Raw genomic sequence first — 70,184 nt, 5'->3', positions numbered from 1 at the left:
CTCCCTCCTTCTCTCTCTCTCTTACACACACACACACACACACACACACTCTCTCTCAAAAAAAATAAATTTAAAAATTAAAAAAAAATAGGCACCACGGGGAGTTGAAGCAAAGACCTCCATTTTCTGTCTACAACCGCCTCTGATGCTAGTTATTTGGAGGAGCCATATTTTTTACCCTCAGCACTCAACCCTTTCTGATGGGCTTAAGAGGATAATCAGAGCTGATGGCTCATTTATACCTGTGGCCCATGGTGAGTCATCAAGATCAAACCAACACCAGATTGTGCTTGATGCAGTGGTGCCATGGCCACTCCCCAAACGGAGATATGGATGACTCTGGTGTAAGTCTTTAAGACTCTGGTTAATGAAACCAACATGGACCCTAAACTGGAAACTTCCATTTATCTCCCCAGGGTTCAAGATCTGGGACCATTTCTTAATCCAGGAAGCTGTCTAGGGTAGCAGTCCTGCTCACCCCATCTGCCTTTACTATTGTTTATGTATTTATCCGTTGGTCTTTCTTCTTTGTATCTGCCTTCACCTCTTGGGTGTTTATAAATGTTGGTAGAATAAACTCACAAGAGCACTATCTTACTTCTGAGTCCCTAGAACTACCTAGTACCTGGAGCATGGCAGGTGCTATAAGAATGAATACTTGTTCAATGACAGGATAAATGAATCATGCTGTTGCTCTTTCCTGAAGCCTGTAGACATAGGAGGGAGGTGATCAGACATCCATGATTGGCACTGAATCTCACACTTCCTGTAGGAGTTGAGGATGTATATAACATGAGTACTGGTTGTGACCCACAGGATCAATCTTAACAGAAAAATTAACTGCCATGCTTTTGCAATGAAGACTAAAGACTTTACCAAGATCTATGAAAAATGCCTCTCCCCTGCCCCTTGCCAGCCTATTGGGTGATGGCAGTGAGACCCCACTTACATTTCATTCCTGGCATTAGACTCCCATGCCCATCAAAGTTTCAGCCTTTCTAGCAGTGCTCTGGGGTTGTCTCAGGGACGGTTAACACAGAATCTGGGCCTTGCTCTGCTCCTGATCACTGAAACTGCTTGAGTGAAACACTGCTGCCATGGCAGCTGGCATGCTCCTGGACACCAATATCAGTGTCTCCAGGTGAACCCAGATCTGCTACCCCTTGGGGCCCCAGAGTAGCCATGCTGTATCCTTCTTCCCATTTTTGGCTCACACTGTCTAGGCTCTGAGGCAATGATGCTTGTCCTTCCATATGTCACAGAGGACTGGTGAGGACAGCTCTATCATCTGCTGCCTATGGCCACTCTCCTCACAGACTAAACCTAAGCTCAGGTGCAAGGAGAAGGGCTTTGAGAAACCCTTGTCTGTCGACCCCCTCCCCTGCCTCTTCTGCTCTCAGGGTTCTTTCTCCAATGTAGATGGACCCCTGGAGTCTGCCTGCTTCTTGGTTCATCAGACATGGCTGGTTCACCTGTTTGTGTGAAGTGGTCTGGTGACTAATGTCAGGATAACCTGTTTCCGTAGGTCAACTAGTGTCTCAAACTAATTCCATGGGCATGCTTGGGGGTCATTATACCATTTCACTTTTTTTTTTTTGGAAGGCAATCATCAGCTGGATGCTTAGCCCTGACTCTGGTTGCCAGGTAGATGTATATTAACTCATTCACTCATCTATTCAAGCAGCACCCATTTACTGAATGCCTGTTGTGAGCCAGCCACTATACTAAATGCTGAGACTAGTAAGATAAATCACACATGGTGCCTATTCTGGAGGGGTTCTTGATCTTATTGGAGAGGGGACATAACCTCACTCTCCAGTTTCTGGTGGAGTTCAGCTAATTGCCAGTGGGAGGTAGAAGGGTAGAAAGAAAGGTGTTTCCCTGCTGGGTTGGGAATGTCTGTGTCCTTCCACCAAAGGCCCTCAGCCCCTGCCAAGTGCTTTTCCCCTCAACTTTCTGGGAGGTCTCTCCAGTGGCTCTGTTGGGTTATGGTTTTTATCCCCTCTCCTCCCTCATTTGTTTATTTATTTATTTATTAAAAATTTTTTTAATGTTTATTTATTTTTTAGAGAGAGTGAGACAGAGTGTGAGCAGGGAAGGGGCAGAGAGAGAGGGAGACACAGAAGCTGAAGCAGGCTCCAGGCTCTGAGCTGTCAGCACAGAGCCCGATGTGGGGCTCAAACCCACGAACCAGGAAATCATGACCTGAGCTGAAGTCAGAGGCTTAACCAACTGAGCTACCCAGGTGTCCATCTACTCCCTCCTTTAGACTTAGGGGTGGTAAGGGCTCCCTGCTGCTGCTAGCCCTGGGTTTTTTTTTTCTCTAACTTTTGTTGATTTCCTTTAACTCATTCCCTGCCAAATCAAATTATCTTCAATTATACCATCTTGTAGGTGTACCAGGATCCTGGCCGATGCGGATTTCTAATTCATCTTTGTATCTGTAGGGGCTGGTACCTAACAGATGCTCATTAAATGATTGCCAAATTAATAATAATATGATGTGATAAGGGCCATGTCAGTAGTTTTTATAAGGCTTGCTCTGTGAACATCCAGCTTCCAGTCCTGACTCCAGAAAAATCTGCTTGGTTAGCATATTTGAAGACACAATGATAAATTAAAAAAATGTGACTTGTCTGTTTTGGGAAGTTGTGGGAGTTTTTGTAGAAGTGGGTGCCCTGTGATGCTAATTGTTAAAAGAATCAAAACCACAGCATTTCTGTCACTATTAGCAGCTTGTCTTCCTCCAGCTTCTTCTCCTTCTGAACAATTGTATTTTCCCAAATTTTGATGTGATGGGAAAACAAACTGAAGTGTAGGGGGAAAAAAAAAGAGACATAAAGAAGCAGTAAGAAAAATGAAGGCTATTTCAGTCCAGCTGCTGTAGATGCTCCCTAAATTTTGGCTGTGGAGGCAGGGAGAACAGCGAGACTCTGCAATGCTCCTGCTCACAGCTCTGATCCTCGGTGTCCCAGGTCCCAGGTGGGATGATGGTTCCAGTATGAGGAGCAGGCCTGGTGGGCGGGAGAAGGGGAGTTGGAGGGAGCGGGGACTCACTAGGGAAAGAACAATGAAATCAGAGGGATACCCAGTATTCAGACTCCAACTCCAGATAGTTGGTGGTCCTGCTGATGGCAATCTGGAGACCTAAGCAAAGCCACCAATCAGGCTTTGTCCTCCAGAGGGCCCAGAGACAACCCAGGGTGTGTGTGGGTAGTCTTGGAGGCAAGATGGAATCTCATTCAGTAGGGTGCTCCAAACACAAAGTAGGGCTGGTGCACAGTGGGGACTTCACATGTGGCAGTTGACTACACAAATGGATCCCAGTTGTTCTGAACATGCATAAGCCCAGAAGCAAAGGAAGGCAGTGTCTGCAGGTTAACATGAGAAGGACAGAGGCAGCCAGAGTAGATGGCAGAATGCTGGTGGCAGTGAGGACCACAGGAGCTCACCAGCAGGGCTGCCTGATGGAGTCTTTGAGGGGGACAGGGTCCTGATGCTTCCCAACCCTGGGCTTCCAGAGAGGGGGAAAGAGAAAGTTCTCTGCTACAGAAAAAGTTCTGGTTATCTATTCCTATATAACAAGCAATCCTAATGCTTAATGGCTTAAATCAATAACCATTTTATTAAACCTCACAGTTTCATGGGTCAGGACTTTGGGCAGGACTTGGCTAGGTGATTCTTCTTTTGCACCTGGCATTAATGGAGGCCACTTGATGGTACTCAGCAAGTGGATGAACTGAAATGGAAGGAGCAAGATGACTTAATTCATATGTCTGTGCTTGGTGGAAGTAGCTAGAAGGTTGGATTAAGCTGAGACTGTTGACCAGAATACCCACATTTGATCTTTTCAGCATGGTGGTCTTGGGCAACTTGGATTTCTCTCATGGTAGATGACCTCCCCAGTGAGAGCATTCTAGGAGACCAGGTGGACACTGCAAGGATTCTTACGATTCCTCCTTGAGATTTCCAGAACATCACTTTCGTTGCATTCTATTGGTCAATCAAACCACCTTGAATAAAGACCAGCTTCTTCCTCTTGATTTTGGTGAGAACTGCCCTCTTGTTATTCTGTGTGTGTAGTTACACCTCATGCTGTGAGCCTCTGAGAGTGGGTGCCTTTTAGAGTCCACTAGCTTGGGGCTGAAGCCTGACTCTGACACTTTTGGACCCCATGATCCAGGGTAAAACACTTAACCTCCATAATCTGCAGGGATGATAATCTTCCATACTCTACAGGGCTATGGAAGAGTTACAGCAGTGTCAGAAACACAGTAAGCATTCCAAAATGTTAGCTGCTGTTGTAATAGGCATTAGTGTTCAGTAGTCAGCTAACCCACTGGAAACATTCTTGAATAAATAGCTTTGCCCTTTGGGGGGAAAAATTCTTTTTTATTTTCTTAAGTTTATTTCTTTTGAGGGAGAGAGAAAGCATGAGCAGGGGAGGAACAGAGAGAGATGGAGACAGAGAGAATCCCAAGATGCACTGATAGTGCAGAGCCTGATGCAGGGCTTGATCTCATGACCATGAGATCACGACCTGAGCCAAATTAGATGCTTAACCCATTGAGCCACCCAGGGACCCCTGGGGAAAAAGAATTCCTAATCTCTTGGAGGTACTCTTCATTTTCTCACCTGTAAAGTGGGTGCCCCAGGGTGCAAACATTCAATGCTGGTAAGGGTCCAGGGCCCTGGGGCTGGCCTTGCTCATGCCCAGTGGTTGAGGGAAAGGCAGACGTGACAGAGGGCTTTTGTCTTCATGTGGTCGTGGAGCCTCTGGAGGAAGTACTGCATCCTGATTCCAGCAAGAGAGAGAGGGTTCTGACTTCCCCCCTTTTTCTTTCTTTCTTTCTTTCTTTTTTTTTTTTTTAATTATTTTTTTTCTGGTGCAGAGATACATGAAACTCAAGTACAACTCCCACCCATGATGAGGTCCAGTTTTGACTTCGGTCTTGTGCTACAGGGCTTCTCTCTTATTGAGTTGTGGAGAAAGGCATATCCGAGAGAGCAGGCAAGAACTTCCCACGCCCAAGGTGTAACCCAGCCAACATGAGTCGCTCCGTGGGGAGTCAGAAGCTGCACCAGGTTGAGTTGTTGCCCAAAGAAAATGTTTATTTGCAGCAAATAAGGAGATCTCTGCGAATAAGAGGGGGTGAATGGGTTCCTTATGTTCAGGGTTAGGATTACTAGATAGGAAAGACTTGTCATCTAGTAGAGAGCATGCACCTTAAGGAAACACACCTTTACATACATTGTATTTATGTAAATGAGGCTGAGGTTCCTCCCTGGGTGAAGATTTTAGTATTATAATGAGATAAAGGTAATGGGAGGTCATTCAGGAGGTCACTCTTAGCACGGTCCATCATGAGTGGGGGGTGGTATTAGCTCAAAAGGTCTGGGTGGTCTGGGCCTGTGGGAGGCAGGTCTTGTGAGGACAGTCACTGTCACCATCGCCTGAGAGGTGGTTTTGGGTTTCCTTTGCCTGAGTTAAGAGGAAAGCCAGAAAGAAGAGCTTAAGGAAAAAGACAAGACAAAAGTTAGTGAGTACAAGCAGGTGGGAAGTAAAGGTCAGGTCTTGGGGTCTAGCTGGTGACAAAGGGTCTCCAAGGCTGGCTCCTTCTCCCTTGAGAAGACTTGTGTTTCTCTTACCGGAAACAGGTGACCTCGGCCTTCCCTGCTTGTGAGCAGTGGCTACATTTCGAGTCTCTTCAACTCATCAGAAGGAAACAACTCTACTTGGCACTGCTGACAGCTGATTTTCCAAGTGTCCCCTGTCACTCAACCTCCTGACTTGACAGAAGTGCCACATTTGCTGTGGCAAAGCTCACTTCTCCTTCGGTGGCATGTGATGATTTTGTTTCCCTGTGCTTGTTTCCTGAGGACCAGGCAGCAGGGGTCTCGTGTGCCAGGCCACGTGGGCTGATGGTTTGATCTAGAGTACCTTCTGCTCCCTCTGTCTTGTGTGTGACCGTGTGTCTCAGTGAGTTCAGGCAGCATAACAGAACCACAGACTGGATGGCTTAGGAAAGAAGAGGTCTTCCTCACAGTTCTGAAAGCTGGAAGTCCAAGATCAGGGAGCCAGCATGGCTGGGTTCTGGTGAGGGCCCTCTGTCTGGTCTGGTTGACTAACCTCTCTTTGTATCCTTAGATGGCAAGAAAGGAGCTAGTGAGCTCTCCGGCCTCTTCTGAGGGCACTATCCCATCCATGAGGGCTCTACCTTCCACCCTAATCACCTCCCAAAGGCCTTTGCATCACACCGGGATAGGGTTTCACATATAAATTTGAGGAGGGCGACACTGGTATCAGTCTTACTGCAGGCTGCCATAACTAAGCACCACCGAAGGGGCAGCTTAAATAATAGAATTTTTCTTTCTCACATTCTGGAAGCTGGAAGTCTGAGATCAAGATGTCCACAGGGTTGGTTTCTTCTGAGGCTTCAGTTCTTGGCTTGTAGACACAACTTTACCTTGTGTCTTACTATTTTTTTAAAGAAAGTTCCATACCCAGCATGGAGCCCAACACAGGCCTTGAACTCATAGCCCTGAGATCAAGACCTGAGCTGAGATCAAGAGTCCGATGCTTAACCAAATGAGCCACTGAGGCACCCCTACCCTATGTCTTCACACAGTCTTCCTTCTGTGTATGGGTGTCCTAATCCCTTCTTACACGGACACCAATCACATTGGATTAGGGCCTACCCTAATGGTAAATGACCTCATTTTACCCCAATCACCTCTTTAAAGGCTATCTCCAAACACATATGTGGGGTTAGGACTTCCACGTATGAATCTGGGTGGGGACACAACCCAGCCAGTAACAACGCATCCATGTGTGTGCCCGTTGTGTTTGTTCCTAGTAACAGCTTCCCTTTCTAGAATTCCTTCCCCATTTCCTATCTTGTCTAGAGAGACCCTGGGGTGTGGTGAGGGTGACCAGACATCCCTTTTTTATGTCTGATGTGCTGTGATAGCAACTAGTTTCCCCTTTCATCTTCAGTGACATGACTTTTGGACAACAAACAAATTCAGAGACCTGGCCCCTCTCCTGACTCCACAGTCATGCAGCCATGGAACCTGGGGCAACAAAAGTACTTGCTTCTCTAGTATGGTCTTTCTATAAACCCGTAAGTCAGCTTAGATGATCATGTAGATACCTTTCGCCTCTAACTGTGATTCACATTGTGTTATAGCAAGAAAGAAATACCTTTGATATTTATTGAATGGATTTCTTTGAATAAAGATGAAGTTTTATGTAAAAAAATGGGGCATCGGTTTAGATGTCAAATTATTAGAAAAATATATGTATAAAAGCTATTTTTTTTGATCCTCTAAGAATGAAGACCTTCCCAAAAAAGCCTGGGAAAGTGGGTGCTGAGTAAGTTCACACACCTGAAGTCAGCCCAGATGACATTTTTCCTTGTGAGAGCTAAGCTTGCAAGTCAAAAGAGGGCAGAGAGGACTTTTTCCATTGTTATGGAACCAGGCTGGAACGCTGGTGGAAAAGCCAACTGGCACTCAGAGATCTTGGTAGATCGGAGATTTATTTAACACTGGTGGGCTCAGAGGAGACGTTTCTCCAAAGATCTGAGCCCTGAGCACAAGCATGGGAGACAAAAAATAGTCTATTATTTCCGCATTCAGCATTAGTAGTAATTTGGCACAAGGCAAACAGGGCAGGAAGAAGAATCCGGAAGAGGGGTCTCTAAGCTAGAAACTAGAGTTTGTGTTAGTCTTGTAGGCCATCTTATGGTGCATAACTTTACTTATTTTCCCAACACCATGAATTCATTGTTGAAATTGGGCATTGATCCCCGTTTTCAATCTCTAATTTCAAAGTATTGCTTGTGTTGTAAACAAACAGTCCCCAAAAAGAGTTGCTTGTGGGAAGCCCTCCCCACCACTCCCAACTTAATACCTAACCTAACTGCAGTTTCAGCCTCTCCCAGGAGTGGAATTTTAAGCCAATCAATCTGGAATTTCCTAATGAGCATTAGTGAAGGAATTTGCATGATAAGACCTCCTGCTTCCTCCCCCTCTCCCAACTAAGGAAAGGTGACCTTGCCTGAAATAATCCTTATTTTCTTTTGCTGATAACTTCCTTGCCCCACCATCCTTCTTATAAAAACCTTCTATTTTGTACAGCTTCCAGGAGCATCTCTTTACTTGCTAGATGGGGTGCTTGCTACCTGATTTGTAGAGGCCACCTTGAGGCAACAAGGCTTTGGCACTGGAAACCTGAGCCAAGGCAAAAGGCCCACAGTGACCTGAGGCAAACAGGCTCATTAAGCGACCCACCTGGAAATAGCGATAGTCCCTTACAGACCAGTTGCAACCACACACAGTTTATAAGATTACTAAAAAGCAGAAAAGTCCTTACATTCCATGACTGAGCACTCCACCCCATAACTCTGGCCCTTACCACTGCTTCCTGGCAGACGGTCTCTCTTTTGCTATCCTACCCGCTGCCCCCTTGCAAGTGTATTCAATAAACTTCTCTTTTGTTCTGCCTTGGGGGGATTCTTTCACCACCTGTACCGCCAGCCCCGACCTGATCAGGATGCTCCACATGATTTATGATAGTAACGATGTGGGGCCTGGAGCTAATGGCCAAGAAAGAATTCCTGAGTTTTTTTTTTTTTGGTGCCAAAAGGTGCCTTTATTTATTTTATTTATTTAAAAAATCTTTTAATTTATTTTTTGAGAGAGAGAAAGAGAGAGAGAGAGAGAGAGAGAGAGACAGCGTGTGAGCAGGTGAGGGGCAGAGAGAGAGGGAGACACAGAATCCAAAGTAGGCTCCAGGCTCTGAGCTGTCAGCACAGAGCCCAATGCAGGGTTCAAATTCATGAACCATGAGATCATGACCTGAGTGGAAGTTGGATGATCTATGACTGAGCCACCCAGGTGCCCCTTTTATTATAGCACGGGCTCAGGACCTGTGGGCAGAAAGAACTGCATTTCAGTTAGTGGGGGTTAGGGATAGCAGAGGTCTCTAAGGAATTTGTGCATGTGAGAAGCAAGGTCTCCAGGACCTTGAAGGGCTAGCTGCTAAGACAAGATTATTTACTACCGTCTAGTAAAGCATCAGTCACGAGACCCTTCAGATGTATGTACATCAGTGGGCCGTATGTTTGACAGATGATTGCTAACATATGTCTTGGGGGGGTGTTTTCGGCTCTCAGAGGGAAGTAACACCAACGAGAGCAAAGCTGTAGTGGTAAAACATTAAAAGAAGTCCTTGAGGGAGCTTCAGAAGCGTTAGAGTCTGTACGCCTCAGGGAATCTGCCTGGAGGCGACAATCCACAGCCCTGTCCAGTCTTTAGTCCTTTTTCTCCCACCAATAATAATAATAAATAATAAAGCCTATTAAATCTTCAAATTTAGTCAGTTGAACTTTTGTTTTTTTAACACTTGGTTAATGCAAAATAATCTTATCCCATTGGCAGAACATTCTTTTGTGTCCCCCAAACCTTTTCCAGGCTGCTCTCTTTCCTCCTGATCAGTTCGTGCTCATTAAACACCACTAAGGGGCAGATGTGGGGCCAGGTACCAGAGACACGGGAGTGAATGAGGCAGAATCCCGCAGAGTGCTGCATGCAGTGCAGGCTGCAGATGATGCCACCTGCACTTACAAGTTCATGGCCGAATGTGTGCGGGGCACTGTGGCAATACATAGACGTTGATCTGACCCAGCTTTGAAAGGCACTCCCAGGAGGCTATCTGAGCCCTGTTGGGTAAAGCTGCAAGTTCTGGCTCTCCACTGGGCCTGCACTGCTTAGATCCCTGTCTGGGAGGGGCTCTGTGCCTCGCTGCTCCCGGACACCCCGCCCTGTGCTGGGCTGGGTGGGCGGGGCTGCCATTTTCTCTGTGGTTTGGCCAGACGTAGGAAAGTTACCCTCTAAGCTTCTGTTTTGCTAGATTGTCCATTTCCTGGTTCTTTGGCAAGAGAGATGGTTTTTGTTGAGGCTCTTTCACCCTTTTCTCCCGGTGCCTGTTAATATATCCTGATTGCTGTCTTCTCCAGTCTGGGGTATTTCCAAGTTTGGGGTATATGAAGCCAAAAGAAAACCCAGAGAACTTACCATTTCATTTCATTTGTTGTTCCTTGACTCTCAAGGTCCCTTGTCAGTCTACTTTCTCTTCACCTTTCAGAACCTTCCTATTTTTGTTTTATGTGTCAGATCCAGGGGTTAGATGTCCTTTGGGGGAGGGATAGGGAAAAAATGGACTATCTTCCTGGAAGCAGAAATGCATGTTTCTAAGGACTAGGCATAGACATGGCTTACTTTGTTTCTGATGACATTCCCCTGCAGAACCTCTGTCTCATGGTCCCTCTGGATGTGGGTGAAAGTGAGTTTCACCACTTCCAGGCCTGCCCATAAGACATCTACACAATACCCACCCCCACAATGCATGATAAAAACAGGACCAGTATTGAAGGTGTTGGCATTGTATGCTGGAAAGAGTCTAGATCCTTCCACTTGGAGAGTTCCCTGACTTTCTTTACTGTGCAAAGTAGGCAAGAAACAAGCCTGTATTGCATTGAGCTGCTGAGATCTTAGGACTGTTACAGCAGCTAATATTTATGTAGACCAGTGCACCATGTCCCTTCTCTTTTCTTCACTTTCTCCCCTAATGAGGCTGGACCTCAAGGTTCATTTACGCAATGTTTATCATGTTACTTCCCCACCTTGTCTTTCTGCCTCACAAATCCCAAACTGTTCACTCTCTATCACTGCACCTGTACATTTCCCTGTCTTATTCTGGGGTGACTGAGTGCTACCGGGGGCAATTCAGTGATGGTGCCAGTTAGCACCACCCCCTCAGTCTCAATTAACTGGGCTCTCAGCAGCCCTTAGCAATCCTTAGACATGCTCCTGGTCAGCTCCCTCTCCGTTTTCCCTAGCCACTATCCCAATACTTTCCTCTCATTCTCTACTTCTCATTTCAGCTCCTTGCTTCTCCTCAGAGTGGGAAAAAGTCTTCAGAGAGGTATAAGCTTCCTCAGCCTTCTGTCCTCTCATTTAATAAGCTTCTCTAATGCTTCCTCTCTTTTCTTTCTTTTTTAAAAATTTATTTATTTATTTATTTATTTATTTATTTATAAATTTACATCCAGGTTAGTTAGAATATAGTGCAACAATGATTTTAGGAGTAGATTCCTTAGTGCCCCTTCTCCATTTAGCCCATCCCCCCCCCCCACAACCCCTCCAGTAACCCTCTGTTTGTTCTCTATATTTAAGAGTCTCTTATGTTTTGTCCCCCTCCTTGTTTTTATATTATTTTTGCTTCCCTTCCCTTATGTTCATCTGTTTTGTATCTTAAAGTCCTCATATGAGTGAAGTCATATGATATTTGTCTTTCTCTGACTGACTTATTTCGCTTAGCATAATACTCTCTGGTTCAATCCACATAATTGCAAATGGTAAGATTTCATTCTTTTTGATTGCCTAGTAATACTCCATATATACCATATCTTCTTTATCCATTCATCTGTCGATGGACATTTGGGCTCTTTCCATACTTTGGCTATTGTTGATAGTGCTGCTATAAACATTGAGGTGCATGTGCCTCTTTGAAGTAGCACACCTGTATCCCTTGGATAAATACCTAATAGTGCAATTGCTGGGTCATAGGATAGTTCTATTTTTAATTTTTTGAGGAACTTCCATACTGTTTCCCAGAGTGGCTACACCCAGTTTGCATTCCCACCAGCAGTGCAAAAGAGATCCTCTTTCCCTGCATCCTTTCCAACGCTATCATTGCCTGAGTGGTTATTGTTAGCCTTTCTGGCAGGTGTAAGGTGGTATCTCATTGTGGTTTTGGTTTGTATTTCCCTGATGATGAATGACATTGAGCATTTTTTCATGTGTCGGTTCGCCATCTGGATGTCTTCTTTGGAGAAGTATCTATTCAGGTCTTTTGCCTGTTTCTTCACTGGATTATTTGGGTTTTTTATTTGATTTTTTTTTGGCGTTGAGTTTGATAAGTTCTATATAGATTTTGGAAACTAACCATTTATCAGATATGTCATTTGCAAATATTTTCTCCCGTTCTGTTGGTTGCCTTTTAGTTTTGCTGATTGTTTCCTTCGCTGTGCAGATTTTTATTTTGATGAGGTCCCAATGGTTCATTTTTGCTTTTGTTTCCCTTGCCTCTGGAGACATGTAGAGTAAAAAGTTGCTGTGGCTGGGGTCAAAGATGTTTTTTCCTGCTTTCCCCTCTAGGATTTTGATGGCTTCCTGTCTTATGTTGTGTCTTTCATCCATTTTGAGTTTATTTTTGTGGATGGTGTAAGAAAGTGGTCCAGGTTCATTTTTCTGCATGTTGCCGTCCAGTTTTCCCAGCACCATTTGCTGAAAAGACTGTCTTTATTCCATTGGATATTCTTTCCTACTTTGTCAAAGATCAGTTGGCCATACATTTGTGGGTCCATTTCTGGGTTCTCTATCTGTTCCATTGGTCTGAGTGTCTGCTTTTGTGCCAGTACCATACTGTCTTGATGATTACAGATTTGTAATACATCTTAAAGTCCAGGATTGTGATGCCTTCTGCTTTGGTTTTCTTTTTCAAGATTGCTTTGGCTATTTGGGGTCTTTTCTGGTTCCATATAAATTTTAGGATTGTTTATTCTAGTTCTGTGAAGAATGCTGGTATTATTTTGATAGGGATTGCTTCCTTTATTTTCTATAACCCAATTTCCCCTTCTTTCCTCTAGTCTGGAGAGACATTACCTTCTATCTCTCGAAGTATGTGAGTTTCCTAGAGCTGTTGTAATGAAGTACCTTGAACTGAGTGGCTTAAACAGTAGAAATCTATTGGCTCACAGTACTGGAGGACAAAAGTCCAAGATCCAGGTGTCATCAGAGTTGGCTCTTTCTGAGGGTTTCTGGTGGTTTGCTGGCAATCTTTGGCATTCCTGATCTCTGCTTTGTCTTCATGTGGTATTCTCCCTGGATTCATCTTGGGGTTCAGATTTGCCCTCAGCTCTTTTCTCCAACACTTGCTTCTCCATCTGTGTCTGTAGCCTAATGAATTGTACCAACCTCTGCCAAAGACAGAAAAATATTATCAATTGCATTTGTGAAGTGCCCAGCCATCAAATACTGGGGATTCTGCCACATCTCTGCCAGCTGCGCTCTCTATGCCACACCAGGGATAGTCATGATCTGCTTAGGAAGTTGCAAGGAATCCCAACAGTTTTCCTGCTTCCACTTTAAAAAAAAATTTTTTTTTAACGTTTATTTATTTTTGAGACAGAGACAGAGCATGAACGGGGGAGGGTCAGAGAGAGGGAGACATAGAATCTGAAACGGGCTCCAGGCTCTGAGCTGTCAGCACAGAGCCCGACGCGGGGCTCGAACCCACAGACCATGAGATCATGACCTGAGCCGAAGTCAGACGCTCAACCGACTGAGCCACCCAGGCACCCCCTGCTTCCACTTTTATGGATTTCTACTCCTTCCTCCATGCCCTCCTTTCCAGACGCAGCTCTTGCTTTTTTTGATGTACAGTTCTTTTGTATGTGTGTTTGTTGTGATAAAATATACACATAATATCTATCATCTTTACCATTTTAAGTGTACAGTTCAGTGGCATTAAATATATTCACATGGGGCACCTGGGTGGCTCAGTTGGTTGAGTGTCTGACTTCAGTTCAAGTCATGATCTCACGGTTCGTGGCTTTGAGACCCACGTCGAGTGCTGTGCTGACAGCTCAGAGCCTGGAGCCTGCTTCAGATTCTGTATCTCCCTCTTTCTCTGCCCCTCCCCTGCTCTCTCTCTCTCTCAAAAATAAACATTAAAAAAAATATCCACATGGTTGTGTAGCCCTCACCACCGTCCACCTCCAGAATTCTTTCATCTTGTGAAACTGGAACTCTGTCTCTATTAAACTTATCTCCCTGTTCTCCTCCCCCGGTCCCAGCCCCTGGCACCCACCATTCTGCTTTCTGTCTCTATGATTGTGACTATTCTAAGTACCACATGTAAGTGGAATCATACAGTATTTGCCTTTTCGTGACTGGCTTATTTCATGCAGTGTAATGTCTTTGGGGTTCATCCATGTGTAACATAGTATAGCATTTCTTTCCTTTCCAAGGCTGGATAATTCCATTGTATATATATGCCACGTTTTGTTTATCCATTCATCTGTCAATGGACACTTGGGTTCCTTCCACATTTTGTCTGTTGTGACTAATGCTACTGTGGACATGCTACTCTTTGAAACTCTGCTTTCAGTTCTTTTGGGTATATGCCCAGAACTGGAATCACTGAATCATATGGTACTTCAATTTTTGATTTTTTGAGGAATCACCAAACTGTTTTCCACAGTGATTGTATCATTTGACATCTCCACCAACAGTGCACCAGGGTTCCACTTTTTCCACATCCTCATCAATGCTTGTTTTCTGTTTTTTTAGATAGTAGCCATCCTAATGGGTGTGAGGTGGTGTCTTGTGGCTTCGATTTGCATTTCCCTAATGATTGTGATGTTGAGCACCTTTTCATGTGCTACTGGTCAATTAAATATCTTTGGAGAAATGTCTATTCAAGTCCTCTGTTTTTCTGTTTTTGTTTTTGTTTTGAATTAGGTTGTTTGCTTTTTGTTGTTGAGTTGTAGGCGTTTTCTTTATATTCTAGATATTAATCCCTTTGAGACATATGATTTGCAAATATTTTGGGTTTTTTTTGTGTGTGTGTGTGTCTCTCTCTCTCTCTCTCTTTTTTGCTGCAGCTTTGCTGGAACACGGGGCCCTTCCTAAGTGTGCTAGTTGGGTAATCCTAGCTGAGCGTGGGTGTGGGTGGGGGCTATGATGAAAATGCCACTGCCACAGCACCCCACCCTCCATTGATGCTCAGGGTGTCCCTGGAGTGGAAGAGCTGACAGTGAAAGTTGGTGACTCAAGGGTGAGGTACAGCAATGGGGCCAACAGCCCTGGGGCCTTGTTTAGAAGGCAGAATGTAGACTTGAGAAGGATGAAGACAGAACCACCTGCTGAAGCCTGAGAGAGAGGAAGAGCAGAGTGGAGGGAGGGAAGGGAGAAGAAGAGAGGAAGAAAGGAGGTAAGGCAGCCTGCTTGCTGGCTCTTCTGTCTTTGTGAGTAATGGTAATTTTGCATTCTAAGGGAGGTTCCCTGTCACTCTCAATTGCTCTGAGCTGAGAGTTTTCCTGAACTCCAGGGAGTGGGTGAGGTAGCAGCACTTACTTTGGACAACTCTAAGATCTACCTTGAGTTGACTGGCAGGGGAGTGAGGAGCTTGTAGGAATGAATGATTCAGTTCAGCCAAGGGTAAGGGGTAAGTCAAGAGTCCAGCTGAATGAAGTGGTTGTTCCTTCAACAAACTCAGTATGTGCTTTGCATCACTGAGGTAACACAAGGTGAGAGAAAGAGCACCTGATCAGAGTTGTAGGGTTCTGGGTTCTGGGTTGACTTTACATCTGATCACACAGGCTGGCCTTGTTCAAATCCCTTAACTTTTGGGCTTTGGTTTCTTCAACCCTAACTTGAAAGGATTGGCCTACATCAGTCAGTAGGCTATGATGAATTACTAGGTTAAAACATCAGGGACGCCTGGATGGCCCAGCAGGTTAAGCATCCAACTCTTGATTTTGGCTCAGGTCATGATTTCACAGTGCATAGAATTGAACCCCTCCTCCATACTCTCTTTCTCAAAATAAATAAACCTTTAAAAATTGGAATAGAATAGAAAACATATTAGTGCACAGTATTATTTTTTGATACTTTTGTTTCAGACATAAATATGGGTGGTAATTCTGGGCTGAAATGTAACACTTATTTCTTATTGTGGGTTTTAGGTGAAAACTTTTTTTTAAATGTTTATTTATTTTGAGAGAAAGAGACAGTGTGCACGTGCAAATGGGGGAGGGCCAGAGAGAGGGAGAGAAAGAATCCAAAGCAGGCTCAACACTGTCAGTGCAGAGGGGACTGCAGTACAGACGAGACTCAATCTCATGAATCATGAGATCACAATCTGAGCCAGTATTGAGTCTGATGCTCAACTGACTGAGCCACCCAGGTGCCCTCAGGCGAAAACTTTTAAGAGCACCGGAGAGGTAGATGAAGTTCCTTTCCAGCAACCACATTTTTGTATTTCTAGGTTAGTTATCAAATACCCCAAGAACATAATATTTTTAAACAACTTTTCTCCTCATCTGTGCACACACACACACACACAGATTTTTCCAGGGATCTTCCTTATTTTTCATTTTGAGAAATTAAAAAGAGATGTGATCGCAAGGGTAGGAGTGGAAGGCGGAACAAACAAAGAGAAGCAAGTACTTGGCACTGAGTTTCTGGAGGACTGTGGGGTCCAGTGCACCTTTCCTCCTGTAGATACGGCGGAGGAGCGATCCACTGAGGCCAGAAGATGTGTCTTTCCAGTGCCTTCCTGCTCCTCTGCCTTCTGGGTGAGTGCGCCTTGGGGCAGGGGCATGTCTACTCCGTGGAGCAGGAGATGACGGGGAGGAAGAGAATCTACAGAGACAGATCCATATAGGAGGTGTGGAAGGCTGGGAAAATCTTCCTGGAAGATTCAAAGTTTTGTTCTACTTACTTGATTCTCCCACCTGGCCTCCCTTGAGAATGGAGAAGGGAAATATTTTCCTCTGGATAATCACCCACTTGACTTTTCCTGACTTGGGGCATGACCCCTATTTGCCAGTGATTCTTCTATGTGTAGAATCATGTGTTGCCCTTGTCAGGGAGAGAAAGGGGTTGACTTAAGGCTAGTCAGCACATGGCTTCAGCCTCTCCCAGCTCTTATTGACTTTCCTCTGTGTCTCTGCTCCCACTTAACTCCTGGGGTGGAGGGGAAGCATCCTGTACCCCTCGTCCCCCCACAACCTGGGGAACACCAGATTACCCACTGTGGGGTCCTCACTCAGAAGCAGAGTGTTCCAGCTTTAGTCCTGTAACTTGAGAGAAACTCCCTCTCTCTCCCTTCTGTCCTCTGTGTTCAGATTCCAAATCCCACTCTTTGTAATGCTGTGTTAACATGAGGATTATTGAAGCCTGGACATGACATGGGATAGTCAGAGATGAGTCCTGCCAAAGGCGGCTTTGAGGATTAAACCCATTAACCCATTAACACATGTAAAGAGCATGGAACAGTGCCCACTCCTTCCTAAACTCTGAATCAATACTTTCTATTATAATGAGAACAGTGCTGGATCCTTGCTCAATTTTCTCTCACTCCCCCTCTTAATGGAGGAGAGCCAGGTTGGGCCTATAACAGAGTGAAAAATCACCCAAGAGAAATGATTCAGACTAACATCACCTCCAGAGACTCAAGAAGGTCAAAATGGCTTGGTGGGGGCTGGGGGAGGGGAGAGGTGAGTATGGAAGGAGGATTTGAGAGATGAGTATGTGTGTTATGTGGAGGGAAGTTGATTTGCCATAGAGGAAAGATTTTTTCTGGTCTGCTAGAAAAGCAGGAGAAAATTCATCTTGCTCACAGATCTGAGGGGAACACAGCTGCCCATGTAGGCACGTGTTTGTGCAGCTAGGCATGTTTCCTGTAGAGGGGTGAGCATGGGAGGATGTGGGGGGCACCCAGGGATGGGGAATGGTGTCTCTGTTCATCGAAGATCACTGCAAGTTGGTGAACAGGGGCCAGGAGCTACAGGATGCACTGGATAAGGTGTGGGGGTTTGTGTTTTTCAGGCTATTTCACTCTGAGCATTCCCAGGATCTTAAAAGGCACAACGGGAGGAACATTGGTGATGGAGTGCCGGTACAATGTGGGAGAGGAGGGTCACAGGAAGTTCTGGTGCCGAGGGCCCAACTGGACAGACTGTGTCCGAGTCATTGAAACGGAACAGATGGCAGGGCAAGAGGTGAGGCGTGGCCGAGTAACCCTTCGAGACAACCCCAGAGAGCACCTTTTCCATGTGATCACGGAGGACCTGGAGGAAGGAGATGCAGACACTTACTGGTGTGGGGTGGACAGGGCCACAAGTGTCCCCCAGGCCCCGGTGGCTGTGACTATTTTTCCAGGTAATCCCTTCCCACACCCTTTGCCTGCATAGGTTGAGGTCATGGGTGCCCAGTCTCTCTTGCTGAGGAGTGAAAGGAGGCTCCAGCCAAGGCCCATGACTGGCTACCCAGGGGGACAGGAATGCACCTGTGTGTAGGCACACGCGTCCGTGCCTACATGTAAGTGTGACTGGTGAAATAAGTCGGGTTGCATCTTGAGCCCTGGAGTCAGAAAGCTGTGTTCAAGTCTCAGCTGTGCCACTTGTGGGCTGTGTGACTTGGGCAAGTTACTTAACTGGTTTGTGCCTCAGTTTCCCCATTAGTAAAACTGGAGAACAATAGTGTTGCTGTACAGTGATTGAGAGCATTAAATGAGTTGGTAGGGGTGAAGCGCTGATCACAGTGGCTGGTAGTTAGTTAGGACTTACAAGATGGTAGCCATTGGTGCTATCATCTAGGCCAAACCAAAGCTGCAACACTCACATCTCCAGGTTCTGGCAGGGAAAAGTGGCTTTATTTATGGGCTTTAGGGGGTCCCCTTGTTTCTCTCCCTCAGTTATTGAAACATTATTATCTGCCTATTATGGACCTAGTCTGGCGATGTCGGGGGGAGACGGGGAAAGCAGACAGATTCAGTCTTCACAGCCCGGTGGGCTTGCAGGGAGTTGTAGATGTTGACCTTGGAGTGGAGATGAGGAAGGACAGGGACAGAGAACAGGGGAGCTTGGGAACAGTGGTGGGGCAGGGGAAGCCCATCCTTTATGGACATGCAGCCACTCACTATACAGATGGTGACAGGTGCAATGTAAGTGTGTGGGGGGGCTAGTGAGATAGGGATTAAATGGTGTTTGAGTGGGGAGGAGCTACCTTGGGTACAAGGCCCCCAGGAGGGCTCCCTCCCAAGGAGGTAGCACGTGAGCTGGGTCATGGCCCCCCTGCCCTATGGCTCTGCTGGAGACACCAGCCCTGGTGTCCTGCTTCTTCTTAGCCCAGCATGAACACAACTATGCAGTTACAGCTCCCTCACTCGGGTCCCCACTCAGAAGGGGGCACATGAAAATCTACACCAGCATTTTTTCCATGCTTTTATTTTATGCCATATACCTGATCTGTGTGCAGGGGTGAGGGAAAGAGGGAGGGTCTGGGTCCTTCCCTCTGGAGTTTTCAGAATCCCCACAGTGATGAGAATGTGCTGGAGCTTCACCGGAAGGCCTCTTGTGGGGTTTCTTGGAGGGCTGGCTGAGGCCCCTGAAAGACCCCTCCTTCCAGCATCCCCTGCCTGTGCCTGGGATGTCTTGGTGTGAGATGGGGCTGGGGACCCCCCCCCTCCGAAAAGTAATATGGGATTCTCCTGCCTGGTCTTGGCACCTCCCCCAGGACACTTCTCCTCTCTGTGTAACCACAGCATCCCTTGAAGATGGGGAGATGTGCAGTGTTATGATGACTGAAGACTTTGAGCCATTGGGAGGTTGGGGCAGAGAGTGACTTGTGACCTGCTCTGTAGGCTCAGCGACAGTATCAATGATGACCACTGAGACATTGGCCAGCATGGGAGCCCCAGCTCTGACCAGTCACATGGCCAGCCCTGGCCTTCCTGCCTGGTAAGAAAAGCCATGTCCCTGCAAGAGGGTCCCCCTATCCTGGCTGTATTGTTTCCTGGTGGGGATGCAAGCTTGGAGTCCCCCTGGCTTTGGTGTGACACCTTAGTACCTGCTGCAGGTCCCAAGGAGAGCCAGGACCCCTGTACCTGGCCTCTGCTTTGGTTCTCTGCTCTGTCTCCTTCCCCATCTCTAAGTGTGAGGGTGTTAGTAGCCAGTGTTTGGGTTCCCATTCCAGCTCTACTTTTTATTAACAGGGTGATGACACTGGGCAAGTCACTTAACCTCTGCATGTCTCAGTTGCCCCATCTGTAAAATGAGGATGACTTGGGGCACCTGGGTGGCTTAGTCAGTTAAGTGTCTGACTTTTGACTTCGGCTCAGGTCATGATCTCACAGTTCATGAGATCGAGCCCCTTGTCAGGCTCTGCGCTGACAGTGTGGAACTTGCTTGGGATTCTCTCTCTCCTTCTCTCTCCTCCCCTTCCCTGCTCTCTCTCGCTCTCTCTCTCTCTCTCTTAAAATAACCAAATAAACATGAAAAAAAATAAAATGAGGGTGGTTCTAGTGACTATGGTTGTTCTCGTTATTTGTGGTTGTTTTATGCCAAAAACTAGTAAAAAAATATAATCATTTATGATGTTCACGGATTCTGTGAGTCAAGCATTTGGACAGGATACAACATGGAAATTTGTCTCTGCCCCAGGATGTCTGGAACCTCAGCTGGAATCCCATATGTGGCCTCTGCATGTGGTCTGGGCTTCCTTACAATATGGTGGCTGGGTCCATGAGCAAGTGTTCCAAGACAGCCAGGTGGGCCCTGTCTCCTTCTCCTGACCTATTCTCAGAAATAATGCATTGCTTTTATGTTCTGTAGTCAAAGCAATCACCAGTCCATCCAGCTTCAAAGGGATGAGAAATAGATTCCACCTCTTGATAGAGAAGAGTCAGGCTTCTGGAAGAGCATGTGGGACTAGAAATATTGCTGTGACCATTTTTGGAAAATACAACCTGCCACAGACATGATAACAGAACAGCCTTACAGAGTCCCTGTGAAGAATACATTAAGGGAATAGGGTGAAGCATGGAGCCAGGGCTCCCCACATAGTGAGCCATTCTCCCTTTTCTCTCTTCTGTCTCTCTGTCCTGGGGAACAACTTATCAGAACCAGCATGGCGGGGGGGGGGGCGCTGATGATGGTCCATGACTTGTGTGCTGGGTTCAGAGTCCAAAGGTGGGGTGCAGAGTGGCCTCTCACTAATGCACTGTAGTCACTTTCTTCTGACCCTATTTCCTCCACCAGGCCCTTCCTGTTCTTTGCCAGCTTCCTATTCCTGGTCTTGCTGAAAGTCAGCCTCTTCCTGAGCTTCAGTTATGCTGCCATTTGGTTGGCCTGGCTTCAGCGTCACCTCTGAGGATGATGGTCTGCCCAGCCCAGTGTAACTGCAGCTCACTCCCCAGTGACTCCCTGTCTGGTGACACAGTTCCTGGCCTCTCTGCTCCAAACTCAGCCTGGACCCTTTCCTGGGATGTGAAGCCAGAAATGAATCAGCCCCAGCAGAGACTTTTGTGCCTGGGCATTGAGTCATCTTTGCCGGATCCTTTCCCAGGCTGGTCTGACAGCAGACACCAGGACTCCATGTGAGGACATGGGCTGTGGACTGAGATGGATGTGTGTTCAAACTTCAGTGCTTACAACATGACCCAGTAGAGGTTTTTGATGGCTCTCATCATCTGTTTCTTGGATTTGTATTTAATTGAGATAATACATGGAGGACATTGGCCGTGTAGGAGCTTCCACATGGAGCTGCCATGGCAATTGCTGGTTTGGGTCCAGGGCACAGGGAGGAGGGTAAGCAGTTAAGGGACCTGGGAGGAGCAAGCCAGGCCTCCTGCGACTTCTGCTTGACTCTGGGCACAATGTGGGCAGGTGGTTAGCCCCCAGAGGTCTCACCCACATCTGTCTGTGCCAAATATGCATTCAGCAAATGGGAGAAGGGGATGAAGAATGTGGGTCTTGCTTTAAATGGCAGCTGAAAGCACCATCCCTATGTGCAGCAGGTTCTAGGAAGAGGATTTTCTTGTTACAAGCTGCAAACAGAGCTGCTTTGGGGCAGTGAGTATCCAGGCACGAGGGGGCCTGACCTGGCTCTAGCCTGAACCCCTCCCCGCTCCTTCTCTCTCTTTGTCCCTCTGTCCTCCATCCTCAGTGGCCTCTGTCCTGAGGAGGAGTTCCTTTCTCTTTCCTTAAGGTTCAGCCCTTATGCCCAGGGTACCGAAATCACATCTTATCTGCTATTCTTTTTGATACTCCTTTCCCCTGGATTTGTGTGATCTACAGAAGAATCCCACATGCCTTCTATGCCTTCATCCAAGGTGTTGCTAAAAATACTGAACAGGTGGGGCGCCTGGGTGGCTCAGTCGGTTGAGCGTCCGACTTTGGCTCAGGTCATGATCTCCCAGTCCATGAGTTCAAGCCCCGCGTCGGGCTCTGTGCTGACAGCTCAGAGCCTGGAGCCTGTTTCAGATTCTGTGTCTCCCTCTCTCTGCCCCTCCCCCGTTCATGCTCTGTCTCTCTCTGTCTCAAAAATAAAATAAACGTTAAAAAAAATTAAAAAAAAATACTGAACAGGGGACCTCCCAGGTGGAACCTTTGGTCATCTGACTGCAGGTGTCTTGACTTCTTTCCTGCAGGATGAGGAATGTGGCAGGCACCCTGACACTGTCCTTCTAGACAGGTGTGACAACAGGCTATCAGTTGGTTACTGCCTCACTTCTAGTTGAATAAATATATCCTCACACTTTTTCATGAGTTAATTAGCAAGACAATAGGCCCTTTAACTCCTAGCACCCTAAGTAAGCGGCTTTCTCTGTACCGAAGGTCTTACAAAGAGGCCTAGTCAGAGCTAAGGGGAAATGAGTGTGGGATGAACCCACTTGCTTCTAATGAATAGGATATGGCAAATTAACAGGATGCCACTCTGCTATTTGGTTACAAAAAGACTCGGGGGTGCCTGGATGGCTCAGTCAGCTAGGCATCTGACTCTTGATTTCTGCTCAGGTCATGATCTCGCTGTTGTGAGGTTGAACCCTGCATCAGGCTCTGTGCTGGGTGTGGAGCCTGCTTGTGATTCTCTCTCTCCCTCTCCCTCTGCACCTCCCCTACTCACTCTCATGCACACACTCTCTCTCTCAAAAAAAAAGTCTCTGGTTTCTGTCTCACTGGCTTTCACTTACTTGCTATGATGGAAGCCAGATGCCATGTTGTGAGCATGTTGGGAGGACCATAAGGCAAGGAACTGAGGGGGCTTCTCACCAATATCCATAAAAGCCTTGAGTTCCATGGTCTGTGAGTAACCGAATCCTGCCAGCAACTACATGAATGAACTTAGCAACTGACCCATCCTCAGTTGAGCCTTCAGATGAGAATGTGGTCCCATTCAACACTGCAGCCTTCTGCAAACCCTGTAAACAAAGTCATGCACAATTTCTGTGGAATAGTATATATTATTGTTTTAAGCTAAGTTTTGGGGTAATTTGTTATGCAGCAGTAGGTAACTTTGATCCCATGAGTTGCCTAAGAGTAGGACCAGGAATGAAGGTTTATCTTTCTGCCTTCTCAGGCTCTAGCACAGTGTTGACACACAGAACATGCACAGAAACATTGGTTGCAGTGATGGGAAGTCACTGGTGAATCCAGGATTACCCCATCAGAGCAGGAGGCAGAGACAGGTCAATGCACATGCTCCATTTGAGGAGTGTGCAAAGAAAGGTTTAATGCAGTGTGTCTCTTTCATTCAGCTCTTACTTATCTCCAGGAATGCCCAGGGCCATGTTAGTGACTCTTGGCCAGGTTAGAGTTAGGGTTAGGGTTAGGTTTAGGTTTAATGACTTAACTCCTGGAATGCTCACATTGTCACCAATGAATGAAATTATTCTGTAAACCCGAGACAGTGGGTCAGGATGGAGCGGGTGGTCAACATTGTTCCATGTCATCATGAAGATGCTGGTACCTGGATTGTAGGTACTTTATCAACTCTCTTTAAGAACTCTTGCCTCCAAACTGAAGTGGGCTTCCCTGGGTGGAGACATCTCCCACATACCTTTAGTTGGCAGCCAGAGAGAAGTGCCCATTCCCATGGCCCTTGCAGAGAAGCCTCCAACCCCACCTCTAGTGTTTGCTCATGGATAAGATTCCTGATACTCCTTTACTGTATCTTTTGCTTTAAGAAGCCTTTGCCATGACCATAACTTGTTAAGTTATTTGAGTCCTTCCAGTGAATCACCAAACTAGTGGGAGATCATGGGACCCCTTGTGCAGAATGAAAAGGTGTTTAGGGGGCAAAAGAGGAGCTTGTTATTATGAAAGGAAGGGAATGGGCTCTCTTCATCCCTCCCTTAATTCCATTATTTGGCAGAACAGTGGCACCCGCAAAGATGTCCCCATTTTAACCCCCAAAAGAACTTGCGAATATTTTACTTTTTATGGCAAAAAAATACTTTACAGATGTGATTGAGTTAAAGATCCTGAGATGGAGAGATTATCCTGGATTATCCAGTGGGCCCAATATTATTGTAAGGGTTCCTATGAAACAGAAGCTGGAGGGTCAGAGTCACAGAAAGAGATATGATAATGGGAGCCAAGGGTGGAGTGATGTGGGGCCATGAGCCACATGCAGGTGGAAGAAGTCAAGGAAGTGGATTCTGCCCTGGACCTTCCAGAAGGAATGAAGCTCTGCTGACACTGTGACTTTGATCCTGCAAAACTAATTTCAGACTTCCAACCTCTAGAACTTTAAGACTGGTATACAATCCCCCCCTCCTCTTTGTGACACCAAAAAGGGCATCTAGGTTAAGATTTGAACTGGGGAGGGATGTAAACCTTGGTTATAGCTGGACCAGAAACCATTCCCCAAGAGGACCTGTGTGTGACCACAGTGGACAGGCATTTCCCACAGGGCAGGGCTGGAGTTGTGGAAAAGCTATAGGATTGAAAGCAGAGGACAGCCTGGGATGGAGGGGTAACTGGCCTCCCAGGGATGGGTGCCGTGTCTGGGTGGGGCCTCAGCAGGTGAGGGAACATGGTGCCATCAAACTCCCCTTGTGGCTGTGGTTTTGGGCCACTCTCTATTTCAGCAGGTCCTTCCCCTTTCCTGATAACTTTGCAGCTTAAAATGAAGAAGTAGCAGAGGAAGGAAGCAGATAACAAAATATGGACAGGAAGTGACAGTGTCCAGGGCTGGAACTCTTAGGCCAGATGTCAGATGAGAAGGATCTGGATGTTCTGGGGCCAGGGAGATAGAACCACTGGTCTATTTGTAGCTCGGCCCCCTCTCTGCCTTCAGGTGACTGGGGCTGGGACTTGTCACTTACTGAATCTTCTCTGGGAGGAGGTGGAGAAAACGATGAAGGAAGTTCAGGCACACACAGGTCCCATGAGATCACCACCATCTAAGCAGATGGGCAGGAGGATATGGAGACCATGGCTATCAGTGCACGGCACAGGCTGGGGTGGGGCATTTTGTCAGCCCACAGGTGTGTGTGTGTGCACTTGTGATAGCAGTTGCTAACATGACACCAGGGTCTGTGCCTAGCACTTGACATCATTGATCTCATTTATTCCTAACAACAGTCCTTAGGAGGTGGCTACCACCATCGTTATGAAGAAACTGGGGGCTACAGAGGTGCCAGGGAGGGAGAGGTGTACTCTCCTCAGCAGTGGGAGGCCAGTGGTTAAGGGGGACAACAGCCAAGCTTCCCATGAGAAACAAAGTAAGGACAAGCCAGAGGCCTGGTGTTTGGGTGTGCAGGGCCTCACAGGAGTAGACCCCAATTCTCAAGAGGCCCAGTGGAGTGGCACAACCTGTCTTGGGGCCGGGGAGGGTGACTGGGGCAGCAGTAATGTGAGTGGTCAGGTGAATGAGCCACTGTAAGGCAGAATTAGCAACGACTTGGGTGTGCAGCCACCAGGCATCCAGGATCCACTGGGACGTGTGCAGGCAGCAAGTGACTGTTGATCACACGCCAGAAGGTCCCGTAGGCAGCCCCAGTTGTTGCCCTTGAGGATCCAAACAAAGGATCCTGAATTGGTCTTGAGCTGCACTGGAGAGTCTAGACAGAGTGATTTCAGTAAGATTTGAGGAATTACTTTTTTTTTTTTTTTTTTTTTTACCGGACTGAACAAATCCATGCCAAACTGCTGGCCAGAATCTTCTGCATGTTGCTGTCTAGTTCTCCCAGAACCATTTGTTAAAAAGACTGTCTTTTTTCCATGGGATATTCTTTCCTGCTTGGTCAAAGATTAGTTGGCCATACATCTGTGGGGCCAATTCTGGAGTCTCTATTCTATTCCATTGGTCTATGTGTCTGTCTTTGTGCCAATACCATGCTGTCTTGATGATTACAGCTTTGTAGTAGAGGCTAAAGTCTGGGATTTGCTGGCCAGAATCAAAGGGGGAAGTCCTATCACCCAGTTTGTGAAAACTTTGCTCTGCTTAGTGAAACAGTTTCTGGTGGTAGACCCTGGCTGCAAGGATGAGACTCAATAGCCCAGTGCAGTCATTTTGCACAGCAACCTGTCAGGTTAAGTGTATGTTTACCCCAGAACCTGGAACCCGGAAATCCTGCTTTGGTGAAAATTTGACAGCAAGGAAGCCAACGAATCAGACTTCAAAAGTTTCCTCATTTTCTTTCAAAACCACCAGCAACGTCTGCATTGTCCATACTCTGGTGTCTGGATTCGAGACTGGTTTGAGGACACCATGCCTCTCCACTTTGGAGACACTATTTCTATGGTAATAACTTATTACTGTACAATTGCTGAAAGTGGAGGAGAGGTCCAGACACCTGTCTTTGGGAGGCAGCTCTCTTGTGTGGCTCCAGCTCCCTGCTCCGGTCCTTTGACTTCCTTCGAATCCTTTGAGGAATTTGTAGACTGTTTTCCACCACTTTCCATTCCCATGAACAGGTATATGGGTGTTCTGACTTCTTGACATCCCTTGTCAAGACTCACTCTCAGACTTTTTGATGCTAGCCATTCTTGTGGGTATAAAGCAGTGTCTCACCGCGGTTTTGATTTGCATTCCTTGATGGCTAGCATTTCCCTAATGATGTTGTCTGTCCTCCTCTTTGGACTGCCCCAGCTTTCTACCTCCTCCCTAGTGTGGTGGAGCAGATAGTAATAAGGGGAGTCTTGTCTTCTAGAAACTAAGCCTCTTCCCCTATGGCAGCTTCCCCCAAATGCATGTGTGTCAGTTTTTGGTGGAGATGGGCAGGCCTCAGCCCTAAGGGCCTCCTGCTGTCCCCTGGCAGAATGGCTCTGGGCAGTGGGTAGACACTGGATGGTAGTTCCCATGTCATAGAAGCCATGCTGTGGATTGTGCAGCCTGTGGCCCCCAACTGCAAAGCATTGGTAAGACATTGGGGTGATGGAGATGGGGAAGAGGCTGTGCTTCCTTTTGGGAAAGTGATCTCCCTACTTCTTGGTCACTAAGCTCTTGGTCAGTTTGCTGCTTCCTCTACTGGTTTTCCCCTCAAATCCCAAAGGATAACAAACCAGATTGGAGTTTGTGAACTTGATTTGATGAAGTCTGGTATCAGGACCTCCTTCTGCCTCTGTCTTCTTATCTATAAACTAGGAATAATGGTACCTGCCTTACAGCTTTGCTGTGAACTTCAGAAATAATTTTGGAGAACCCGTTAGCACTGTGCTCGGGGAAGAGAAGCAGTTATTGTTATAATCGGGACCCCTGCCTAGCCCCTCCTGGGTGTGGCAGTTCTACAGTTTCCTGTCTCCCTGAGATGCTGTAGGTCTGCCCAGCCCACACTTTTCTCAGAAACTTCAGATCTTATCCCTGCACTGCCAATTTCTCACTCAGCTTCCGACTGGAATATTTGATTTTCCACTTACAGGCAGAATCCTGCCGGGAAGAAAGGCCCAAACCTTTTGATGGTTGAACAGAACTCACGGATCTGGCCACCATTCCCTTCCCTTTCTCCACAAGAAGTGAGAAATATCTGTGATGCTTTGGGCTTTGAGACCCAGAAGCTTACGTTTATTAATTAAAAAAAATTACGTGTGTCTTCTTCCAAATATTAAACTTTAGCATTTTCAATAAATGTAATAACCATATTAATAATGATAATTTAGACATAGATTCTAAAGTTTAACAGGTTTTTCCTTTACACCCACATCTTTTTCAAATTTCAATTCTTTGGATTGACTTCTCAGTTGGGTGGAGTACTTTGAGACTTTTTTTTTAACATAGTATAAATGGATAATGCACATTTGGAGTCCTTGCATTTTTGAAATATCTTTCTGTTTTTGTCTACAAGGTAGAGCATTCTTGGACATTGATTTTCTGTCTTGAAATTCCATAGACATTACTCCACTGCATATATATTTAATTGTACACACACACACACACATGCATTTAATTGTAAGATACACATAGAAAAGACTACATAAAACATATGTACCATTTACATAATAATCATAAAGCAATTTTTATATAGCTACCAATGAGGTCAAGAAATAGAACATTGCCAGTACCCCAGATATCTGCTTTCTGTTCATACCCTCTCCCTTCTCCACTAGATATATGCATTACTCTGATAGTTGTGACATTCATTTCCTTGATTTTTAAACATCAACCGTATTGTAGTACATTTCACATATAAGAAAATGCACCCATTTTATATGTACAGTTCAATGAGTTTTGACCATCTCCTTCCCTGTGACCAACACCACAATCAAGATATAGGACATTATCAATTACCGCAGAAAGTTCCCTTGTGCCCCTTTATAGACCATCCCTAACCCTGCTACAGGCAACTATTGATCTGATTTCTATCACCTCTATATGAATTTCATATAGTTTAGTCTTACCTACTTTGGGACTTCATATAGATGGGACAATATTATAAATATGTTCATGACTTGCTTCTTTCACTTAATATTATGCTTGAGATTCATCATGTTGCAGCTGTAGTGTGCCCATTTTCGCTGCTGAATAAGATTCCACTGTGTGATTACACCACATGTATTTATCCATTCTATTGTCGATGAACATTTGGTTGTTGTCAGATTTTGCAGTTATGATCAGGACTACATTCTACATTCAATTCATGCATAAGAAAATAAGGACAGTGTATTAGTCACTTGTCTGTTCGCTCTTAGATCTACTCATTGGCATCTATCTATCATCTATCTATCTATCTATCTATCTCTATCCATCCATCCATCATCTATCTCTCTAGCTCTATCTTATCTATCTCTCAATCTATCTAGCTATTATGTATCTACACACCTATTCACAATAGTATATAGTCTCTTATTGTTAGGTAATTAGGGTCTTTGCAATTTTTCACTAATATGTGTTCTCATTTCCAATTTTTTTCTTAGCCTATATTATGCAAAGCAGAAATATGGGGCACAGAAAAAGGCCACTTTTATAATTCTTTACACCTATTGCTAAATTACATTGTAGAACCAGAGGAGTGTGTCACCCACAAGGAATATATGAGTTCCTATAGCACCACACCTTTGTCTGCCTTTACTACTACCTTAAAAACATCTTGACTAACGGGTCCCTGGGTGGCTCAGGCAGGTAAGCATTTGACTCTTGATTTTGGCTCAGGTCATGATCTCACAGTTTGTGGGATCAAGCCCCAAGTTGGGCTCTGCACTGACAGTGCAGAGCATGGTTGGGAATTCTCTCTCTCCCTCCCTTTCTCTCTGCCGCTTCTGTGCATGTGCTCGCTCCCTCTCACAAAAATAAATAAACATGAAAAAAAGCCATCTTGACTAATTTGGAAAATTTATAATTTAGTTGTTTTCATATATCCATGAATTTGCTTGCCAGTGAGGATAAACACTTATTTTTTCTGAATATTAGTCCTTTGCCTTTCTTTCTTCTTTTGAGACTTGCGGGTCCATGGTCTTTGCCAATTTTTCTTTTAAGGCTTTAGTATTTCTCATTTTGATTTGTACAAGCTCTTAATGTTTTTGGCATTTTTTCCCCTATTTTATTATTTGTCTTTTTTTTTTAACCACAGAAATGATTTAAATTTTATGTAATTAAATCTAGCTTTGTGCTTGTATTTCAAGTTCTGTGAGCAGCATGATGACACCCTGGAGACTGCCTATCACAGGACATGACCCTGCAGTCTGCCCATTCACGCTCCTGGACACCACACTGGCCAGCTCCTCCCCTTTGCTTCTAGCCCTTTCCAGCCATTGCCTCTTTTCTCTCTGCTTTTCTTCCCAGAGCTTCTTGTGAAACACTGTCTACACTGGCTGGCTCCATTTCCTCTTCCCTCCCTTTCCCCCCAGTCTCTCCCAATCTGTCTTGACAAGGACCACATCCCTCCTTCTAATCCTGTCCAGGGCATCTTGTCTTTCTGCATCTTACTTTACTTCTCTGTAGTGTTTGGTTCAGCCAATGGCTCTTCCTTCTGGAAATGTGTTCCTTTCCCTGCTTTCAGACTCTCCTGGTTTTCCTCTTGCTTCACTTTCCTCCTCCTTACTTTTTTTGCCACCTTTCTTCCTCAGTCCACACATGTTGCTGAACTTGGGAACCTGGGTCCTGGTGCTCTCAGGTAACCCTGTGAACTTCTAAATGTGTGTCTCTCACCTGGACCACAGGTTGTACACTCAGCTCCTCACTAAGCATCTCCACTTGGACGTCTAACAGGCATTGAGAAACCCTTAGTGAAAGGAAAAGCATTTCAGGTAGAGGGAACAGCACATGCAAAGGCCCTGAAATGAGAAAGTATTTGATGTATTCAAAGAAAAGGAAGGGAACCAGTGAGTCTGTAGGCTGATAGGTGGGTGGGAGGGGGCTGTATAAAGCAGTGGTGGGATAATGGACCAGCGAGAGAGGAGGGGTAGACTTTGGTCATGTTGAGTGTGAGGTGCCAGAGCAGCCAGTCCCAAGGGCACAGCAGGGCCATGGGGAATTGGGGCTGGAGACACTGGGCAAGGAATCTGAGGTGCTGGTGGAGGAGAAAGTGGGAGCTGCTGCTTCCCCTTGAGGTGACATGGGGCTGTACCAAGCGGAGAAGCAGGGAGGGCCTAGAAGAGAGAGCCAGCTTCTCAGGCCACACCAAATGAGGCTGATGAGGACCAAGCATAAGCATCCGGGTCTCTGACTGGGCCAGGTTGGACTCAGCCTGAACCAAGACTGGCCTAAAGTCACTCTGTAGGTTGTTTGGACCCTGAAAAAATGATCATACATCTAAAGTAGCTGCCATTGCCTCAGGATTCTGCTTCCAATTACTAGCAGGAATGATCTCTGGTGAGGGGCCTGTCCTCCAGACAAGAAGGTGGCAAACTCTTCTCATCAGGGCCAGATAGGGGACATCATGGGTTTTGTGGGCCAGCTACTCAATTCTGCCCTTATAGCAGAAAAGCTGCCTCAGACAATATAGAAAGGAGCAAGTGTGGTTGTGTTCCCGTAAGACTTGTTTATACACTCTGAAATGGTAGTGTTGTGCAATTTTCATGTGTCATGAAATATTTTTCTTCTGATTTTTCCAACTGTTTAAAAATGTAAAAGTGTTTGAGGAGTGCCTGGGTGGCTCAGTTGGTGAAGCATCTGACTTCTGCTCAGGTCATGCTCTAGCAGTTCGTGGGTTTGAGCCCGCGTCAGGCTCTGTGCTGACAGCTCGGAGCCTGGAACCTGCTTCAGATTCTGTGTCTTCTCCTCTCTCTGCCCTTCCCATGCTCATGCTCTCTCTCTCTCTCTCCCAATAATAAACACTAAATAAAATGTTTTTATATGTAAAAGTGTCCTTAGCTCATGGACTATAGAAAACCAGAGGGTGGCCAGGAGGCATGGTTGTGGTTTTGCATCCATGTCTCCCAAACCCCTGCAAGCCTCGTCATTTGTCAACCTGATTTTATATTAATTACTTTACCCAAGCCTCCCATGCTATGGGAAACAGTGACTTTGGCTGTCACACCTCAGTGTAGTACTGTTTGGGTGCCAATTCTTATGGAAGACTCTGTAACTCCTGTGGCTCCAGGGGGCCAAGATACCTTGGTGCTCCCCTGAGGCTATCAGTGAAGTATGCCCTTGCTCCATTCTGGGGCTGTGGTGACCCTTCATGGATCCCAGTTTTGGGCAGGGAGCTCTGCTCCAGTTACCCATCTGGTATGGACCTAAGGCATAAGCTCCTGTCCCCTTGTGGTTGTTGAAATGCCAGCCCCTTTCCTCCTAAAGCCCGTATCCATTCTGATAGTTCCCATCAGCCATCTGGTATCAGATCCTGTTCACGGTCTTGGCTTTCAGTTCCCTTTACATTTCTGGCACTTGGGGATTTCCTTTGCTTTGCTTTGGTTTATTTGTTTATTTATTTATTTATTTGAGAGAGAGAGAGAGAGAGAGAGCGCGCACGAGTAGGGGAGGGGCAGAGGGAGAGGGAGACACAGAATCCCAAGCAGGCTCTGGGCTCAGAGCTGTCAGCACAGAGCCTGATGCTGACTCACGAACTCACGAACCATGAGATCATGACCTAAGCTGAAGTTTGACGCTTAACTGACTGAGCCACCCAGGATCTCCTCATTTGCTTGATTTTGAATTCACTTAAGTATCAGAACCTTTGGAGTTGCATTTTATTTATTTTACTTTTATTAATTTTTCTTTTTAAAAAATTTTAGAGAGGGGAGATGGAGGGAGGGAAAGAGAAAGAGAGGGAGAGAGAGAGAGAGAGAGAAGAAAATCTAAAGTAGGCTCCATGCCTAGCACAAAGCCTGATGTAGAGCTCCATCCTACTACCCTGGGATCATGACCTGAGCCAAAATGAAGAGTTGGATGCTCAACTGACTGAGCTATCCAGATGCCCCTTGGGTTGCGTTTTAGATAGGATTTCCATGTTTGGAGCTAGAAGACAGTCTGTGTATTGGCTCAGTCTACCATATTGCCTGGAATTTGTCCTTTCTTTTTTTAAAAAAAAATTTTTTTTTAACATTTATTTATTTTTGAGAGAGAGAGAGACAGAGCATGAACGGGGGAGGGGCAGAGAGAGAGGGAGACACAGAATCGGAAGTAGGCTCCAGGCTCTGAGCGGGGCTTGAACTCACGGACCGTGAGATGGTGACCTGAGCCGAAGTCGGATGCTCAACCGACTGAGCCCCCCAGGTGCCCCAGAATTTGTCCTTTCTTATTGGATAATGAAATGTGACCACATTAGATATGTTTTATAAATTTTAAACCATTATTGCTTGCCTTTGCTCATTCCAATTTCCTTTATTTTATAAAAAAAATTTTCAAGGATCAGATTGGGGCCAAAAAAGAAAGCAGAAGAAAACAATGTAAAAGCAGGACCTAGGTGACTGAAGATCTGTTTGATGCTCTTGATGGGAGAATGGAAACCTCCAACTGTTGTCTGTGCTGAAGAACAGGGTACACAGAGTTGTGCCTACCATCAGTTCCCCTCATTCTGGGTCCCCCAGTTGAGTGACTAGTCACATACATGCAAGCAGGAGCCATGTGGCTTTTTCCCTCTGGGGCTCAACATGTATACCATATTTCATTAGATATGGTGAAAGAAGGAAAATAAGAAATTGTGCCCTTACAGCAAGTTTGAAGTGACAGATAATCTGGTAGAGAGTTTCAAGAGATAGTGAAGGTTATAGGCTATGAGTATCAACCACTGGGAAAGAGAAGAAAATGATGGGGGTTATTTATCACTGGAATTACATGTTTAGATACCTGTGTCTTAGAGAAGAATATGCCTCTGGTGTGTAAGTTGAATTGGAGGGAATGTACAGCTGGTTGATAGACCAGATGAGAAGCTAGTCCTGTTCCAGGACTATTCTAAAGATATTTAACATTTTTACTGAGTAGTTACTACTATGTTCCAGGCACTGTGCCAAATGCTTTGTGTTTGTTCACTCATTTATTTCCTATGATGCAAGAATGGTTACCAACTACTCTACCTTATACATGAAGAAACTAGGGAAGAGAGTGATTTAGCAACATGCCCAAGGGCACATAGGTAGTACATAATGGAGGTGGGATTTGAATCTGCATAACTCCAGAATCTAGACCCTTAAGCAAAACCCTTATACTAAATTAGGTTGATAATGTACAAGCAGGTTGAGCATCCCCACAGGAAATCAGAAAGTTGGGTCTGGAGCCAAGAGAGAGACTAGGTTAGAAGAAAGAGTATGAGGTCAACTGCCTGGAGGTTATGGTTGAGAGAGTTATGGGGAGTCCTCACCCCTGATCTTTAAGTGGGCATGTTTTATGACCCCAAAGTAGGCAGCCAGAGAGCAGGAGCAGCTGGTTATGTCAAGCAAGCAAACCCAGACGGGAAGAAGAATGGGAGGCAGGTTCAAAGGCTCACCTCTGTTGGAGGTTTCATATATTGGGATTGGCTTTCATGGAGGCTTGGGGTATGATCCAAACATTGTATTGCCATTAGATGAAGCACAAATCAGCAGATTTCCCATGTTGTTCTTAGTCCATTCTCTGAAGTATCTCTTGTCATTCTTCTCCTGTTTCTAAGTAGGGCTTCAAATTAGGAAGTGTCTAGGAGAAGAAAAAGGAAGTAAATGAGAGAGAAACACAAAGGAAACTTGAACAAGTAGAAGGTGGATGCCCTAGGCTCTGTCATAAACACCTGGATTCCAGCTGGGACTTGGATTTGCTGGGGACACTAGCCAGAGAGACGGGACCATGTGGCTGTCCCCAGCTCTGCTCCTTCTCTGCCTCTCAGGTGAGTGAGGCTGGGGCCTTGGGTACCTGGCATTTCAGGGGGTGGAACAGTGGGCAGAAGGTCTATCCTGGGTTCAAGCCAGAGGTGAAGTCTCAGCAGACACAAGAAGGACACATCCATTCATCCATCTGTGTATCCTTCTATCTACTCAGACATTCACCTACAGATCCTACATACACTTATTGAGCACCAGATGTGTGCCAGGAGCATTCTGGGTGCTGTATTTAAGAGCAACTTCTGCAGTCAGAAACTCATAGTTGAATGAGGGAGTCAAGCCAGTATGATACAGTGTTGAACTTGTTGTAGAAAGAGATTTATTTATATGGTGTGGGGGTGCACAACAAGGGCCCCAAACACTGCTCTTGACCAGGTGCAATTCTTCACCGATGCTCCACTGGACATTGGTCTTGAAAGATGAATAAACTGGCTCAGTGGAAAGTGGGAATAGCTTATGAAAAAGTGTAGAGATATTAAAGATCATGGAGATTTATGGGGCGCCTGGGTGGCGCAGTCGGTTAAGCGTCCGACTTCAGCCAGGTCACGATCTCGCGGTCCGTGAGTTTGAGCCCCGCGTCGGGCTCTGGGCTGATGGCTCAGAGCCTGGAGCCTGTTTCCGATTCTGTGTCTCCCTCTCTCTCTGCCCCTCCCCCGTTCATGCTCTGTCTCTCTCTGTCCCAAAAATAAATAAAAACGTTGAAAGGAGAAAAAAAAAATTTTAAAAGATCATGGAGATTTCAAAAATTAGCAATAGTTCTATTTTGTCAGAGCTTAGTTTAAAGGGGTTGGAAAGGTTTGTTAGTAGGAATTAATGAAGGATCTAAAATGGCATCCTCCGCACCCACCTCAGACCCTTTCTGGAACAAGATGTAGTTCAGGCAGGTAAATAAAATTGTCCATTGAAGGTTGGAGTTTCAGAATAGAAACTGTTAAAAATAGGCATTCAACATGGACGAGAGCCCATTCTCTACAGGAAGTAAGTTTAGGGTAAAAATCAGACGGTATTCTTCATGTTTGTAGAATAATTTTTATGACATGGAACCTACCCAACATAATCATGGACTGTTCCAGAATAGTGAGCGGAAAAGGCAAAGGTTTAAAGGAAGAATGCCAGCTGGGTGCAACTGGCCAAAACATAATTTTCTTTTCAGTAACACGGTAGAGTAGACAGGATGATCTTCAAGGCCCCCCAGAGCCCTCATAGCCCCGAGATCTTAGACTCAGAAAGACGTTTAAAAGAGATGCATCTCATTACACGTGGGAGGTGCTCAAAATGTCTTGAATGAGGGTGACGATGATAATAGATGTTTTCTGAGTTACTGTAATTAATGAAATGGGCATCCAAAGCAGTAGTGGCTGAAGCCAGCTTGCATCGGCTCATAAGAACTGATTATGGGCTTATCTTCCCAACCCCGTGTCCAGTGACAGCATGTTGTTGGCCTGAAATCAGTCGTGGTGAGAGCATTTACACCACAGAAATTGGCGAACGGTATAAACCATGGCTACTCCTCGACTCTCCTCACCCCGCCTTGTTCCTTACCCAGAGTCAGTTTACCGGCCTATCACGGCTTGCTCACATCTGCTTGCTTAAATCTGATATAACTGTCTAAGTGCCCTAGCCTGGGTGCAATTAAACTGGACTGGAAACCTCTTCCCACTCCTTCATGTGGACTGGCTGACCTCTCCAGACGCATGTGGGCTGACCCTAGGATTCCTCCTGGGTCCAGGTTGAAACTTTGGAGTCACTTATGAATTTTGGTTCTTTTTTTTCCATCCCAGCTCCTGGCTCAGCTCCTTCCTGCTTGTCCCTACTTTCTCCCACCCACCACACACTGGGGTTATAAACACCATTTGGAAATGTGTGACCACTTTACATTTTTATAGAGGGCACCCCAAAGAGTTGTATGGCTAGCCTGAGAGAGGAAGGGGAGAAAGTTGTAAAGAAAGATGGTGAGGCTCCGGGTAATGTGATGGGGGGTCAATGGGAGGGAGTCAGCTCATGCCCCAAACCTTTGTCGAGAAGCCTAATAGGGTCTCCTTGGGACTGAGCCCTTCTCAGCAATGCGTCACTCCTCCCTCAAGTGTAGTCTGGATGAGAGCCAGGGGTTTACTTTTCCTCTCTTGAGAACATGTGGAGAGCAGAGTAAACAAGAAGTTGTACTCTTGCAGAACAAGTTTGAATTGCAGAAAACCTAGAATGCAGAGCCTCTCTCCAAAGGGAAATATTTTTGTGTGTGACTGAATTTCACGTCTGGCAAAGGCTGCCAGTCTAAGGACAGGGCAAGACAGCTCACTCTGCTGAGAACTAGCTTTGTTCCAATTCTCCCTGTCCCCAAGGGCTGGCATCCCTATGTGGTTACTCAGTGTTTCTGGGCTTAGAGAGCACAGGTCTCTACTCATCTTTCTGGCTGTAGTCTCCAAACCTTCTGGCTTAGGTCCTAAGTTCAGATGTCCCTTCAGGTCCCCATACCTGAGCCTGGAACCACCTATACTTCCTTGGCAAGTTTCCCCTTGGGCTTCAGGCATACAGCTACTGAGGGGACCCATTGAGATAGAGTCCTGGGACATGGCTTGTGTTTTCCAGGCTCTTTGTCCCTGACGGGCCCCAGCTCTGTGACAGGCACCTTGGGTGGCTCTCTGAGTGTGCAGTGTCAGTATGAGGAAGAGTACCAGAGTTATAAAAAATACTGGTGCCGAGGGCAGAATGAGGGCACATGTGACAATATTGTGGAGACCCAGGGAGAAGTGAAAGAAAAGAATGGTCGCGTGTCTATCAGAGACCATGCTGATCGCCTCACCTTCATCGTGACCATGGAGAACCTCACTGCAGAAGATGCTGGATCCTACTGGTGTAGAGTTCGGAAAACATGGTACCTGGGCTTCTGGTCATCTGGCACTTCAGTCCAGGTTAAGGTGTCTGTTTCCCCAGGTAAGAGATCTTCTCACTCCATCAGCGGAGCTTATGGGACATGACTGAACATGGGGATGAGGATGGGTGCCATACTGAAGAATGTCTTTAGGCCTTGTCTAGTCCTTAGTCCCAGTGGTGTTGGGAAGAGCCTATGATGAGGGCAGAGAGAGAGGCGACTGACCCTTTAGCCTTGGCATGGGTGGGGGTGCGTAGCCCAAGGTGCCCTTACTCTCTCACTCCATTGCCTGGGGGGCCCCTCCCTGCTGGACCAAGGCTATTTCCACCATGCCCTTTGGAAACCTGCACTAAAGGAAATAAACTCTTTGTATATACATCTTCAGCTTGCTCACAGAACATTCCCTCTACTATACTGTCCTGAAATTAACCTCACTTCTCTCATTTCAAAAAATAAGCTTCTTGAGTGGAAGCTGTTCCTTCTCCTACCTCGATGTGCTATAGGGCTGTGAAGCTGTGTCCAAATTCTCCCACCCCTTTATTACAGCTTCCAACCTATTACTGTCCTATCTGCCTCCTTTAACACTTTTGTCACATGGCCACACCCCTCTACCTCTCCTTTGCATGGCCTTCCATTAGCTTCTAGTTTACTCTCTAATCCCTGCCATTGTCTTGGGAGTTTTTAATGAATAACTAGTCCAACATCCTTTTCTTGGGTTCCATGGCCTTCTTGACTGCAGTGGCCCACATTTCCACTTTCCAGAATTCCACTCCATGGCAACGTTGCACAGCTTGCTGTCACCCCACACTGGTCCATGTTCAGAACCCTACACTCAGACATTGTACTTTTGGACAGCTTTCTGTGCATCAGCTTTCCCACACCCTCACCCCCACTGGCCCTATCTATTCTCAACCTCACATATGCCTCCAATCCTTTGATGCCTCTCTCCATTCTCTCCCCATTTATTACCCATCCTGCTCCTGCCCTGATCTCACTTCCTTCCTCAACCCTCATGAAAGACTACATTTTCTTCTCTCACCAGTACCCCCCACTCTTGTGCACCATTTCCCTATCTACTTCTCAAAAACTTCATCCCTGGATCCATCTTAAAATTAGGGTGAGCAACCATTGGGGGTTGCCCAGGACTGGCAAGTTCCTTGGGAGGCAGGACTTTCAGTGCTACAACTGGAAAAGTCCCAGGCAAGCTAGGGCAAATTGATCCCCTACCTAAAATCTATTTGCTCCAGTACTGCTGAAGAATAGTCACAGAAGGCACCTATGGGTGTCAATACAAATTCATGGTTTCTAATATGACCCTCCTGTTCTTCTACCTTACTAAGGGAGTACGGGATACCAGACGTGAACTCTCTCAATTTCTTTTCTTCTGCGCTTACACACTTCTGTGCTGCTTAACTCATTCTTCCCTCTTTCCCTTCTAGGTGGAAGGAAGTTTCCTTCTGTTCAATAACAGTCATCCTGAAGCTGGCTTCTCACCCTGTAGCTCCTTGCCTCTCCATTCCCTTGAGCCAAATTCTCTCTTTGCGCATCTGTATCCTTCTTCCATCGATTATCCACACTCTTTACCTCAACCTGGAAACAGGCTGGAGTCCTACAACTATCTTGCAATCCCTGCGGCTTCCGCTAGGCGTCACCATCCCTCATGTCTTTCCTTTGCCTGGAAAGTAGCTGAGGTCTATGTCCTCCTTTGTGCTCCTGCTGCACCTGATGGAGTCTGCCCCTGTACTCACTTTCTATTGACCTGACTCCATCTGTTTAGACTCATCCCTGTTCCTCCTCCCTCTGGGCTCCTCGTCAGCTGGGGAAGCCCCTGAGAGACCGCTGCTGTCACCCCAGGCAGAGTCAGACTTGGGATGGAAAGAAAGACCTGGCACTTACTAGAGGTGGCTTTTACGACCAGTTCTGAAAAACTCTCACTTGGTCCCTGAGGGGCTCACTCCATCCAGGAGGTGGCCTGGGTCTAGCTTCAGAGTCCCTTTTGTGAGTGGGTGATGGTGTGCAACATTGGGTCCAAATGGGCACTTCATGCATGGCTAGGGAGAGGGCAGCACCTGATGTGTGACTTGTCTCTAGCACCAAGTAAAACCGCAGAGGAGACCACATGTCAAGCTGCATCTGACATCTTTCCGGGGCTGAGTACCAAGCAGAACTTCAGTGCTAAGGAAGTGTTGACCCACTGCTCGGGGTAAGGGATCACAACCTACAGATCACAGAAGAAGGGGTTCAGAAGCCTTATGGGACCTTTGGGTGGGGGCTGACAACACACCATGCTTTTTTTACCTCACTGTCTGCTGGGTTTTCTTCCAGTTCTGGTCCTGATTTTTACATTATCCATGGCTGCATGGGGATTCCTCCCGGAAAATACCACTTGTTCTGTGAACCCTCTCCCACATGGGGCAGCTACAGGGAATCAGGAGGCTGGTTCAGGTGGATGTGCAGCCTCTCCCACCCCACCCCACCCCCTCTACTTCTCCACCTGGTTCTGGACTCCAGGTTCTGGTTCTGTCCTCCCTACCCGGGCTTGCCTCCGGAGGTCTTGGCTGTATCATAGATCCTATACCAGGAGCCGCTTGTGGGGTCCAGGGCAGGGAGATGGACTGGCTCCAGGCTGTTTTTCTCCTCCCAAAGATACCCAGAAAAGGCCATGATGTTTCTGTCAGGTCCTGAAGGACGGAGGACAAGGGTCAGGACTTTAAAGTGAGGGTGGGGGTGGCTTTCATGATCAAGGGAGGGGAGAGGGCCCAGAGAAGTGCTGCCCTGATACGTGTCCTTTCCAGGTTTGATCCTAAGTGATTTGGGCTCAGGTTGCAGGGACAGGTGGGGAGAGAAGGGTCCTGGCCCCAGTCCCTTGAGGAGGCAGCTCACTTTCTGTCCCTATTTCCCCGGACAGGTCCTCAACCAGCAGTGTCCACTTGCTGCTCCTGGTCTTCCTGAAGCTGCCCCTGTTCTTGACATTGGTGGGTGCTGTCCTCTGGGTGAACAGGCCTCTGAAGGGCCCTGGAGGAAGTCAGCCTGACAAAGAGAAGCCATCACGTAGTGCACCATCCCCAGGAAAGCCCTGTCCAGGAATACAGCCCTTCAGACCAGATAGAAGAGACCTTCAGACTCTGGACTCCAGGGCAGGGGGGCAGCAGTGCCTGGATTCTGGAGGCACCTAAGTCTTCTGGAGATATTGTTCCTGTGTCTCAAGGGAGAATCCTGGGTATTGGATGACACTTGCTGCAAGTGCTTAGGTGCAGGAAGGATGAGTCTCCTGGGTCAGTGTTTGGGGTCCTCCTCTCTCTATCCCAGATCCCTTGGCCCCTTGCTCTTATGCCTACCTCTCAAGGGCAAGAATTCTCTAGAGGTTACTGGAAAGTCCAGCCCTTTACTCTTTTCATTGCCACAAAAGCTCCTCAGCTCAGTGTCTCCCAGGGTAATAACCATCTCCTCCCCATAGCCAGGAGGCTCCCTGAGGACTTACCCCTCATAGTCTCAGTCTTTGGGCTCAACAGGGCTTCAACCTCACTTGTGTCCCTGTGATCAGGGAATGTACGCTGTGCTCAAACATCTCTGCCTGGGCCGGCCATGACTGACGAGCTTTCGGTTAAAGCCCTGGAGCTGGTTGGAGCTGCAGTGGGTGCCCCCAATATCACTCCCAGAATTCTCTACCCTGGTGGGCCTCCTGCACACAGGGCTGGTGGACAGTCCACTGTAGCAGAAGTGTGGCTGAAGCCACCTGTCAACAGTTGGTGCTTTCCATAGGAGAAGCAGATAGTTTTCTAAAGACAAGGACACAGAGGTGAGGAGTACCTCCCCACATCAGGTTGACATGATGCCACAGCCACCATGGGGCACACCAGCCCTGGAAAGGGCTCTGTTGGGTTTGAATGCTTGTCAACGGCTCCTTCCCTGAAGTTTGCAGCGAGGCGCACAGTCTATTATAAGCACGTGTCACCATCTTCACTCAACTCGTGTGTGGAGCAGCCCTCTCGTCTCCACCAAGCCCAAGCCTTCCCTGGGCTAGTGATGCCAGTTTCCAGAAAACACTCCAAGCTCTGGAACACTGAGTTTGCAGGCAGGGCCGCCACACTCAGAACCTGAACCCTGGCGTGGCTCCCACAAGGGCAGGGCCATTGGAGGAGAGCTGGGACTGGCCCAGGACTCCGCTGAAGGAGAAATTCAGCCAGGGAGGCACATCCAGACCTTATTAATAAAACACAGGGCGGTGTAGGAAGCACAATGATGGGCAAGAAATAAGCTTATGATGTACTTTATTCTGTTCCAAAATTATTTCAAGCATTCTCGTTTCTTCACTTTTCAGATAAATTTTCAAGTAAACTTGTGTATGATCGGAATCGTATTAAACTTATAGATCAATACTGGGAACATTGACATCTTTAGTATGTTGAGTCTTCCAGTCCATAAACATGGTATCTCTTGCAATTTAGTTAAATATTCCTTGGCTTCTATCACCAGTGTTTTGTAAATTTAAGTATCTGGATGTTGCATGTGTTCTGTTAGATTTATACCTGGGTATTTTGTCTTCTTTTTGAGCACTCGTGAACAACACTGTACTTTTCCTTTCATTTTCTACATGCTCATTGCTAGTTTACAAGTAAGATTGTGTGTGTAGGTGTGTATATGTGTGTGTGTATGCGTATGTGTTTATGTATGTATGTATATATGTTGGTATATATGTGTGTATGTGTGTGTGTATGTGTGTGCATGCATGTGTGTGTATGTGTGTGTATGTATGTATGTGTATATATGTATGTATGTGTGTGTGTATTGATCTTTATTCCTGTGACTTGTTAAATTCATTTACCAGTTCTAGCAGTTTGGTAAAAATTTTTTAATAGATTCCTAGGGATTTTCTACACAATTATGTTGCCTGCACAAAGGCACAGTTTTATTTTTTCCTTCCTAATCTGTGTGCTTTAGTGGTGTCCTGGAACCCTTGGAGCCCCTAGGAAGGTCTTAAACACTCTGATGACCCTGTGGAGCACGTAGCATCATGGACCCACTGTTTTCTGGCATTTCTGCTTTTAAAAGAGAAGCCAGGAGTGAAATGGCTCATGTGTACATATAGGCAACAACCTCCACTTAAATAAATATTGTGATCCAAGCAAAACCTATTCATAAGTTCATACAATTCTCGGATGTGGTCTGTGACCAGTGAGTAAAGCAGAGAAAGTTCAGAGCATCGTTGTGTCTGCCTTGTACTTACACTGGGGCCACATGGTGCCCCCAGCAGACTTGGGACCTGACCTGTCCAGTGCACAGATGGACTCACAGTATCGTGGTGTGGACCTCCTTGGGGCAGGTCCAAGTCTGCTCCCTGGCCTTATGACTGGGGGCCGGGGGCCTCAGCCCTTCTGGGCCCCTCGTTCTTTAATCTGATGTGAAGGCACTATATTAAGATTCTTCCAGGTGGCAGCTCTAAACCGGGACTGTAAATTTCTTGACACTCCTGTTATTGAGAGTTGGGGGTGTGTCCCCTCCCCTTGAGTCTGGGTGGGCCAGGGCTGTGAGGTCAGTAGCTTAGAGCAGATTCCCAACTTTTCCCCATAATTATCCTCCTAAGGATATCCTCCTAAGGAGGTTGTTTAGTAATTTTCTTTTATTAGAACCCGCCCCCCCCGCCATGGGTATGAAATTTTAATACCAAAGATATACTATACACCTATGTTCTATATATTGATCAGTCGATCCATCTATCAACTGATCATCTATGTTTTGTATATAAAAATAATTTTTTGGTATAAAAACAGCATTTTTTTCACCCCCCGAAAAACAGCGTTCATCGCCATCGGACATCAGAATGCATGGATAGAGTATGGTGACAGTGACCCTGTGTGACTTCTGGGGCCAGCCCCAAAGGAACCCTGTAGCTCCATCCTCCATTTCTTGAAATGTTTGTTTTGGACACTCTCCTTCTCAGAACCCAGGTCCACATGGAGAAGCCTCCTGTAGGATCTCAGGTCAACTATCAAGATTGAGATCAACCTGGCACATGCTCTAGACACGCAGAAAAGAAGCTTCCAGATGACAGTAGCACCCAGCCATTTAGGTTCCCACCCCCCCCTTCCACTGCCATTATGTCTTCCCAGCTGAGGCCCCAGACTTTTTGGAGCAGAGACAGGCTATCCCTGCTGCACTCTGTCCGAATTCCTGACCACAGAATCTGTGACATGACAGGCAGATTGCTGTTTTGTGCCTCACAGAAGATCTAAGCAGAGAGAACTGGACGTTCCAGTCCCAGGCAGGACAGTTCAGAGGAACATGCTGCCTCTGCCGGATGCACAGTGGGCTGGGGGGAGGCCCCTGGGAGACACAGCCTTAGGAGACACAGCCCTGTGGTGGGAACCTGGGGCCGACTCCCCACGTGGTAACATGCATGGGCTCCTGGGCCTGGAGGTATTGCCCTTTTCAGAGGCGTGAATCAGAATCATGTGGGCTGGAGCTGTCAGCACTGGTGGGAGGTGTTCCCCACAAGAAGTCACCTGCTGCTGTAGAACACCCCCCTGCCCACCCAACCCTCTCTGCAGTGCCCTGACCACATTCAAAGGAAGCTTCTAGTTGAAAATGGACCAGCACCTTTCCTCACTGACAGACTCAAGGAGAGGAACACAGCACCAGCAAAATGCAGCTGGAAACATGTCAAGACATGTCTCCAGCAGCAAGGGAAATAAAAGCAAAAAATGAACTTTTGGAACCCATCAAGATAAAAACTTCTGCACAGCAAAGGAAACAATCAACAAAACTAAAAGTCAAACAGTGGAATGGGAGAAGATATTTGCAAATAACATATCAGATAAAGGGTTAGTATCAAAAATCTATAAAGAACTTATCAAACTCAACACATGAAAAACAAATAATCCAGTGAGGAAATGGGCGGAAGACACGAACAAACACTTTTCTAAAGAAGATATCCACAATGTGGATGGAACTGGAGAGTGTTATGCTAAGTGAAATAAGCCATACTGAGAAAGACAGATACCATATGTTTTCACTCTTATGTGGATCCTGAGAAACTTAACAGAAACCCATGGAGGAGGGGAAGGAAAAAAAAAAAAAAAGGAGGTTAAAGTGGGAGAGAGCCAAAGCATAAGAGACTCTTAAAAACTGAGAACAAACTGAGGGTTGATGGGGGGTGGGAGGGAGGGGAGGGTGGGTGATGGGTATTGAAGAGGGCACCTTTTGGGATGAGCACTGGGTGTTGTATGGAAACAAATTTGACAATAAATTTCATATATTGGAAAAAAAAAAAAAGAAGATATCCAGCTGGCCAAAAGACACATGAAAAGATGCTCAACATCACTCATCATCAGTGATGATGTTTTGATACAAATCAAAACCACAATGAGATACAACCTCGCACTGGTCAGAGTGGCTAAAATTAACAATTCAGGAAACAGCAGATGTTGGCGAGGATGTGGAGAAATGGAAACTTTTTGCACTGTTGGTGGGAATGCAAACTGGTGCAGCCACTCTGGAAAGCAGTGTGGACGTTCCTCAAAAAATTACAAATAGAATTACTTTATGACCCAGCAATAGCACTACTAGGAATTTATCCAAAGGATACAGGAGTACTGATTCATGGGGGAATATGTACCACAATTATTATAACAGCACTATCAACAATAGTCAAATCATGGAAAGAGCCAAAATATCCATTAACTGATGGATAGATAAAGATGTAGTATGTATATACAATGGAATATGACTCGGCAATGAAAAAGAATGAAATATTGCCGTTTGCAACAATGTGGATGGAACTGGAGGGTATTATGCTGAGTGAAATAAGTCAGTCAGAAAAAGACAGATATCATGTTTTCACTCATATGTGGAATTTGAGAAACTTAACAGAAGACCATAGGGGATTGAAGGAAAAATCAATTACAAACAGAGAGGGAGGCAAACCCTAGGAGACTCTTAAATACAGAGAACAAACTGAGGATTGATGGGGGTGAGGGTTAGAGGTTGGGGCAAATGGGAGATGGGCATTGAGGAGGGCACTTGTTGGGATGAACACTGAGTGTTGTATGTAAGTGATGAATCATGGGAATCTACTCCTGAAGCCAAGACTACACTATATACACTGTATGTTAGCTAACTTGACAATACATTATTTAAAAAAAAAATGCAGCTGGAGAACTTGCTTCATGAGCGCCAGGGCCCCAGGACACAGAGGAGGAGTCCAGATGGCCAGTTTGGCTCAGTCTAAGAGAAATTACAGACAACATGACCTCTCTAAGGAAGGAGCTCAGAAAAGAGATATAAGTCCCCAAAATGGTTCAAAATAAAATATAGAGACAAAAAAGAACAGAACCCAGGAAAAATGTAAGTAAAAGAGAAAAAAAAAACACCCCTGAAAAACCTAACGGTTGAGAGGAAAATGTATAACTTTGAAACTTAAAAAGAAAAGGGCTGTTTTTGTGTTGTTAGTTTTTGATGAGTAAGTGGGAGGAAGTTAAACACAAAGAGCCCAGCATGCTGGGTTTGCGTTGTTCAGCTGGGGTGAGATGGGGGGTGGAGGTTAGGGGTGTGGGAGCATGGAAAGGCCAAAGATCAGGCCAAACCCAGGAGTGGGTGATGGTGGGTGTGAGCTGCCTGGGGGATGGGCAGCGTCACAGGCAAGAAAGGGACAGATCTGTCCATCTCGATGGAAAAGTCCAAACAGTCCATGGAGCCCCTGCACGTAAGGACCAGTGAGGCCAAGGGACAAATGGAGGAACAGAAATGAACTGTTCTGGTGACGACTGAGTGAATCCCCTGTGCTTGGAGGCCACCGATGTAGATAAGGGGACAGGAATATTTGCATTGTTTCAAAGGCCCTCCCCGCAAAACATTGATTACTTACAGAGGGAAAAAGAGTGACTTCAATGAGTTTCAACAAATTTATACTCACAACCACCCAGTTCTAAGACACATTCGGATTCTAGCATTGGATTTAGAGTCACTTCCCGCCCTCTAGAATGGAACGGTTGTCCTCTCACATATAAAATATTTAAAAAATGTCCAAACAAAATAATTTCCAGGGAGCGCAAGAAAGCCAAAGATTTTAATAGGGAATATACAGGGCAAACAGATCAGATGCGGGTCGGGCGATGGTCCAACCCTGTTTTCCATCTTTTACGTTTAAGGGAATTCTTTCTTAGAGGCACTGATGCAGCAGAAGGTGGAATCGGCGGACCTCTGTGCAGCTGGCCCATCGGGGGTCTTTGTCCTTGTGGACACACTCTGGAACTTGTTGATTTAATCCAGGTTTTATGCTTACTGGTTGGTCTGGAATTGGAAAACCCATCATTGGCCAGAGTCCTGAACGATGTAATAGTTATTTATCCTTGGCAGAGCCACTTGAGGGTGGCAAGGAAAGGAGGTACCAGGAGGATCCACACAGGAGGATTCTCTGCTGCTACATTGAAGGCCAAGATTCCCGACCTGTGCAGAGCAGGGAGGGAGCCAGACTTTAATTCTGACAGCAGGATGCGGGGAGTCCTCACCTAACAGGGACCCCCATCTGTCTCGGAAATGTAATCATTGCCCTTTCCCTGACCAGAGCTCAGAGGGTGCGGGGGTGTCCATGGTGGGGGCGGGGGCTGTGTTTCTCCTGTTCAGACTGATGTATCTTCCCATGGAGTCCCCCGGACTCCCCACATCACAGTCACAGCAGGACCCAAGCAGGGGCAACTTCACAAAGGTCAAAAGCACAAAGTGAAGGTTGTGTAGTAGGGCCCTGAGTAGGGATCGTGCTGACAGGAGTGGGGTCCCTCTTCAGGGGCCGCTCCAGGCCCTTCCTGTCCACCCTCACTCCCGCCCCCAGACCTGGAGGACAGGCTAGCCCCGGTCCCTGCCCAAAAGCCCCTCTGAGGGCATGGCCCTGCTGTCCAAGGCAAAGCATTCAGGGGCCTCCCAGCAGCCTTAGCCTGGGCTCCAGCACCTCTGCACCCTGATCTCATCCTGCTTGTCGGCTGCCTCCCCCAAATCCCCTCCACCTCAGCAGCAGGCCAGCCAGGACCAAAGGTTTCCCTTTCCCTATTTGATTCTACTTCTGTCCCACCTTGTATAAATTCTGCCCTCTCTCAAGCTCATCTCATATAACATTTCATATTACCATTCAGCCTGGCTGAATACCTTCTGGCTTCTCTTGGGAAGGGTCTCTCCCAACTCTGAACCCCATCTGGTAGCACATAGGAGGTGCACTATCTCATACACCCTGAACAGTGGACACATGGTCTAGGGGACCATTGGGCCCTTGCTCACATATGTCCCCCTGGCAGTCCCCATTAGTATCCAAGAGTCTGATGCCCTCACCCTCTGCCTCATCCCCTCCCCCACAAGCAGTGTCAGGGCCCCCATGCAGGCTGGCTTTGTTCTCTCCTTCTGCCTGCCTTGAGCAAGATTTGTCATGTGCATTTCACAGGGGGTTTTCTTGAGAGAGAAGACATGCTCCCTTGCACTTCCTGAAATTATCCTTGAACTCACTGTGCTCTGTTCCCAAGTTCCAATCCCTGTGGGGCTGCGGCCCCATCTCTCCACCTACAGGCTTCCACCCGTGCCCTTCAGTCTCCTAAAAGTCCCTCATCCTCCCCTCCTGACTCCACAGAACAACTGGTCTCCAAATAGTCATGAGCAGGACAAAAGCCAGTTGTGAAGCATGAGACAAGTGCCTGACCTCATTCATACACATTGTCCAGCAGGACAAAACTACAAGGAATTGGTCCTTGAGAAGGGAAGGAAGAAGGAGTGGACTGGAAGGTAGACCATAGAAGGGGCATCTGGGAGAAAATGCACCTTCACCCTGAACTCCGATGGGGTGAAACTGGGTCAGGGGTGTGCCCTTTGAGGAAAGAGTTAATTCATTGTTCTTTGGATGCTTTTGAGGGGGTAGGCTTTAGGTTGATGGCACAACCTCTCTACCGTGTTGGGAATGTGAGATAGCAGGAATGCCAGCTTCCCACTCCTTCTCAGTATTTCCCAAGCACTTGGGAGGGGAGAGCTGGATCCATGGAACAAGTACCTGCCCTTGGCAGTGGGCAGAATGACTCCCCCTCAAAGATGTCCTAATCCCCAGACCTCTGAATGTGTTAGATTCCTTGGCACAAGAGAATTAATGATGCAGATGGATTTAAGATTGCCAGCCAGCTGACCCTGAGATGGGGAGGTGATCCTGAGATATCTGGATGAACCCTATGGAATCGCCAGTGTCTTTATAAATGAAAGCACACAGGAGAGCCAGTGTCAGAGTAATGAGGGTGAGAAAGACTCAACCACCCCTGCTGGTTGATGGAAGAGACCACGAGCCAGGGGTACAGCGGCCTCCAGAAGCTGGAAAAGACAAGGAAGCCCTTCTCCCTTAGAGCCTCCAGGAAGAGCCAGCCCTGCCAGCACCTTGAGTTTTAGCCCAGTGAGACTCATCCCAGACCTTGATCTCTAGAACTTTAAGATCATAACATCGTTTTGCCTTCAGCCACCAGGGTGGTGGTGATTTGCTCCAGCAGCCACAGGGAGCTAATCCAGAGCCCTTCCCTTCTGGCAACTTGAGGCTGAAAACACCTGTGCCTGTTTTGGCTGCTTGGGGGTTGGGAGGCAGGTCAGAAGGAGACCAGAAGCTTCTCTCCTACAGCCCAGCTGAACAACTTAGCTTAGGTTTCTTGTGGGGAGGGGGAGCTCTTTAAGGACTCAGAGGTACAAAGAGGGGGCCCAGTGCAGACCTTGCTGTTTCTCCCCAGCAGAGGAAACATCAGAAGGGCCAATGGGGGCCCCTGTCAGAGTGCCCCAGGGGAGAGCTGTCCCAGGGCAGCAGTGGGAAAGTCTGTGGGTTCAGCTGTGCTCACCTGCTGTGGGGGTTGATCAGAACAATAGGCTGGCTGCTGTTGATGCCCTGGGGAAATGGACGAGAGGAAGCTCGACTGGCTGGTGTTCTTGCTACAGGCTTGGGAGAGTCTGTTGGATCAGGGGCTAAACACAGAGAGCAGAGCATGGTTGTGAGTGTCACAGGTGGCTCCCATGGTCTCCACACCCCACCCCCAGGGATGCAGAACCTTTCTGTCTTAGTGCCACTGCTCAGCCAAGTTGGCTTTCTCTTGAGTCTTTTTGGTTTCTTATCCCAAATATGAATACATATTTCCAGAGGAACACGAGTTTGCCACCGTGTGAGGGATTTTCAGCGGCAGGCATAGTCGTAGGTGAGTTTCGAGACTCCCCTTCATCCATCGGGGAAGACAGAGAAATAGTCCTGACTCCTTGGGGGTGGGACTCAGGGTCCCAGAGCACAGGAAGGGTAGTACCTACCTGGGTCAACATCCACGTATACTTTGTACCCCAGGTCATTGCCAGCTTTCTCAATCCCACACCAGTAGGTGTCTGCATCGTCATACCAGAGATCCTCCAATGTCACGGTGAATATGCGCAGGCTGTGATTGTCCTGGATGGATGCTCGGCCCTTCTTCACCAGTTGCTCTGACCCGGTGCTTTTAACAAGGATTTTGCAGGAATCCCACTCGTACCCACGACACCACCATTTCTTGTAGGATTCCCAACCCCGCCCATATGTACAGTGCACGGTCAGTGTGCCCATTGCCGTGCCTCTCACCGTTCTCTGCACGCAGGTGGAGAAGTGGCCTAGAAAACAGAAACCCAACATGCATCTTATCCTTCCTTGAGCACAGAGCTGACCTGGGCGCCGCTGGGGCTTCTGGCCCTGCCCTGAAGACCAGCCAGGAGCCTCTGCCCTCTGTCTAATTGCCACATCCCTCCTGTCCCTTCATCCCCTGCAGGATTTCTTTTCTGTCACCCCTCTTGTGAATCCCCCTTGAAGCTCCTAACTCTCCTAACCAATACAGGGCTCTCTGCACGCTCACCATCCTACTGACCACCGTCCCCTGCCCGACATCAAGCAGCACCTCTCCCAGCAGCACAGAGCGCACACTGCAGCCACAGGTGTATTTCTGAATCCCAGAGCTGGTGAGACAGTGTGGCCCCCTCCCCATCTATGCCCCGATACTGTAAACTCCGCACACCTACAAACCCTCAGCCTCTGAATCGACACAATGGCACAGAAGTAAACACACACGCACACACACGCACATACCAAACACACTCACTCGACAGGTGATTGCTTGTTTTTTTTTTTTTTACCTATACACCTTGTTCTTCTGTGTCTCTAATTTTGTGCAAGCTGTTCCCTCTGCCTAGAATGTGCTTTCTTCTCTGTTTGAAGGAAGCAAACCCTTATATTCATCCCTTATTCTCATCTCCAACAGTGTCTTTTCTATGGTTTGTCTGGTTCTGCAGACCATCTGGTCGCTCCTGGTACAACCAGAGCCGTTTGTCCCTGTCACAGGTGTTGTGCTAATGACACTAGATGATGATCTGTCTTTAGATCATCCAGAGAAGAGACCCAGGCAGGCTGGTGTGTGGGGATGAGCAACTCTCCAGAGAGCCTGTCACCCTGGTTTTGCTGCCTGCCTTCCTCCCTGTTGTCTGAGGTCTTCAGAAGAGAGGATTCTGGCTCAAGCTTCAAGTCAAGACCAGATGTGTAAGTTTTTAAATGATCCAGTTGCCTGAACTTCACCTTGACTGAGTGGGTCTCAACTGGGGCTTGAGCATCTGTGCTTCTTTAAAGTTCCTCAGGAACTCATGCATTTAGGTATGTGTGCATGTGTGTGTGTGTGTGTGTGTGTGTCTATCATGTGTCTATCCATCCATCTATCCATCCATCCATCTGTCATCTGTCTATCCTTCTCTCTGCCAGGGTTGGGAAACTGTGCCTAGAAAACAGACACTGTACGCGTTATTTATTTCCTTTCCCTAATATTTAACTTTGTACCTTTCAAGTAACAAAACTTAAAAAGTTTTATAAATACGTAAGTGTCTGGATATGAAAGGCCCTGCCATCTCTCTCAGGACAGACCCTATCTGTGTCCCATCCTGATCCTGCAGGTACTTAGTAAGCCCCTGCCTTACTCACCTTGGACGACGAGAAGGATCACAACTGGGAGCAGCCGCATGTCCTGCCTGCCTGGCTTGTCTCCCTGGTGCTCAGCAAATGCCAGCTGCCTTCCAGAGACTTGAACTGAGCACAGAGGCAACCCACCTTCTCTTCTTCTAAATTATTCTTTTTTGTTTTCTCTCATCTACTTCCCCTCAATTTTTTCTTCAGTTACTTCCTAATTTCATTAATTTGGTGCAAAGCGGCGGCAATGGTTCGGAGCTTATGGCTGAGTGATGAGGTGTCCCCACTCCTTGCTCTGGCCCCTCAACTCAGCATCCCCTAGAGTCTGACTCTGATGATCTGCTTTCCGGGAAGGGTCCCTGCTTGTTCCCCCCACCCCCCACTCTAGCACCACCTCCAGTCTGTGCGTACCTACTTCCTGCCCTCCCCCCATCTTCCAGCCCAGTTCTCCACTTTAATGGCTGTTGGAGCCTTGTAGAACTGTCCACCTTGTTAGCAGCTCAGATGTGCTCCAAATGCCATTTCTTGTCATCTTTACCCCTAACGTCAATCTGTCCCAACACCTGGTCCCTGGGCCCAAGGCTCCCTCTCCACCTGCCTCCACCACTCTAGTCTTCCATAGACAAAGGCCATGGGGTCTTCTCCCTGCCACCTGCCACCCTCAGAAGGCCTGGCAGGGGTGGGGGGCTTGGAGGTAGAGCAGTCCAGGGCTTTGCCAGAAGAGTAGGAGAAGGCGTGGCGGGCCAGCCCCAGGAGGGAAGGGGAGCAAGAATCCCTGTCCCTTTCAAGGTCCTTCTGGCTGGACTAAGACTCAAACTGACATGAGACAGATTAACAAGAGAAAATCAAATCTAATAGCATACGTGCAAGGAGTCCACACAGACGTGGCAGTCAGGCAAAAGAGATACAAATGTCATCCTGAATTAAGCAGAAGGGGATAGGGGTCTGAGATTTCAAAGGGAAGGAACCAGTAAATGTTTGGTGCACAAATGTATATCCTGCCAGAGAGATGGGTTACTCAGATCAAATTTAAATGTAAGCTTCTCTGCAGTTGCACACATTAACAGTTCAGCTGGTACATGTTTCTTCCAACTGAACTGGTCTGTTCATCCGGATGATAGGTCAGTTTAGGCAAACTCATTCCAGAAGGCAGTGATGCGGGTGGATTCACAACGTTAGGCCTGTGGTCCAAGTAATCAGGTAAGAAACAAGAGGCTTTTCTATGGAAACAAGAGGAACCCAATGGTTCATGACTGGATCAAACGTTCAGCCAGTTTCCGAGTTGTGAGGGCAGCCAGTGGAGCAGACTTCTAGATGTTGGACTCGAAGCATCTCAGATAGAGTGAGGGCAGGCTGTGCAGTCAGACAGGTCCCCTGGGTTTGTAGTTCAAATGTCTCTGGTGATCTCTGCTTGGCCTGCTGAGCGATAGGCACAAAGACTGTGTAGGTTATGAGTTCTTGTGGATTTCTCTAGGTTTAGGTAAGTGGTTTACATTTAGCAGAACTTCAGGGGAAGGGCAGTTTTAGTTCTCAAAGGATTCCAAGTCAGAGAGGTGGGAGAAACCTCAGAATGTCGATTTGGAACGTTGTAGCTGGTGGTGGAAGGCACTAGAAGAAATCAGGACCTAATCCAGTATATAATGAATAGTAATAAAATCTAAAATGTACAAAGATGTGTTATTGAAACATATTTTCTCTCTATAATCACTTCTTTGACCAAAGATAATGAAATGAACACTAACTTGTTTGCAAAATAAGTCATTTCCCATAAAACTTGGCCTGACTATTTCCATAAGTACAACAAGAATTGCAGTTGACTCTTTCAACCTGGTTTGCTAGAAGTTTTCATAAAAAGTCTCCAGATGAAGTTTAACAGCCTCTTGAGGCCAGGAGCCAAGCCAATTACTTGCCATCAGACTTTGCCTGTAATATGTATAGATTTGGGTGAATTCCTCTCTTCTCCAGGCCCCCCAAACATCCCGGGGTTCCTGCACCTGTAAGCAAGCTCTCAGTCTGGTATTTCCAAGGGGCTTTATTGGCTCCATGAAATCACCCTGAGTTCTTTAAGGCTGTTGGGTCACATCTGAGCACGTCATTCCCAAATATGACCTTCCAGTCCCAGCGTGGTAATATACGCAATGTTTCTCATTGTGTCCTGTCATAAAGAGAACAGATTCTTATTGAAAAATAGATTGAATAGATTCAAGTAGATTGCTAGAAAATATATGAATACTGACTGAGAGTTTCTGAACTCTGGAGGGTTCAGGTAAGGAGAAAAGATAAATACTTGAATTTGTTCACAAAGGTATATTTTATCAAATCGCTGTAAGTCACTTAGCTTAAGAGACAAAGTTTCCTTAAATCTGCAAAAACACAACATTTAAAAAAAGCACTAATGTTTCATACAAAAAGCCATAAAGAGTATAATGATCTTTTGCAAGTCGTTATTAATTTTGGTTCTGTTTGAATCTATTTTTTCCACTTGTTCTGGAAACCTTTACTTCATTCAAATTCCAGGTCTAGAAGTTATTAGAAACCTGTCCTCGCAGTTTTTCCCTGAATCTCCTTGAAAGTGAAGCACATGCCTCATGTAACAAGGCATCTGAGTGCAAGTACCACTGTCTAAAAAAAGACGTAAAAATGGCCATGCTTAGAGATCTGCGGAGTTCCTGCCAATGCAGCCGGCATGGAAATCTGGATCTTTCTGTGACCCACAGCACTTCCAGATAATATCATATGGAGATATAAGATTTGTAGGAGTTTCATATAATTTTATGACACGATTTTAGTAACATATCTATATAAACATAATCTAAGAGGGTTTCATATCACTTATTTGGCAATGCTTCCCATGGAAGTAAATGTACCAAGTAGCCTCATTAGTTCAATTGCTCACAAAATCTCTGAGATGTTCAAGTGTCAAAAATCTGAAAAGGTTTGAATGTTTGAATAGGATCATAAATCATTAAGAAACAATGTTTAAATACCCTTTTCACCAACGTGACAATAAAAGATATTCAAGGCAAATATAGAAGGCTACATAGCTATGAGACCAAAATGTAACTCCTTGGATATTCAGACCCACTCAGTTTTCTTAGGTATCCAAGATTGATAAACACGGGAAATTATTTTGGCATCCAGAATCATGGGCTTTTAGGCAGATAAGAAGATCAAGTTTTGCTTACAATTTTTTATGGGGAGCAGACCATTAATTAGTTCAAGCCAACTCTGTACTTTTTATAGAGAAAGCAAAACCTTTACAAAAGTGCACTTTTGATGTTAAAACTCATTTACTTCTTTAAATTTATCATAATCTTAGCCAGTATTGGCCACACATAGAATTTTTTTCCCAAAGATTCTTTCTTTATAAACTTCCCAGAACTTTCTTTTTAATACTCAGATTTTGTTTTAAATGTTTCGTCTTGAAATAAAGGGTTTCACTTTAGGAAAAGAAAGTTTCTGTTCCCTCAACAAATATGTCTTTTTATTCTTCATACCTTCTCTTCACAAAAACATATGTTTTATTGTCTTCATATACAGAGTTTTTTCCCTTATTAATAGTCTTAATTGCATTTATTAGAATATTTAATGCTTAGAAACCTTAATTTCCAGTAAAAACTAACTAGTAAGCAGTTCTGAACTCTGTTACACCAAAACTCTTTAGATTTGCACATTAATGGATATATTTTGGAATTTTTAAAAACATGTGCTTTTTCATAATACAATCTTTCTGTAAAGCATGAAATCTGTTTATTAAAGACAGAAATATATCTTTAGACAAAAGCAGATAAATCTCTGCTCATTAGTTTATCGTAGTTAGGTCAGTTTAATTTACTTGTTTTAAACAATTATACTCAGACTGACCTTAAAACTTCATGAGGCATTAGGTAAAAATTAATAATTATTCTAAGGTTTCTTTTTCTCCTGGTCAAGTGCAACAGTGATACTGTGACCTTATTTGGTTTTTAGTAAATGCAAGCAGGATAAAAGTTTTCTATTTAAAGCTGGTAACTCTTCAGCCATACCCCTTATAAGTAAACCAGCAACCTTAAATTCGCTTTACTACTGAATATGTTCCCAGATCGTGTGAACTTGAAACACGTTTGGGTGAGTTTTTACCTTTCTGGGTTTTAGAATGCCCAGTCCTTACGAGTACTTGCCTTCAAACTAACTCAATAGAGCTCTTTTGCAAATTAGTTTTAGCAGTACTGTCCAGAGATAGGGAAAATATCTCACATGTACAACATGGACACACACACACACACACACACACACACACACACACTACACAGACAAGACACAAACAAAATCTTAATTTTGTTTGTACTACTATTTGTGGAGAGGACATGACAGGCCCAATTTTTAAATACTTCCCTCTATTGTTTTGTTTATTTATTTGTTTTAACATAAACTTTCTCCTAGAGTTTACATGTTGTAAAAAGGCCCTTAGGTCTTAGTGAAGATGGGGGGGGGGGGTAGAGAATTTATATCACAAAAGCACAGAGCAAGGGTCTCACTTTTCTCCAGAGAGGATCCTTGGAGCCTCTCTGCCTGTCATCAGAGGGGCTGGAGTCTGGGCACATGAGTCCTGCCAACAGTTTGTATTTTAAAAGGGCCACTTTCCCTCTTTATTTTTTCTTGTTCTGCATTCTCAGGAGATTGTGGGTTGTGTTTACATTTCAAAGACATGGTAAGATTTATAATTTCAAGGAATAGAAAGAATATAAAAATAGTTTTTTCCTAGGATTTCAGGGTAATTGCTATTTAAATTTTACCTCTTTTTTCTTTTTAAAGAACAGAACATTTTTTTCCCAATATTGTAATCTTTCCTAATATTCACCAACATTATGAGAAGGATAAGCAAGGTTTGGAGATCCGTAGAATTAGGTGGACTTTCACTCATTTTTGGAGTTGTAGTTCTGGTTTTGTAGAGATTTGGGTCTTTTTTTAATGTTTATTTATTATTTATTTATTTATTAAGAAAGACACAGAGAGAGAGAGAGAGAGAAAGAGAGAGAGAGCATGAGCAGGGGAGGGGTAGACAGAGAGGGAGACACAAAATATGAAGCAGGCTCCAGGCTCTGAGCTGTCATCACAGAGCCCGATGCAAGGCTCGAACCCATGAATTGCAAGATCATGACCTGAGCCAAAGTTGGAGGCTTAACCGACTGAACCACCCAGATGCCCCTGGTTTTGTAGAGTTCTGTAAAATAAGGACCATTATTCCTAATTCCTCAAGACCTGGATTATGGCCTGAATATCAAGTGACTGCCCCTTCTTTTCAACTAATTTTGTTTCTTTAGAACAAGGAGAATTTGAACTAAAATGGAAACCAATAGTTATATGCCTTTGTAATGTTTGTCTAAAGCATCTTAACAAAAACCTTTTTTCTAAATACAAAATATAAGTTGGGCTTCTATAAGCCCCTATATATCGGCCTTCAACTGACCATTTGTAGGAGAGCTTAGGAGAAATTTTGGTCTTTTGTTTCCTCTGTAAAGAGAAGGTTGCGTGTGTAGTCAAATAATCTTTGTAAATCCTCTCTAAATTTGGTAGGAGCTTCTGAAAGTAGAGGTAAGAGCCTTTTTAATTTAAAAGCTCTGCTGCTGTCCAGGGGACATGACTTTTTTGTGGTGGTGAGGGGTCTAGGATACACCTGCAAACACATTCTATAAGAATCCCTCAGTCTGGCAGAGCCTGGTTACAGAGCCCTGGAAGTCGGGAGCAAATTGAACCTTATTGCCAGTGTCAAGTGCTTTTGTTAAATTCACTTTATGGGTTTTAGCATTTGTAGGAGCAACCTGGATACTTTGAGCCTAGAAATCAGGCCAGAATGATCTCTGTCAATCCTGTAGCAAAAGAGAAGTTAAGACAGGCACCTGGGGGCACCTGGGTGACTCAGTCAGTTAAGAGTCCGACTCTTGATTTTGGTTCAGGTCATGATCTCATGGTTCGTGGGTTTGAGCTCCACATCGGGTTCTGCACTGACAATGCAGAGCCTGTTTGGGATTCTTTCTCTTCCTCTCTCTCTTCCCATCCCTTGCTCACATTCTCTTTCTCTCTCAAAATAAATAAATAAGTTTAAGAAAAAAGACAGGCCCATGAAAGCAGAATTTAAGAACACAAAACAAAACCAAGGAACAAAGAAAAAAAGAAACAAACCAGAAAACAGACTCTTAACTACAGAGAACAAATGGATGTTTCCCAGAGGGGAGGGAGTTGGGTTTGGTGAAATAGTGAAAAAGACTATTTAGAGTCCACTTATTGTGATGAGCATTCAGTAATGTATAGAACTAAAAAAAACCCAACTATAATGGCAGTGAAAAAAAATCAATGGAATTCAAACAAAGGGGAATTTACACTGGACATGGACACTTATTTTTGTCTAAAGTTGAACTTCGTCAATCTTGTCAAGGGAGTCGTGAAGGCTAACCATGATACTAATAAGATAATTGAGAGCTCTATATGAAATATATATTTAAAAATGTACCCAGTTTAAAGGGTACATCCTCTGGCCATTGGTGGTTATCACCTCCTAATAGCAACTCAAAGCAACAGCCTTTTTGTGGCTTGACTCAAGTCAGAAGAGGTGACCAGAGAGGGCAGAGGTGATGCAGCCTCCCATGACCCCAAAATTTACTCCTAACATTGGACCAAGAAAGCAAAGGCCTTCAGTGCACAGGCGGTAAAGATGGTTTAGTGTAATTGATGTCTCCAATCTCCCACGAAAATATGATACATATCCAGGGTCAGACCCACTAATGAGTAACATCATATAGGGTTCTTCTGGAATGGGACTTTCCAGCACTGACAAACAATGAGGGTTGAGATACAAAGGTGTCCATGGTCTGGAACCTCTCAAAACAAACACCCCTGAGAGCTGGCACAATCAGAAGGAGAGAAAGAAATTTGGATCCCTAGTTTATTTGATGCCTACCATTTGACCCCAGTAAGTGCACGGTCTGGAAGGTGGAGACCACAGAGAAAATTCTCACTGGTCATAAAGCCAAACACTTTAGACATAAAACAACATAAAAGGAAAAATCGAACGGCTGTATTGAAGCCTTGGTTCTTTGGGAGCCACAATAACACCTAGGAGGGATGTGTCATGGGGTTGGGGACTTGTGTTGTTTACAGTGTACCTGCTCGCATGGAGCTTTCTTGAGGCTGGTGGGTGACCTAGTGTCAGTCTACCCCATTCCATGACCAGCTCATCCTATCATGGGAATCGTCTTCAGGTGACAAGAGCTCAAACAGCTTGTAAGTGCTCGACTTGTGTCCACCAATTTTGCAGCTCTGGCTTCCAAGATGTCCCTTAGCAACAGATGACAAACATCAGAAATCATATAGACAGAGGAAAACAAAGAGCATTTCTGGGATGAAATGGATCAGTAATGAAAGGACACTCAGCCAAATTGAACTGATTGAACCACAAAGCCACTAAGCCCAAGGAACTAGGTCCACGAATATTGTCTCCTGCTCATCAAAATCAAGAGAGATAGGGACTCTCATCATGCTATTTCCTTGACCTCAGCAAACAGCCATTCCAAGAGCCTGGCATGGTAAGAAATCTTACCTTCTGCTGGCTATATGTCATATGTCCTGGGGGCATCTCAGCTGTGGCAGAGTCTCAGTGAGCGGTGTCCAGCTAGTCCTGCCGACTACACCAACTGTTGGGGAGCAAGAATGTCCCATCCCCTTCTCAGGGAGAAAGAGTTCCTGGGTCCTTCAAGGTCCTTCTAGCTGGGCTAAGAATCAAATTCATATGAGATAGATTAATAGGAGAAATTAAAATTTAATAGTATGTATGTGGAGAACTCACACTGACATGGCAGTCAGGCATAAAGGGTATAAATGTCAATTTGAATTAAGGAAAAGGGGGTAGTGGTCTGGAAACTCAAAGGGGAAAAAAAGCAGCTCGCAGGAAGATGAAAACCAGTAAATGTGTGTAAACAAATGTTTGCCCTGCCATGCAATTGGGCTACTCAGATAACATTTATCCCTCGTAATAACCCTTATCCTGCAAAGACCCTCCAGTTGAGATTCTTGTACGTAATAAGGAAGGGGTAAAAGTTTCTCTGGAGCCCACAGGGTCTCAACTGCCTTTAATTCAGAATAATCTTCCTGTCAAATGGCCCATCTTGGAGCGTCCTGACCATAGCCCCTATACCTCTGTGTTGGCGTGTGAAAACTGAGACTTCTCCTGGATTGGGGCTCCAATGAACCCTTGGGCTTCTGCCCACAGCCCAGAAACTATGAAGGGATGATAGAAGGAATATTGGCCTCTCAAACTTTCCCCCCCTCCCTTTCTTTCTCAGGTTTGATTGAGGTGTAATTGGGATAAAATAAACCAATACACTTAAAGTGCACAGTTTCACACATTTTTCTTGTTGGTTTTACTACTTCTTAAATCTTACATATGGTACAACTTTGTGGTGGTGTTCAGTTCTACGTGTTTAACACACGGATAATTTCACGGAACCACAACCACAAACATGCAAAGCAATGCTATCACCTCGCGGGAAAGGTCTTTCACTCTGACTCCTGTTTCTTTCTTTGCAGGCAGTCCAGCTGGTGAGGTTAGAACTTCAAGTGCTGATGTGGTTTTTGTGGACTGTGGTTCCCACATGCACTGGTCCAGCTTTCTGGAGCCTTGCAGGTGCTCCTCTGATGTGCCCCATGGGCGGCATCCAATGGCCAGTCCATGACTGGTGAAGGTCGTCACCAAATTCTCAAAGTTGGGTTATTCTCTCCAGGGTCTGAACAGGAGAGCACACTGGGGCGCGATCCTGAGAGACCAAGGGTCTCTTTCTTCATCTGCTTTCTCCTCTCCATCCCCCCACCCCCGGCCCCCGCCAGTCCCTCCCAGCTTTCAGAACCTCCACCTTCTTTCCTGGTCCTTTGGCTAGGAAGTTTGGAGAGCTGAGGCTTTTCTCTCCCCAGTCTGCTGTGTACTTCCTATGATTGGGTTTGCATCCAGGCCAAGCAGCAGAAGAACCAAGAGAGAGAAGATGCACTGGTATCCCCCCCTCCCCGCTCTTGGAGTCCAAGGTCTTTTGGGCAGCAAGGACCTTCCTCCTTCAGAATTCTAGCAGTCGACCCCCCACTGGCTGCAGGTGGAATTGCAGCTTCTGTCCTGAGGCTTGCTGGGGACCTGGTGGAGGGAAAAACACAAACACTGAGGAAACTCTGGGAATATAAGCCCCATCTTCCATTAATGCTTCGTTTTACTCCTCCTCCGGAGCTCTTAAGATCCCTGCTGAGCCTGAACTTTCAGGATGTGGGATATAGGGTTCATCCTCAGACAGGAGAATATAGAAGGATATAGAAGGAAACATAACCAGGAAACTTACAGCTGGATTGGTCCAAACTTGGTCTGGTTTCCTTCTCCAATTATTTGCTAAGGTTCATTTTACAGGAAGCTCAGAGAGTCACTCCACGTATTCTGTTTGGGTTCCTAGTTGTAGTCATGAGAAGTCTGTGGAGTGTGTTGACTTCATCTTACCCAAAACGGACCCTGCAGCATAGATTTGCAAGGGCAAGAACTTGGAAAGCAATCAACAGCTAACAATACAGGAAGAGTTAATTATGCTACAGGCACACAATGGAACATTAAGGCAGCTATTGAAAGGATTAAGTAAACACATGTGTAACGATTTCAAAAAGGTTCACGGTAAAATTTAAAACCTTTTTATTACAGTATAATATACACACAGAGGGTGCACACATCAGAAGTGCACAGCTCAATGTATTTGCACAAATAAAACACACTCGTGCAACCAGCACCTAAATCAAGAAATAAAGATTTCCATTCTCCAAAGGGCTCTTCCACTTCACAAAACATTTGGGGAAACTAAGGCAGCTAGAGACAATGCTGGAGGCCACCTTCAAACATCATTACTCTGGAATTTGGAAGATGCTTCTGCCTGCATGTGGGAAAGCATAGCCTGTAGGTCAAGGAAGAGATGGAAGGGTAAAGAATTAGGCACAATACAACACACCTAATTCACATGGTGTTTTGCACACACATACTCAGCCCCAGTCAGCTATGTTTTGGCTCAATCTCAATTACAATCAGATAACCAACAACGATCAGACATTTGAGGCAGGCATGTTACATGAAACAGAAGGATCAAAGCAGACCAGACCAAACCAAACATGACCACAGTGAGGAGAGTTTCGAAAACCTTAGCAAGCAGAAACAAAAAAGTAGCTTTTGACATAAAAATATAATTCCCAAAGTAAATATTTCATCCAATGGTTGGAAGAGAAGATAAAGCACTAAAGAAAACAAAACCTTTCCAAGCAGTAGAACAAAAATGTGGGAAACATAAAAGAAAAAAAGGAGACAAAAGAATTGATTCAGAGAGGAGAGGGAAAGGGAGCAGGGAACAGTCACAGAAGGGGACACCTGAAGGAAGAGGGGATGCCTTTGTGAAAGTCACTTAGGAATCATTAGCATAAGCAGTTTTGGGGCTGGGAAGAGGCCAACAGCCCACAGTCAGGGGAAATCTGCCAAGGGTGACAGAAGGAGCATCTAGGGCACAATAAGGGTGATGGGAACAGGTGATTTCTCCTACCTTATAATCTCCCCATGGCACTTCTGCCTCAGAGGAACTCAGGACTTCAGGGGTACCCCAAGAGGAAGGGGCAGCAGGTCAGGATCTGGGCTGGACAGGACCCAGGGCAGGAGAGGTGGTCTGGGATGCACCGAGGTGGGCTGCCTGGAAGGAGGTTCAGGATGGGGCTGTATGTCCAGCAAGGCTGGGTGTGAGCCCTGAGGATTGATTCTTCCCCACGTGCAAACCCAACGTGTGCCCATCCCTCCCTTGGACCCGACCCTGAGGTTCTGGTGTCCCTTCCCTGCTGCACTGGGTCACCTGGTTTGCTGGCAGCTGGCTCCCCAGGTCCTCACGCACAATTGCAATAGCACCCTGGACAGTAGGATGCTTTGCTTCCGCAAATCACGGAAGACACATGATGACGTCAGCCATATGCTCCCAAAGAAGGCACTGATTTTCTTCTAATTAATGGAATTAGGAAGTAACTGAAGAAAAAAATAAGGGAAGTAGATGAGAGAAACTAAAAAAAAAAAAAAAAAAGATTTAGAGAAAGAGCAGGCACTTTGCTTCTGAGCTCAGTTCAGTCCCCGGAGGGCTAGCATTAGCTGAGCACCAGGGAGACATCCAAGGCAGGAGGACATGTGGCTGCTCCCGGTTCTGTTCCTTCCCATTGTCCAAGGTGAGTGGCATGGGCCCTTCAGGACTGAGCACCTGCAGGATTGGGGCAGAACACAGACAGGATCTGTCCCACAGGGAAATCGTAGGACCTTTCATTCATCCAGACACTTACTCTTTAAAAACTTTTTTGGAAAAAACAAACAAAAAGAACTTTTTCAGGGCACATGGGTGGCTCAGCTGGTTAAGCACCAGACTCTTGATTTCAGCTCATGTCATGATCTCTTGATTTGTGAGTTTGAGCCCTGCATCAGACTCTGCACTTAATGTGCTCAGCCTGCTTGGGATTCTCCTTCTCCTGCTCTCTCTGCCCCACCCCTGCTTGCACACTAGCTGTCACACTCTCTCTCTCAAAATAAATCAATAAACTTTTAAAAATTACAAGAAAAAAACTTAAAAATATTTTTTTGTTACCTGACAGGTACTAAGTTAGGTGTTGCGGAAAGAAAATAAAAATAAATAACATAAATGGTGTCTGTTTTCTAGGGCACTATTTGTCCTCCCTGGCAGATAGGTTGATAGACAGATGATGGATGGATGGATGGATGGATGGACGGCTAGATAGATGATAGTTAAATGCATGAATTCCTGAAGAATTTTTAAGGAGCTCAACCACCAGCTGAGACCCACTCAGTCAAGGTGGGGTTCAGACATCTGGATCACTTAAAAACCTGCACAACTGGTGTTGACTTGTCCCTCGAGCAGGGAACGTCTCTTCCGAATTGCTCAGAGTACAGGTAGAAAGACAGGCAGTGAAACCTGGGTGTGACAGGCTCTCTGGAGAGTTGTTCACCCCCACACAATAGCCTGAGTCTCTGCTCTGCATGAACCAAAGACCAGACAGTTGTCCAGAGTGGTTAGGGTAACAACTGAGACATCAGAGAGGGAAGGCCAGAGATTAGAAGGTGTGTATTTTGGGGATGGATTTCATATCTTGGAGACAGCTAGTGCTTGATGCTCCCAGAGGATAGGAACTACTACAGGACCATTTGGCTGACCCAGCTCTGCTTCCTGTCATTGAACAGAACCGCAGGGTTTGGGGCTGGATGCAGATAGTGTTTCTTCCGGGAAGGAGGTTATCAGGGGAAATAAAATGACTTAATTTATTCATCCATTGGCTTCATCATCATATGTGTGGAAGAGAAAAACTCTGATAGGGAGATTTCCAGGCAGACAATTTCGGGAAAACTTGCATATTATTATGTTCTTAATGTGGAAGTTCATGCGGGGATAAAAGGGTTACAAATGTGTATTAGTCATAATTGCAACATACCACAGACTGAGTGACTTAAGCTATAGAAATTTATTTTCTCGCATTCTGAGGGCTGGGGGGTCAAAGATCAAGGTGCAGGCTGATTCAGTTTGTGATGAAAGCTCTCTTTCTGGTTTTCAGCAGTCACCTTCTCATGGTCATCTCCTCTTTGTTCACAAGCAAGGAGGGAGGGAGAGAGGGAGAGACAGAGACAGAGACAGAGAATAAGGAAGAGAGAGAAACTCTCTGATGTCTTTACTAGTAAGAGCACTAATCCCATCCTGAGGTCTCCATCACAATCTCCTCTAACCCTAATGTCTTGCCAAGCCCCATCTTCAAACACCATCACATGGAAGGTTAAGACTCCAACATATGAATTCTGGGGCAATGCAAGCATTCAGTCCTCCACAACATAGAGACAGAACTGATCAAGCGGCAAACAGGGATAGCTCATCTGTTGTCATTTTGACATCACCACCACCCATTTTAAAATTAAAAAAATTTTGATGTTTATTCATTTGTGTGAGAGAGAGAGACACAGAGTGTGAGTGGGGGAGAGACAGAGAAAGAGGGAGGCACAGAGTCTGAAGCAGTCTCCAGACTCTGAGCTATCAGCTCCAGAGCCTGATGTGGGGCTCAAACTCACAAATCCTGAGATCGTGACCTGAGCCGAAGTCAGACACGTAACCGATTGAGCCACGGAGGTGCCCTACCACCATCCCTCTAACTCATCTTCTGCTTCACAGAGCTAAATCTGGGAATCACATTTCCCTTAATCACCTTCCTTCTATGGGTTGGAGTTTGTCAATGGAAGTACTTGTCAGAGATTTGGAAGGTGGGAGAGCAGCCTTACACTCTGGAGGCAGCTGAAGGGCCCATGGGTGGGTTAGAGATTTGGAGTGACTTCTTGTCAGGTTCTTGGGAACCCTTACTCTGTTGGTGAAGACTGAGATGATTGCTGGGAGTTTCTCAGAGAATTTTTAGGATCTCAGCAGCTTCTTGTGGACTCTTGAGCAAACTCATTCTGGAGCTTTTGGCTGTGAACACAGGGTTAGCTTCCTTTCACTTGAATCAGTGGAAAGACTAGGACATAACTGCTCACAGCAACATTATTCACTTGGCCAAAATGTAGAAAAATCCTGTATGTCATCAACTGATGAATGAGAAACTGTATGTGACTTATCCCTACCAAGGACTGAGTGCCCATATACGCTACCACGTGGATGAACCTGAACAATTATTATGTTAAGTGGCTGAAGCCAGAAAAAATGGCCATTGATTGTATGATTCAGTTCATATGAAATATCCAGAAGGGAGAAGTCATTAGTGGTTGCCAAAGGCTTCAGGCAAAGGGAAATGAGGAGAAATTGGGTGTAGGGTTTCTTTCTAAGGTGACGAAAATGTTCTGGAATTAGAGGTGATGGTTGCACAGCTTTGTGAATACCCTAAAAACCACTGAAGTACAGACTTTAAAATTTATGACATGTGAATTATACCTCAATTTTTAAATTGGACAAAAATAAATCCTTAGTCTTAAACCGTATTTCTTCATTTTAGAAAGGAAGAAAATGATCACTATCTTAACTTAGCTAATTGGAAAAAGAGCACAATGGCAATTTTGAGGAAATAAGAGGAATAAAATTATACATATGAAAACTTAATAACAGGAAATAAAAACAGTAACATCTACAAACTAATCTCAAAACTGCTTTAGTGATGCAAAAAATAAGGAGGGGAAGAAAAACAGGAAGGACATCTTGTGGCATGTGTAATCAACAAAATCAAAGAACGTGTGTAGTCAGAACATGTAATTATAACAGATATGAACGCTTTAATTATTAAAGGTACATTCTAGGGGCGCCTGGGTGGCTTGGTCGGTTAAACGTCCGACTTCGGCTCAGGTCATGATCTCACAGTCTGTGAGTTTGAGCCCTGCGTCGGGCTCTGTGCTGACCGCTCAGAGCCTGGAGCCTGTTTCAGATTCTCTGTCTCCCTCTCTCTCTGCCCCTCCCCTGTTCATGCTCTGTCTCTCTCTGTATCAAAAATAAGTAAACGTTTAAAAAAATTTTTTAAAAAAGGTACATTCTAATTGCAGGACTTTATGCTAATACATATTCCGTGAAATAGGTAACTTCTTGGAAAAAAACTAACCAAAACAATAGAACAGATTCAAGAACCATGGAAGAATTTGAATCTTCAACATTCATGGGAAAACAATTTCCAAGTTCGAAGAATTTGTCCCAATAATGAATTTGTCACGTAGTTTTGTAGATAATTTCTTAACACTTAAAGACACAGAAATTCCTTTGTTCTGTTTATGTGCTGATGGCCAGTGTTTTAACATAGGGATGTCCCCACAAAATCCAGATTCCTGGTTACTCTTGAAAAATGAAAAGATCGGGGCACCTGGGTGGCGCAGTCGGTTAAGCGTCCGACTTCAGCCAGGTCACGATCTCGCGGTCCGTGAGTAGAGCCCCGCGTCAGGCTCTGGGCTGATGGCTCAGAGCCTGGAGCCCGTTTCCGATTCTGTGTCTCCCTCTCTCTCTGCCCCTCCCCCGTTCATGCTCTGTCTCTCTCTGTCCCAAAAATAAATAAACGTTGAAAAAAAAACTAAAAAAAAAGAAAAATGAAAAGATCTGAAACCACAGAGCCAACATCTTGCATGAGGGCAGTGGGCCAAAGTGTACTGGGGTCTTGCATTTCCTTGGGTCATTTGCTCTCCAGATGACATTGGCCACAGGGAGGGGGAGGGGTGGGTTATAGGATGCTGCCATTGCTCAGTGTGGGTGTTTTTGATTCTTTGAGATCTGTAGTTGTGCTCTTAGGTGATTTCTGTGGTGGATTTGACCCACTGGAGTTTTGAAGGACAAAGGTCTGTCTTGTGGAAGGTCTATTCCTTCTTTGACTGTTATTCAACTCATCAGCTACTTGGGTTTATTGGAATCATTTGTGATACAGGAGGCTGTGGCTCTTCCTCAGGCAATGGGGTGTGGTGGTGACAGGCATGTGGACTTGTGTCTTTCAGGCTCATATCCCCTCATGGCAGTGTCAAATGCAGTGAGTGGCCCCGTGCGGGGCTCGCTGACCGTGCAGTGTCGCTATGAACCTGGGTGGGAGACCTACAAGAAGTGGTGGTGTCGAGGAGCTAATTGGGAGAACTGCCGTATCCTTGTGAAAACCAATGGATCAGGGGAGAAAGCAAAGGGTAACCAAGTGTCCATCCAGGACAATCAGAAAATGAACATGTTCACCGTGACCATGGAGGAGCTCAGGTGGAACGATGCAGACACCTATTGGTGTGGGATTGAGAAATCTGGAACTGACCTTGGGGTCAAAGTCAAAGTGACCATTGACCCAGGTAAGAGTATATGTAAGTGTGGCCGTGTGTCTTTAGAGCCTGCTCTGTCCTGGGCCCTGAGGTTCCTCTCCAGTGACTTCAGTGTCACTCAGAGTGAACTGTCACACAGGGTGGCTGACTCCTGAGTTCTCCTATAACCCAAATGACCCCTTAGATGCTCTCACGGCTCCCAACACCTCCTCCAGGACTGGATCAAGCCTTTCTGGGCATGTGTTTCTCTGCACAGCTCAGTGTCTGAGTCTATTGCCCACAGAGAGCAAGGTGATGGTCCCAGTTTCAGCCCATAGGCCAAAGGGACCTCCTTCCATGGGACCCAGAGACCCCAATTCCTGCCAATGTTTTCCTGGGCTTTTGGTGCCCTGTGTTCCTGCTCTTTCTGGAGTTTGGGGCTGGGACTTCATAGTAGCTATTCTCACCCTCTGCTCCATATCCAGTGTCAGAGGGAAAGGGCCCCAGCATAGTTGTGGTGGTGTAGTTGATTTCTGAGGTCCAGAATGGTCTCCATAGTCAAAGCGCTGTTTAAATCTATTAAATACTTTTTGTCCATATCTATGAGATGATCATATGATTTGTCTCCTTTAGTCTGTTAATGTGGCATATTATACTTATTAATATTCTCATGTTCACACAATTTTGCACTCTTGGGATAAACCCAACTTGGTGATGATGTATTATCTTGCTTATATATCCCTGGATTCAGCTTGCTGATTTTTGGTTGCAGACTTTTGCATTTATGTTCATGAATGGATTTGCCTATAATATTTCTTATTGCACTGCGTTTGTCAGGTTCTGGCATCAAGATTATGTTAATCTAATTAAATGGCTATGGGATTGCATCCTCTTTCCTATGTTCTGGAATTTTCTGTGTAAGATAGACATTATTTCTTCTTTAAATGTTTAGCAGGTATGTCCATTGAAGCTCTCTCTGGAGTTTCCTTTTGGAGAGGTGTTTTATTACTTTTTTTAAGTAAGCTCTACACCAAATGTGGGACTTGAATTCCCGATGCTGAGATCAAGGGTAGCACATTCTACACACTGAGCCAGCCAGGAACCCATGGGGAGGTTTTTAATGATGGATATGACTCATTCAAATAATTGTAAGATGATTCAGGTTTTGTATTTCTCTTTGTGCCTGTTTTAGTATAATACATTTTCTGTAGAGTATTTTTTAATTAACTTGTTTTATTTTTTATTTTTTTAAATTTACATCCAAATTAGTTAGTATATAGTGCAACAATGATTTCAGGAGTAGATTCCTTAGTGCCCCTTACCCATTTAGCCCATCCCCATCCCACAACCCCTCCCATAACCCTCAGTTTTTTCTCCATAATTATGAGTCTCTTCTGTTTTGTCCCCCTCCCTGTTTTTATATTATTTTTGTTTCCCTTCCCTTATGTTCATCTGTTTTGTCTCTTAAAGTCCTCATATGAGTGAAGTCATATTATTTTTATCTTTCTCTGACTGACTAATTTCACTTAGCATAATACCGTCCAGTTCCATTCCACCAGAAGTTTCAAATTTATTGGCATAAACTTGGTTAGATGTCCCTTTATTATCCTGTTCTCTTAGTATCTTACCTTATTATAATATGCACAGAATATTATGTGATATACCTTTTTTCATTTCTGGTATCAGTTATTCAGACCTCTCCTATCATCACTAATATCTTGCTAGGGTGTTGTTTTTTTTTTTTTTAATAACTGTTGCCTTTTTTGTCTTCTCTATTTTATATTTTCTTTTTACTTCATTAATTTTTTTTCTTCATATCTTTCCTTCCTTCTCCTTTCCTCTGCAAGTGACCATGCAGTGTCACTACAGCCCAGAGTGGGAGACCTACGTGAGGTCCTGGTGTCCAGATGCTGATCTGAGTAGCTGCACCATCGTTGTTCAAACCGCTGGATCAGAGCTGAAGAAGAACCTTGTGTCCATCAATCAGAAAATGCGCACATTCTCCATGACCATATGGGGAGAGTAAAACAACTTTTGAAAAAAATGACCTGTTGTGTTTCTGAGTTGCTCCCAGACGTTTTACAGAATGGCATCCCTGGGGCGCCTGGGTGGCGCAGTTGGTTAAGCGTCTGACTTCAGCCAGATCACGATCTCACGGTCCGTGGGTTCGAGCCCCGCGTCGGGCTCTGGGCTGATGGCTCAGAGCCTGGAGCCTGTTTCCGATTCTGTGTCTCCCTCTCTCTCTGCCCCTCCCCCGTTCATGCTCTGTCTCGCTCAGTCCCAAAAATAAATAAAAAACGTTGAAAAAAAAATTAAAAAAAAAAAAAAAAGAATGGCATCCCTGTTCACACCCGAAATTTGGAAATTCAGAGAAGGACCCAAGCTTAGAATTCTTCCATAAGTTCCTTCTTTGCTTTTTCTGGGGAACCTTTTAAATTAACCACTTGGATTTGATTCTGTGAAAAATCAGTGACCTCTTCCCCGACCCCCTTGTAAGTCACAGGGGCTCTCAGTCTCCTGCTCTCAGTCTCCTGCTTGTTCGTGGTCCAGGATGGGGGCCTGCCCTTCCTCAGGCTCTCCCCTGGATCTGTAAACAATAAATGTTGTGACTCTGCTTCCATCGTGTGGGTGTATTGAAACTGCGCCTTTCATTAAAATGTCCCTGTCCCTGGGTGGTTCGTGTCCCTAAAGTGGGAGTGTGGCTATGGAGGGAGCTACCTACCTGCCCACCCACGTGGGTGGTTGTGCCTCCTCATGCAGCGGGTCGTGATCTGCATCTTCTTAATTCAATGAACCAGCTCTGGCTTCTAAATACACACGGAGGAACTCAGGCAAGTCAATGCAGACACAGGCTGGTGTGGGATTAGGAGGGTTGGAGATGACCGTGGGTCCAAGTGACCATTGACCCAGGGAAGTACTCTTCCCTCATGGACCACTGGCATCTCCTCAGCAAGAGGGAGCTGGTGAAAAATTGGGCAGATATGCCAATTTTTATATTCAATGTGGATTTTTAGAAAGAGAAATTTTTTTTTCAAAGTTTTTTTTTTTTAATTTTTATTTTTGGGACAGAGAGAGAAAGAGCATGAACGGGGGAGGGGCAGAGAGAGAGGGAGACACAGAATCGGAAACAGGCTCCAGGCTCTGAGCCATCAGCCCAGAGCCCGACGCGGGGCTCGAACTCACGGACCGCGAGATCGTGACCTGGCTGAAGTCGGACACTTAACCGACTGCGCCACCCAGGCGCCC

At 45.7% G+C, this 70,184-nt stretch overlaps 4 protein-coding genes across 4 annotated transcripts; 3 read left to right on the top strand and 1 right to left on the bottom strand.

Moving 5' to 3' along the window:
- The first annotated feature begins 16,194 nt into the window (after positions 1 to 16,194).
- On the top strand, positions 16,195 to 21,315 carry LOC122485863 (CMRF35-like molecule 6). The gene is made up of 4 exons (XM_043585185.1): positions 16,195 to 16,430; positions 17,686 to 18,018; positions 19,502 to 19,598; positions 20,898 to 21,315. Exons 1-4 carry the CDS (start codon positions 16,391 to 16,393, stop codon positions 21,007 to 21,009), a joined length of 582 nt encoding a protein of 193 aa, XP_043441120.1. The 5' UTR covers positions 16,195 to 16,390; the 3' UTR covers positions 21,010 to 21,315.
- A 15,550-nt stretch (positions 21,316 to 36,865) lies between these two features.
- Positions 36,866 to 41,332, top strand: LOC122485862 (CMRF35-like molecule 2; the record flags this gene model as incomplete). The annotated part of the gene is made up of 3 exons (XM_043585184.1): positions 36,866 to 37,244; positions 39,274 to 39,385; positions 40,091 to 41,332. Coding segments are annotated over 3 exons (759 nt in total), but the record flags the coding sequence as incomplete, so codon positions are not given.
- A 4,896-nt stretch (positions 41,333 to 46,228) lies between these two features.
- Positions 46,229 to 51,598, bottom strand: LOC122484759 (CMRF35-like molecule 1). Its single transcript, XM_043582699.1, has 4 exons — positions 51,158 to 51,598; positions 49,480 to 49,809; positions 49,023 to 49,146; positions 46,229 to 46,626 (listed from the first exon to the last, which is right to left on the bottom strand). The coding sequence occupies exons 1-4, from the start codon at positions 51,195 to 51,197 to the stop codon at positions 46,524 to 46,526; spliced, it is 597 nt and encodes a 198-aa protein (XP_043438634.1). The 5' UTR covers positions 51,198 to 51,598; the 3' UTR covers positions 46,229 to 46,523.
- Positions 51,599 to 62,252: 10,654 nt separating this feature from the next.
- On the top strand, positions 62,253 to 69,554 carry LOC122485861 (CMRF35-like molecule 5). The gene is made up of 4 exons (XM_043585183.1): positions 62,253 to 62,383; positions 66,657 to 66,989; positions 68,786 to 69,033; positions 69,280 to 69,554. The coding sequence occupies exons 1-3, from the start codon at positions 62,344 to 62,346 to the stop codon at positions 68,962 to 68,964; spliced, it is 552 nt and encodes a 183-aa protein (XP_043441118.1). The 5' UTR covers positions 62,253 to 62,343; the 3' UTR covers positions 68,965 to 69,033; positions 69,280 to 69,554.
- Positions 69,555 to 70,184: the final 630 nt, after the last annotated feature.

This window comes from Prionailurus bengalensis, chromosome E1, assembly GCF_016509475.1.
Source record: "Prionailurus bengalensis isolate Pbe53 chromosome E1, Fcat_Pben_1.1_paternal_pri, whole genome shotgun sequence".
In the NCBI taxonomy this organism is placed as follows: Eukaryota; Metazoa; Chordata; class Mammalia; order Carnivora; family Felidae; genus Prionailurus; species Prionailurus bengalensis.
Note: the sequence above shows the minus strand (reverse complement) of the source record. Positions and strands in the feature narration are given on the sequence as shown.

What these genes read in the sequence shown, in the direction of transcription:
- LOC122485863 (XM_043585185.1), top strand. Translation starts at nt 16,391, where the DNA reads ATGTGTCTTTCCAGTGCCTTCCTGCTCCTCTGCCTTCTGG. An exon ending in GGCTGTGACTATTTTTCCAG is followed by an intron (nt 18,019 to 19,501) that starts GTAATCCCTTCC and finishes CCTGCTCTGTAG; the next exon opens with GCTCAGCGACAGTATCAATG. An exon ending in AGCCCTGGCCTTCCTGCCTG is followed by an intron (nt 19,599 to 20,897) that starts GTAAGAAAAGCC and finishes TTCCTCCACCAG; the next exon opens with GCCCTTCCTGTTCTTTGCCA.
- LOC122484759 (XM_043582699.1), bottom strand. Translation starts at nt 51,197, where the DNA reads ATGCGGCTGCTCCCAGTTGTGATCCTTCTCGTCGTCCAAG. An exon ending in ATACGTGGATGTTGACCCAG is followed by an intron (nt 49,147 to 49,479) that starts GTAGGTACTACC and finishes CTCTGTGTTTAG; the next exon opens with CCCCTGATCCAACAGACTCT. An exon ending in CTGATCAACCCCCACAGCAG is followed by an intron (nt 46,627 to 49,022) that starts GTGAGCACAGCT and finishes TGCTCTGCACAG; the next exon opens with GTCGGGAATCTTGGCCTTCA.
- LOC122485861 (XM_043585183.1), top strand. Translation starts at nt 62,344, where the DNA reads ATGTGGCTGCTCCCGGTTCTGTTCCTTCCCATTGTCCAAG. An exon ending in GTTCCTTCCCATTGTCCAAG is followed by an intron (nt 62,384 to 66,656) that starts GTGAGTGGCATG and finishes TGTGTCTTTCAG; the next exon opens with GCTCATATCCCCTCATGGCA. An exon ending in CAAAGTGACCATTGACCCAG is followed by an intron (nt 66,990 to 68,785) that starts GTAAGAGTATAT and finishes TTCCTCTGCAAG; the next exon opens with TGACCATGCAGTGTCACTAC.